The sequence below is a fragment of the Tauraco erythrolophus genome, chromosome 11 (genome assembly GCF_009769465.1).
Source record: "Tauraco erythrolophus isolate bTauEry1 chromosome 11, bTauEry1.pri, whole genome shotgun sequence".
Classification (NCBI taxonomy): domain Eukaryota; kingdom Metazoa; phylum Chordata; class Aves; order Musophagiformes; family Musophagidae; genus Tauraco; species Tauraco erythrolophus.
Genome location: NC_141475.1, coordinates 21238254 through 21310342, shown reverse-complemented (window position 1 = coordinate 21310342; position 72089 = coordinate 21238254). Strand labels below are relative to the sequence as shown.

Here is a 72089-nt window from a genome sequence, read left to right as displayed (position 1 = left end):
AAACTAGGGTATGTGCAGCTCTCTTGGCTGTGCAGTGTAATATGCTTTCACAAGAAGCCAAGACTGAGAGAGACACCTATCAAATGATCAGAAGATATGGATCGTTTTCTTTTTCCATCAGGGATTTAAAGAGCCAGAGAAGAGTATGGTCCATTTTTATGGTCTGAATATTCCTCATTACAACAGTCTTACCTCTTTTTCACTAAAATGATGCTGAATCAGGCAAGTCTATGCACTGTGAAGTGAAAAATATATGAATGTTGTTTCAAGATGGAAAGGTAAATATCCCATTTCCAGTCAAATTCATGTTTCAGCACAGAAGGATCCCAAATGTGCCAGTCACTACAGGAGTGAACAGCAAGTAACCACATTTCTGCTGCTGCAGAATTTCACCCTTAAGAAAGGACAGTCAGAGTAAGCCCCATAATCTCTTTTTGGATGTACCTTCTCCAGCTCAGGTATATTATCCTGGATGCCTTCCCTCTCCTTCAAGAGAGGAATAAACCATGACTCTGAACTGTATCAGTGGGGCAGTGAGTTTTTGTGCTAATCCTGTTCATTATCCACTTATCATTACCTCTGCAGGTTCCTACACTCAAAGCAGAGCTGTATTTTTCCTACACCAGTGCACAGCTCCATGCCAGTTCTCTCAGTCTTGCTTTCAAGCTTTGTGGAAATTCTAATGGAAGCGCTAAATCATTTTGCTGTGGAAAGTGAGCCTGCTTTGGCTACTAGCTGCAATCAGCATTCACCCTCCCTGTTTTAAAAGAACACACTGCTCTAGGGTCCTCCTCTAAATACAACCTTTTGCTCATTTTAGGTCTCGATTGTCTTTCTAATAAATAGGTACCTTGAGAATTGCTCAGCCATAATCGCTATCATAGTTCATCATTCCTCAAGACTGGAAGTCTTGAGGTTTATGATAAATTTGTACAATATTTATATAAACAATGGTTAATGCAGTTATGCAAATGATTTCCTTTTGTACTGAAGAATAGATTATTAGCATAAACTTAAAATCTGTTAGTTTGTGCTTTGCACATTGTGTTACTGTTTATGTTTATGAAACTTGACTGTAAAAGGCCTCCAAATAGCCTTGCGCAGCTCTAGGGAGCAGCTTACGAAACAACGGAAAATAAAGCCCACTGAGTTAGATAATGACCCTTTCTAGCTCCATTCTGCCACTCTAGGGACTAAACTTACCCAAACACTGGTGTGTCTGGGAATTTCTTCTTAGTAAGTGGGCCTTCGAGGTGGGAGAGTGACAATGTGGCAGCACATTATATGCCGCCTTCTAGCTCCTCTCCTTGAATCAGGGAAATGCCTGTTAGCCACAGCCTATCTCTTTCTGCAAGTATATCCCATTGGGGTTGTGCCAGCCCATGACGTACTGGAACAACCTCTGTTAGATGGCTTTGTGCCATGAAACCAAGCCAATCTCTAGCTGAAGACAAAAGTCAGAGTGCAAAAGATTTATGGGCACTTTACCCTAAGCTGTACCTGCTTGAGTGCAGTTTGGAGTGCAGAGTTGCTATAGGAACCTGGTGAAAGGACCCTTTTGGGTTCCCTTTTGTTCAAGTGTCATTTTCAATCCCATCAAAAATACTGTAATTTACATGGGAAAATGGTAACTGGGCCGAGAGACTGTTGCAGTTAATCCCTGTTGGGAGAATCCACTGAACTGGATTTAGAAAAGGAAGGTTGAAAAGGAAGAATAATCGTTTGGTAGGGAAAGGGACACTTTTTTATATAGTTTTTCTTATACATGTTTTCTCTCCAGTGTTTGAAGGCAAGATAAGTTTAGTTACACTAAATGCAAAAATTGTAAAGTGAAGAAATTATGGTTTGGACAGGAAAAGAAAGGCTGTACAGAACATTCTGACCATGAGCAGCAGGAAGCCGCTTTGCTGTGCCTCGGTGCCCATGACAGCTCAACACGGAGCGTCAGAGCAGAGAGGTTTGGCCTGGGATTTTTAAACTATCTCCTCTGCATTGGAGCAGGTAGGCAGATGAGCAATGCTCATTTGATCCATTTTGCTACTTTGCTGAAGCAAAGTCCAACGGTGGGTGAAGCACAGAGCCAGGAGTGGTAACTGCTTCAGAGACACTAACAAAAATACAACTCTGCCGCTGTAGTCACAAGCCCTTTACAACGCCTGTTCCCATTCCACTGAATTCTGACCGCTGCAGTGACATCTGGGAATTAGGGAACACACTGTTTCGGTCAGCATCAGACAGGCCTGCTCTGGATCAAAAGTTTACCAAACTGTTTACAGACAAAGGTACCGGAATAGCCGTCTGCCCCATCTTCTGTTGTTCGCACAGTAAGCAATACAGGCACACAGCTGTCCCCAGCTATGCAGGTGTTCTCAACACATGTAAGTGTGAAGGCTGGTTTTCTGCCTGCCTGGGCAGGCTTCTAAGGCACAGAGAAGAGTGAACTGATGAAGAAATATTTAACTGTCAAAGGAAACTTCTACCCTTCTGCACACACATCACATTTAAAGAGACAGTTCTTCTACACAGGGCTTGTTTTAGGAGAAGAGCAGGAAAGTAATTTCTTTCCAAGTGCTCAAATACTTTGGTAGTCTAAATATTAAGGTAGGCTTAGATTAAAATAGTTATTATGTAGAAAAAAAATATGGAGCTGCCAGATTACATGGAAAGAAACACATGGCTTGCAAGTCTCACTTCTTTTCCTTTTTAAACCGAAAACGCACCAGGACCAACAGGCAAAACTCACCATTTTTGCAAATGGGCACAATCCCACAGGCTCAAACAATACAGTCTTTTCACATAATGTCTCTCTGCCAAGGTTATGGTCTACTTATCCCATGGCAAGCATTAAAGCAGAAATAACAGAACCCCTCAGATGAACTCGTTAGCACTTGCAGTGCTGTTTAAAAACATGTCTTCAATCCTCAAGTATATAGCCAGCTAAGTCAAATCTGTGTCCTGAGCCAAAATTTTGTCCTGAAACCACTGTTGTGACTAAGCCAGGGTGGCATTAGAAGGTATTAAATATTTATTTGGGGATTCTGATGATGCTGAATATTTTTTCCTGTGGAAGCAACTATCCCAGTGACCGTAAATGAAGAACAGGACTTGGATGAAGCAGATGGTTCAGCAGATGGTGACTTGCTCCTTTTATAACCAGGCTTTTGTGTACCCGGAGTGTGGCATGCATCTCTGTATGCTTTTTGACTTTGAGAGTGTGTATGTGTGCTTTTAGGTTTTAATAAGTGTTTAATTATGAAACCATGTGTCATGACGATGATATGGATTTTACTGGCTCTTTCAAGATTTTGTAAGTTCTTGAAAATTTAGTTTGTTCACTGATTTCTGAAACCAACACTATCTTTGTAAAAGGGATATTTTGGTGTTGATTTTTAATTAAATGGGAGGAGCTACAATCCTTGAGTGTGGGACTGGACGAAGCAAGATTTTATTACAGTCTTTGATTTTTCACTTTTTTCTGATTTTATTTTGCCACCATTAGGCTTAACTTTCCTCACCACCCAGGGCATTAAGATTTCACTGAAACTGAAAGACAAAAGAGCCAAGAGGTAACTGAAGAAGGGCGAGCTGTGAGCTTCACTTTGCAAACAGTTCTGCCGAGCTGTCAAAAGTTCCACAATCCCCAGCACCTACTTACCATTCCTGTACTGAAGGTAACAGCCCCCTCAAACCCGCCAGCAAGGCTGCTTGTGCATGTGCTCCCTAACCCATTTTGTTCAAAATTAGATGGAATAATGAAAAACTGTACTGTTGAACGATTTCAACTAATGTGCCTCATGTAGATTGATACAAGTTATGAAAAAGTCACATGGGCATCTCTGGCAGCAGATCTGAGGCAGTGTAACTTCTACCACCTGAAACCTGATGATTTGCAGTAAGGATTAGATTGAGGGTGGCAACATATTGCACTGGCACAGCTGGATGCAGAAGAGCATGTCCATTCACTGTCTAGGAGTGGTTAAAACAATACAGTGTCTTCTGTCTCTTTAAAGATCATATTCCTGTAACTCACCTGTGAATTTGCTTCAAATTTCACGTCACTTCATCAGGCCACAGAGTGGTCTTCTAGGATCCAGCTTTATAAGTTGGAATGTAATTGAAGATGGTCGTCTTGTACCTCATTTTATGTAAATTCTCCTGTCACCTAGTATCCAAGTGCCTTGTAACCTTTCACTGGGAAAGGAGACTTTTGAGGTTTGTTCTTTCGCTCGTTATTTTCTCAGGTGGGAGATTATGTAGGCAGAGCAGAGTTGTTGCTGCAGAGTTCACAGGTTTAGCACACTGTTTTAAATTACACTAAAATATATTTTGGTTTCTAAGCCAAAAGGCAAGCTACTTGCAGAATTGTCCAGATTAACTTTGCCTCTTGCTTGAAGTGTTTCTAAACTGAATATAATGAAGATCTATTCTGAGAATTCCTAAGGGATCTCTTCACACAGAATCTGGAACTGATCCATGGGTTTCCACACTTTAATCAATGCATCATCTGATATTGATTTCCTTCAAAGTCAAAGCGATTTGTTTCCCTTCCCTGGAGACTTTGGGTTTTTACCTTTGGCCGCAGCCCTTGAATTAATATAGAAATTGAGAACATGACTTAGGACTAGTCTCACATGCAAGCAAAATGTGCAGTTGCATGAAGCCAAGTATCCTGTGCACTCTCAGACACTCAGATGATTGTTCTGTCGCCTTCTCTGGCAGCTGAACGACTCACACAACTCTTTGCTCATCTCTCTCTAGCTTCTTTGTCTGAGAAGAACAGTAAGTGATATTACTGATCTCTTTTTTTCCCTTTCTTTTGATAGCTCTTCCTCATGTCACTCTGGAGTCAAGGTCAGCTCAGTTCTCCCTGGAAATTTTCTCAGGCTGGTAAGGTAATAAGGAGCTGATTACAAGCCAGAAAGCAGCTACATGGAAAGCAGCCATCCCTCCCATCATTAATCCATAGTCACTTACAGATGACTGTCTATCAAGCAAAAAGTTTCAGATTTGCAGCTAAAGCCTAATACCTTTCTTCTAATCAGCATTTCTAAGCTGCCAAGAAGAATGATGATAACATTGCCTGTGTGAGGTTTCCTTTTATCATTTGGCAGTGCCAAGGCAGAGCAGCTCTCACTTGCTTTGTACCACATAAAACTGGAAATTAAATACTGGGGAATCAGCCATCAGCATCAGGGTGTTCCGTGTCAGAATTACTTGTGTAAGCCTCAGTATCACAGAGGACTGAGGATCTCATGCTCTCCTCTTCCTCCTCACTGCAGTACACATGGAGATACAATTGAGCATAAGGAAATACACAGCATCACAAGAGCAAGGGCACTTGAAGCAGTGTATAGGTCATCAAGGTCGTTCTTTTCAATGACATATGTGTTCTTGTGAATTGTCACAATGCCAAGCGAGTTGAAACAATTCCTCCCGGACACAAAGACATGAGTGCAGGCAGTGATGTAATCAGTTAGGGTCATATCCAGCCTCATTTGAAGGGTAAGGTTCTTGGTGGTGTTAAATGACAATCTGTCCTGAATTTGTCATGCCCATATGTCATCAGTAACAACTTACAAAACACACCTCTCATTTTAGATCCAAGTTTGCATCTGTTCCAAGCAAAACATGTGCCATCTCCCTGTATATTCCTAGCAAGTCTATATTAGACAACATATGAGTAAGCTGAAAGTGAAACAGGAAAAAATCCTTTCTATATTATAGGGAAATTAATCGCAAATCGCTGTCATTTTTACATGTCTTTAGATAAATATAAAATCTCAGTGGAGAAAACATCTCACAATACTTCACCATATTTCAGTGACATATGAAGGGTTATTGTAGCTCAGGTGCTATCCCTTAGCAGAAACATACTTTCATATGGTTTCCAGAACATGATTGTAAACAGCATACAATTTGTCCTGGAGGGGAAATCAATCAAAAAGGTTTAGAAATTTAGTAACCAGTGACATCACAACTGATGCTTCGGTTGTGATTTGCCCATCCGTGTTTCATTGGTCCATCATACAGGTAAAAGACATCTTTATAATATGGATCTAGGCTGAGAGCAATCCATCCCTGGATACTGAGATGCCAAATAGCTGATATGGTTTATGAGAGGTTGTTGCTTCAAAGGAATTGATTTATAAATGTTTTCTATTTTTAAATATGCAGCTGGACGTCTAGTATGATTTACAGAAGCATCTGACTGGCTTATATGCTTAATTTTCATTGACTAAAACCCAATGTTTAGCTGTTTCTATAAATCTCCTGAGCTGTTTCTCTTCATCTCTAGGCACATAAATGCTTTTTGAAGCTGAAACAAAAAATTCAGGGCCTAATTTTCAAAATCTCAGATCTCATGTGACATCAGTGGCCAGATTTAAGAAATGCTTTTTCCTAGCATCCGAAACTCTTGCAAATTCTGCAAATTCACTATCATTATTTCGTATACACTTTTTCAGGAATTTTGAACCTCTAATCTGAAAAAGGTTAAGCCATATTGCACAGAAATCTGCAAACTCAGAATATGAACATTTCAAAACACTAATATTTACAGTTAAGTGTTCTTTATGGTTACAGTGATGCAGAACAAAAAACCTTTGAAGTATGATTCTGCTCTAAATAAATATTGTTGATGCTTTGTTTGCTTAGTCTTACTGATTTCTATATCAAATGCACTCACTTCACATTTTAAAATAACTTTTATGAAGTGAAAGGTCAGGGAAAAAAAGTCAAATATGTTTTCATATGTTATTGCCAAGAACAGAATTTCTGAAGGCTAGACTCTTTAGACTTCTAGACCTGTGCAACCCCAGTGCCTTCAGGGACACCCCACAAAGGGAGGTTATGAAAATGCAATAATTCTGCTGTTGTACAAAAGTAGTAATAGAAACAAATTTTCATCCTCTTAGATGCATCAATTCCAGGAGGTATGGGAAAGCAAAGTTTGCTTTTAGCATTTCAGTGAGCAGCTGTATCAGAGAGCAGCCTGGTTGAACAAGAAGGTGCCATGATTGTTTATCAGAACAAGAGTGCTTTAAAGGTTTTTCATAACTGTGCTTTGTTTAATATTCAGAACAGATTTGGCTTTCCAGATTTTTCTCTAAGAGAAGTTTCTACTGGTCTGGCACTGAAACTCCAAGTTGCCGAACTGAGGAAGTGTTTAAGATCCAATTATAACGAAAAAAAGAAAGTAAATTATGTCCCATAGACATGCTGACACTAGTATAAACATGGTGACATTCCCAAGTGCTGCCTTTCTTGTTAATGTTCTTATTTTTCACTGTATTTACACTTTGGTGGTACAACGCCACATCATATACTGGAGTGACTTTTGTAATTGTTTGCTGACATGAATAGTACACATATTTTGGAGTTCCTTCTCTCCTTCTTTCTCCTTCCCCATTGTCCCTGCTTCCTGTTAGCCTGTCAATATGAGTCAAAATTAGGCCAAAAGGATTTGAGATGAGATGAGTTATAACTGAAGTGATAGAACTGTATTGCTGACCTCCACTCTGCTTTGAAATATTCTGACAACTTATTGAAAGTAGATGAAATACACTGTGCCAAATTATCTGCTTTTTAAATTGCAAGTCTTTCTAATCGGAGAGATGCTATCAGTTTCTAGTTGTTTTACAAGTCTGTAGTTAGGGCTGCAGACTCCTATTTTTGGATACTTCAGTGACTACCTTGAGAGTTTGTGTGATAAGTAAGACTGGGAAAGAAAATTTACATCTTCCCAAATTAGCACCCTCTACGTACCCATTTTTCTGCTCTTTGTCCCATTTAGTGGAAGACCAGCTGCCCCTGCAAGGGTGTAAAAGAAGGTGCTATCCATATGTCTGCAGTGTTTCGTATTGTAGAATCTCTAAGCATCTAAATGAATTTCCTCAGCAAATGCTTCAGAGTGCCTAGTAGTGTTAGGGTTACAGTTAGACCTGGAATATATTTTGGGTTTTTTTAATAGAAGCTTACTAATGTTCTGATATTTCTTTAAAATTAGCATGAATACTTTAAAAATGACAATATAATCAGAAAGATTTTGGGAGAACTTCATAATTCAAGAGAAAGTAAGAAAATATTCAGAAACTAAAAAAATCCCTATCTCCATATATTCAAACTCCAAGTTTAGATTTTAAAATCACAGCAATTCAATTTCATTGTAATAAGATTCAAAGATATTTTAAAAATTAGTAAGGACCTAGAATGGGCTTCTTACTGGAAATGCCAAGCATGTATAAACCTGACCTGATCCAATACAAGATTTCCTAATTCAGAATAAGCCAAATGCAAGTGAAGCTCAATTATACATGAAAATGACTCAAGGAATGTACAGTGTAAAAATTTTCAATAAATTATGTATGAAATTGAGTCATTTCACCACATTGTTGTCACAAATGCAACATGTCAAGGACATTATATTAAAAAAAAAGTTGTGAGTAGATATAGAAAACACAAAATATAAAGAACTCTGACTGCTTTTAGACTCACATTTTTCTGCCTGATTAAAATTTAACCCAAATAAATTAAAAATAATTGAAAACATTTCCCAGCAAGCTGAAACCTCTTCCTAAACTTTCTACACTTACTGAAGTTTTCTTCCTGTAGTTCTTTTGACTTTGAACAGATAATACCTGTGAAAGTTCCAGCAAGTAAATATGGCATTTCATAAAGGTCCCAGTAGGGAAACGTGAAGAATATAGTCACATCCCGGTACAGCACAAAACACTCTGGGGGATCCCCAGGGTGAAATAATGGTCAAGTGAAAGTAGTCACAGTCTCAGATCTTCTCACACTGCCAGTGCTACTCAAGGCAGATAAACTGTGTTCTTCAGATCAGCTCATGTATATGAGCACCTCTTCCCACCCAACCCTGCCTCTTGCGGTCAGATTTAGCTTTAGTTCATTCAGAAGTGACAAGGGTGATTCCACTCATACCGCTCTTGCAGAAAGGCCCCTCTCCCTTTCTTTGCTGTCAAAAGGGAGCAGTTTCAGTGTTTTATCAGCGCTGCTCCTTGGTACACGTGAGAGGAGAAGAAAAGAGGTTTGTGGCAGAAACAAAACCACCCGCAGCTAGGACGAGCTGCAGCCTAATTAAACTTAACTGTCCCCAAGTGCTTTCGTGAGAATAGTTGCTCAAAATTACCTAAACTAATCTACTTTCTTAAAACCCCCTGAGGTTTTGTTTTCCTCTCATTTATTAGGATTTTACCCTTCTAATACCTATGATTGTGATAATGTTGCTTTTGATTTATGCTGAGGAATCTGCAAGCAGAATTTGGCCACGAGCCATTAAGACAGAAGTACTCATCTTTAGAGAGCTCTTCAGCCTGAGAAATGTTTTCATCCCTTGCCCGCTAACATTAGTCCCAGTGCTCTCCATCTGCCAGCAAGTAAGTTGCAAGCTAAACTGTTTATTAAAAGTTTTTGAGAAACACCAAAGTTAGGCACTGAAAACAAAAGTTCACGCTGACTTGAATAGCAGATTAAAGGCCTCAGAAAGAAAATGAAAAAAACTCTCTTGTTAATGAGAAAATATAATCTTCTATTTATATAACTCTTTTTTATTCTGGAGAACCTCATCAGTTTGGGCTTGACCTTATCTTTCTCCCCATTTGCTCACCACTTACGTATTTTCTACGCAGTGTCTCTCAATTAAGGGGACTGTAAAAGCAGAATTAGGCCCTTTATAAGTGAGTAGCTATCTAATTATAAATAAGTAATAATCTACCACTTAACAAAAGCCTTTGAGAGGGCAAAGGAGCACTGCAGTGCTGTATAACAACAGTCACAGCTGAGTTCAGGAGAGGAAGAGGAGTAGATCCCAAATGGAATACAAAGAATTGAGGTGCATAGATAAAATGAAATTAGGAAAATGCAGTTTGGCTGGGCACATAATAAGAGCTCATTGAAAATTTTCTGGAGAAATATGTTTCCTTTGGAAAATGCTGATAATGTAAAAATAAAATATTTGGCCAGACTGTGTACTGTGGCAGTGCCCTCCCCAGAAATCAGGCAAGGGAGGGAAATCTGCACGGTCTGGGGTACCCTGCCCAAGTGCAGCTGTTGGATCCTACATCCTGCATTGCCCAGGCCAGAGCTCACCCTTTTCCCAGCTGTTTTTTTCCCTGACTTTTAGGCGCAGAACAAATAACTGTTCTGCATGCCAGCATACAGAGTTAACCATGCCTCCTCTTTTCCAGGCACTGCTAAAAATCCCATTTAGGTATTCACAACACTGTGACAGGACTCTAGCCCCCATCTCCACATCATCACCACCTCCTGATGCATGAAGTGTGCCTCTGTCACGTAGTCCTAAGCAGATGGGTCACCCTGTGCCACGTGTGGTGATGTTAGGCAAATCCCACTTGATTCCCACCTTGTCCCATGTGCTCAAAGGACTTCTGTGTTCTTGGGAGCAAACTGAGTTTGCCTGATACTGAGAAACTCCTGAAGAACTGCTGGCCTGGAGAGTCTCATAGAGATGGGCTAGACAGCTGCTTCTCAGTTAATAAAAAGTTGAAGGAAATTTTCCCCCATTTTCCTAAATTTTTCTTTTTAAATCAGTTGGTCTTCACAGGAAATGTCAAAATCTCTATTTGCATTCTAAAACATTTTCAAAAGAAAAAAATTTTCTGCAATAATTATCGTTTTGGTCTAATACCACAAAATTGGGCTTCTTTCTATTTTTCTAACAATGAAGTCTTCAGACTTTTAGTTTTTACAAAAATATCAGGAATCTTGGCCATATGTTTGTTTTCTTTAACTGTAGGAATAGATTAGGATTTTTATGAAACCTGATGGATACGTATACTTTGCCCTTGACCACGTTTCACTTAATTGATATTCCCTTCATTTTTCTATGTTTTTAGTGAACATATTTATTCAAAGTCTTATTTTTACCACAGAATTGCACTGGTATGATTTAAAATAGGAATTTAATCTGACTAAACTAATGCAGAAAAACTACAGTTTATTTTCATTCTAGTTTATTTTTTTCATTTTATGTGAAAATGTTAGAAACATTTTAATCTAGTTGTCAACAAGCTACTCAGTAAAATAATAGGATATGTGAAATCTTTTGCATTGATGTAATTACACTGGTAGGAAATCTGGTTTATCTTACATGAATGCTACTTTCTCATATAATCATCCTATGTGAACCAAAAAATTTAAAGATATCTATAGATTTCCGTGCTTCTTTTGAAGGATCTATTTGCAAACATTTGGCACTGGAAAATAGTACAGCCTTAAAAAGGCTATTTTATCTGTCGGGCAGTCAATTTTCTGTTTAGGTGAATCTGAGTAAAAGCAGTTCTTTCCCATTTCCAACACATGATAATGGCCTCCTGGACCGTTTCCTAAGCAATACAAGACAAATCTAAGCATTATATTCTGCCCTCAAAGTGTGGATTATGCATAGAGATAACACTCGTGTTCACGAAAGCAAAGCCTGGGGCCATCTACATGAACAATTTCTCTCCAACGTTTGCTAAAGACCTTTGATGCAACTCATCCTTGCGCTGTTACAGCCGGGCTTTGGTGGTTACAGAGATCGGCATCTGAGAACATCATGGAGAAAGTAAAGTGAAAGCAGCTGTGACCCGAATCGGTTTATGGGCTGGATTCTAGTCTTCAACGCCCCTGAACCCATTCAGTTTGCACATACATAATGAACACTTTGTAGGAAAACATGGAGATGAGGGACAGGAAGAGGATAAGCACAGACTTATGTGTCCAATATACTAGAGGAGATTATTTTCTGTTTGTCAGCTGAATATAGCTGCATCCCACGAAACTCAGTCTCTGCTTAATGTGATTCTCTGCAAACTTTGATCAAAACCACAGGAATGTACTAAAGAGAATACGACTCCTTCCCTACCCCCTGTTATTTTGATCAGCTTTGATCTCTGAGGCAGCTGTTACTTGAAAACTGTAAGAAATATGTAATTAATAGCAAGGGAGCCAAAATTGTGAAACTCTTAACATGTAAGAAAGAATTTTTGATAACAAAAAGGACTATAATTCTATCTCTTGAAGGCAAACACTAATATTTACTAATTTTGTATAACGTACCTAGCACATTAAGTTCCCCCATCAAGTTAAGGAGCATAACTTTCAGTGGCAACACCAGATGCTGGTTTTGAGTATTTGGGTACTTCAAGAACCTGAATTTGATTTTTAGGTTATAAATGGACCTGAATATCAATAATTTATCTTTAGAATTCTTCGATACCTCAAGCTGTTGCAAAGGCTTTGAAATCTACTCTTTTCCCTGAGATTTCTAACTCACTGGAGAATTTTAGGCAAGTGACTTCACCTCTATCTACCTCAATTTCCCCATCTAGAAATTGAGGATAATCATATTTCTATATAATACTTTGAGACCTACTAATTGCAAGTGCTGTATGAGAACAGTACTATTTTTATAAGAATTTGTTTTGTGCAATGCCTCCATCTTGATAATCAGAACAGTTAGGGTTTAATTCAAAGTGATATGAAGATACTTAAATGAAGTAGGGCAGTTTGTGCATATATGAAATTCATTTTTTTCCGTATATAATTCTTTCCCATATGAATGTATGCATTTCTTTTGGGATTGATTGTATACAAACTCTTCCTGAAAAGTTCAGAGGTCTCACCTCCCTTAACTGTAAATTATTGCTCTGTGCAACAGGTCAGACTGTGTGCTGCCCTGAGAAGCATATAATGATGTTCTTAGAAGCCTGTTTTTAACCATTTCAGAGCATTGGTAATACTTTTAATACTTTTAAAGATGCAGACTATCAAAAAAAACAGAGATTCAAATACCTAAAGAAAAATATTGTGTGTCTCCAGCAGGCGATAATCTCAGTCAACTTCTAGCTCTGAGTCAGGTTAAGATTTACTTCATCCCTCTTCACAGTCAGTGGAGAGGGAATTTTTCACTATGACTAGATCTGAGGAACTGGGCTCCTGTTCATGAGCAGGAGAGAGGTGACCTCTTGTTGTTTGCATCTTTGCCTGCTTCTCACAGCTGGGGAGCCCGCATTAACAAGACTGTTCTGGAGAGAAACAGTGCCCTGGTGACACTAGATGGAACAAGAATAGCAGCAGTAGTGTTGCCGGTAACCCTTCTCCACTGATCAATCAGCAGAGCCTTGGAGAGCCAGCAGCCAGGAGAATGTCTGGCTCTTTATCCCTATATGATGATTTCTCCTCATCATCACCTTTGGCATGTTTTAGTTTGGACGTTGTTAGATACGTGATTCAAGCATTATGCATTAGAGTCCAGGCACACAAGCATGTGCAGTTAATTAACAGTAGATTTATAAATGTCACTGGCTGGTATCTTCGTCGTTGTGGCACACAAAAGGTGGTTCTGAACTCTGAACTCCTTAAGGAACAAAATCAATGAGTAAAATTGTTTAAAAAATGCATACAAGCTTTAGGTCCTTGTGCTTCTCTCTGGAGTAAAATGCATTAGTTCCCTGGGGAACTGTGGGAAATTACAACTGCTGTTCCAATTTTCTCAATAGAAGAAAATTTAAAAGCCCTCAGCAAGCACTCAGGAAATGGCACTTTGCATTCAATGGTTGATCATGATAAAAATATTTATTCAGGGGAAGAATAACTGTAAGAGAACATTTTAAGGGCTTTTACACACGTTATTTTCCACCCAGACTTGTCAGACGTAGGCCTGTCAATCACCTAAAATGCACATTCCAAAAACCTTTCCAAAAAGTACAATGAAACTATTCTTTGAGAAACAGGAAAGTTCTAAGTTGGGGTTTGTTGGGTTTTTTTTTAAATGGTAGCTGTTTCCACTGTGACATTTGAAAGTTCAGATGTGACATAAGGGTTTGTGAAGATGAACTGGCCAGTGAATCACAAATGGCTCCTGAATTCACTGTTCCAGGAAACAGCAGGCAAAGGAAAGCTGCAGAGTCTGTCAAGAGTTCAGCCGTTTGATCTGCTGCCTGGTAGAATCTCCAGGCACTATGCCCTGCTCTAACTTGCTTCTTATTATTTGCAGTTGAAGCTATTTTTGAGTCAGTCAGCAATTATATATTGTGCTTTCTCTTTGCCACAAATCTATTTAAAATAATACTGGTCCAGGATCTATAGTTATGTATTTGTTTTTCTTGTAAAAAGGTTTGCCTTGCCCGAAATCGGGGTAACATGGAGGCCACGCTATGACAAATTTCAGCCCTACTTTGCCATCTAATACCGTACTTCTGAGATTATCTTTTCTCAAATGTTTCTTCTGCTCTAAGCCACAGGCCTTAAATTCAGAGATGAGCTGAAATAACTGCTGGCTGAAATAGTTATAGATGATATAGATATCCACTAGAACTGGATTTTAGAGAGAACATTTAGGTTATACAGAAAGGAACACCAAATTATATGTCATTAGGCATGGGTACAGTTTCCTGCAAATGTTTCAAAAAATGTATTGTGAACAAATGCGTTTGGGCTGAAATCACCACTGCCCTAAGTGTTGTGACTTCAGTAGTGTTTACTATTGTGAAATTCTGACCTTCCTGTATCAATATTACCAGAAAACTTCTGGAGATGGATGTAGCTTTCAGAATTCATGGAGATTTCAGCATGTTTTGAGGAGATCCCGGAACATTGCAAAATACATGGTCACAAGAGAATGCAGAGGCCATTCCTTAACAATATATCCCTGTTCAAAATATCACTTAAACATATGCTTGGTTCAGAGGCTTACAGGTTACATTATCATATATCCTGGTCTCTCCTGATTTCTTTTGTCTTATGTGTGATGAAATCTGTAGGTTCTGTTGTTACATCTGACCAAAAGAGGTACAACAGCAGAAGAGGGTACCAGCACATCTACACCACACAATGAAATTGAGAGCAGTGTAACTTCTTTAATGCAATATTCCTGAACTAATGAGTCTGCCTGTGAAGCTGGTGTTACTACCTCAGATTTGGCACCACACCAAAGCAGCCACGTTGCTGTCAAGACCTCAGTGCTGTGTGCACTGTCCAAATGTCCTCGTGCTGGTCAGCAGTAGTGGTGGGTTCTCCCCACGGTGTGCCTATTGCCGTAGAAAGCTGCCTGAAGGATTTTTGTGTGAAAGGTGCAACAAAGTTGAAAGACATGTAATAGATCAGACTATATAATGATGTGTGTGCAGACCCTGAATTATGTCGCAGCCCAGAGAGCTCATCAAACAGAGGTTGAATCCCCTGTCAAGCCATAAACAAAGGCAGGTGTTCCCAAGGGGACTGGTGACATGAACCAACCACAGCTATCATCCAGTGCAGTCATGTACTGGGAGCAGCTGCTCCATCTCCACCAGCATCGTTGCAGCTGCCTCCAGCTCTGTGTAAGCCATCAGGGTTTGCCCTGCCATGGGCTGGGATTTCTGTGCTGTGTCGCTTAGAGGCATGGCACAGTAGATCACCATTCTTTCTTCTCCCCTGTGGTTTTGCACAAACAAATAATAGCTGGAACTAAAATGGTTAGCATAGGTTTATTAACTTTGAGGGAAACAAATCATAAAAGGGTAAATTGAAATTAACTCAGTTAAACACAGGGTAGATCAACAGGATTACACAAGGGTCACAAAAAGGGAGGATTTTCTTCTGTTCTGTGACCTTTTGTAAGGACAAGCTTGAGGAAGCACTCGAGACAGAAAAGATTCTGAGCTCTAGCTAAACAGTAATGACCAGATGTTTTTAGCAGGTGCTGTAAGCCCTGAAGAGTGGGATTTTGCTACATGATGTCTTATTTGTCTAAATCCAAAAAAGGACTTAGACTAGGGCCAGAAAGATGCAGGTGGCTATGGGCTCTGCTTCCAAAAGCTCCATGGCATCTCATTTGCTGGAATGCAGAAGGAAAATTTCTTCTCAACAAACAACTGATCTAAGAATAACTCCCTCAAACAGACTTTCAAGCTTCTTTTGTAAATAGATATTAAACGTAAGTAACTCTGTGACTATTGAGACAAGTTTTGTTATTAAGTATTTGCAGAAAGTTCTTGACAATTTCAGTTCACCATCCAGGGCAGTTTATAGTATGGTTGGATAGTGTATTGTAATAATGTCTAAGGCTGCCAGCTTGCATGAACTATTGCTGACGGCAGCAGCTGCTGCAGTATCTACTTTATTTCTAGCAACTCATTGAAATAATTTTGAGTATGAAATATAAAATTATAATCTGTGCAATGAATCATACTCATTTTCATAAATATATCTGTGCATATATACACCAAAATTGCAGTTGTCTCCATTCCCGGAACATGATTCGATTGATATGATACCTTTTAATGTAAGACAAAGAGCTAATGGTAAGTCAAGAGTAACATCAAGATCCAGTTTGATAAATGGGTGAATGCTGGGTTATAATAAGGTGACTAATTGCATAGCAGAGACTACTGGTAGCTCCTGGGAAAATAAAGTCACTAATAACCTATACAAAGAAGTAACTCACATGTTAATGAAACCTCCTGACTGTGCTTTGGATCTACTCTCCATAAGTTATGAACAAAAGGATAGAAAGCAACTGGGAAACAATCTGTTTCTTGTAGATCTTAAAAACTTGATGAAATGCAAGAAAAATTGGATTCAACCTGGAAAAATGCCAGCTAATTTGTCTCAAGAAAAATTATTCAAGTTGTATATACTTGAATGGAAAAATCTGGAAAGCAGTAATGTGAAGGACTGAGAAATTGTTGGGAGTGCCTGTGCTTGTGCAACATGGACAAGGAGGTAATTGTTAATCTCCACACAACTCTGATAGAATACTTGCATTTCTACGTAGCTCATTACAACAAATGAATTGAAGGTCATTCAGTTCACAGCAGAAATAACTACTGAGGGATTTCTGAACAGACAAAAGAGGGTACATTCTTTGGAATGGATCAATATTTATAGGTCGCTGAAAGGAAGGTTAAGTAGTTGAGAATCAAACGACTTGCCAAATATCTACAAATGGGATAAGCAGCAAGAAGGAAGAGGAATTATTTAGGATGTCCTGAGGCAGAAGGAAGAAATTAAAATTTAGGCTGGATACTAAGATAAAAACTCTGATACAGAAATGAACTATATAGTGTAAAATTCTCCTAGGGAACTACTTAAATCTCACTGCACAAAGTCTTGACTACATGTAATTCAGCGAATAATTTATTTCTGTTAGCATCAAGACCCGACCTTCTCACAAACTCCCATTAACTTCAGTGCATTCCGTATGTGCCTTATGAAGCGGCAGCAGGGACTGGGCTGGCTGTTTGCGCTTGGCTGGAGTACAGGGAACTCCAAACAAATGTACTTCAGACCCACGACAGGACCTGGGACCAGTGTGACCTCCATGAGTCTGTACAGATCTACATCGAGTGAGTTCACCCAAGAGGCTTTTAAACTTGTAAGTCAGGTTGTATTAGAATATTAACTACAGTAATTAACTTCTTTATCTATAACCAACTCTAAAGTGAACACAAATTTAAAAAATAACATCTGTCTCTGCTGTTTCTGGGTTTGCAGTTTGTGTCTTTCCTTCCAGATTTACTTTCTGACAACTCTCTGACTTTCTGTTCTGGTCCTTAGGAGTTTTCTTCATGGGATCACTAAGTGTCTCACTCTCTTTGCTTGGGCTAAAGGCAAAGCTCCCTGTTGCGACTTTCTCATTCTCCTTTTGCTGTGTTGTGCCAATGGGGCCATCTTCACCAAACAGGCTCAGATTCTTCCATGGGAAGGAGCAGTCTCCCCATGGGCTAGATGGGTCCGTCAAACTCGGACACACTTTTAAGGGATATTTGCAGACTGAGAACGCTCAGATCAGACACTTACTGTCCCTTGCAACCTCCCATATTTCTCATATCCCATCTTCAGTTCAGACACATTCAAACAAAATTAAAATCCTCTGGACTGTTTGGCAGCATACATGAAAATAGTTGTGACCTCAAATCACAGATGATCCAGACAAAAAATACTGAAAGCTACTGCTGCACCTGGCACTGACAACTCCGTTGGAAGTCACAGTTAGGGGTATCACCTAAAGATGAATCAAAGAAAGGTTTCCCACTGGAACCTTTGCAACCCTGTAAGATACTGGTGCAGTGGAAGTTTTTGTTGATATTACCACAGTGTGTTCATATGATGGCAAGACTAAGTGATACCTTTTCATTCACATTATTATGAAATTTAGTAAATAAAAGTCTATGCAATTATATCCTAAATCATTTGGGGTGACTACCATGAAGAAGCACAAAAGTACACCACCCTTCTGATGGTTTTGTGTTCTAGGATGGATGAAGAGACCGTTTTCACAGACAGAATCCTTTCAGTTTTCAAGTCTGTTTTGCCCTGTAGAAATGTCCTCTGTTGTGTTTGTTGTTTTTTAATGTCAATATGGGAGTACAGTGTGTGCCTGGGAGCAAATAATGACTCTAAGATGATTAACATGTTATTATTAAGCTACGGGATAATCGCTATCCTGTCAAAGTGTCAGTGTGTACATTTCATCAGCCCCCATGTGACTGCAGCTCCTGTGCTGAACTCCCAGTAGCTTTCTTTGATCTAAGGAGAATATTTCTCATGGTCAGCTGCTGAATGTGACCCCTTCAGAAATGCAAAGAGCATGAAGAAAACCAAGGTAGATAAACACTACTAAGTCACTCAAAAAAATAATACTTTTTTGTACCATTTGAAGTAAATCTAAGCTGACTTTTCAGATGGCAACATACTGGTAATAGTGAACAAGCTGAGGCAAGAGAAAGTGCAAACTTCTCAAGAAATACAGCTAATTCTGCTGTCCGGACTGGCCGATGAGTCACAGACAAGGCACCTGCGTGATGAAACGGGCCTGTGCCGTAGGCTACAACTGCTTTTGCATTGGTCAAAGCATAGAGCCTCAGTTTGTGCCAGGGCCTTGAGTACTTGCCCTTCTGGAGTTTAGTTGCCTGAGTTAACGAGTTTAGTGGGCTGAGATCAAGATCAGCTCCTTCCCTGACAAGAACTACTGGGAAGACAACGAGACGTGAGGGTGCACCCCTCCTTTCCCTTGGGAGTCACTTTTAAGCTGAGAGTTTACTATTGTTTTCCTCGTGTTACTTCGCAGTCAGTTGCAGCTGTGTCTGTGCCAGGCTCTGAACTCCAAACTTGGACCTGGGGCCCTGTGTCTGACCCTGATCACTGTCCTCAGCCCCGATCCTGACCCTGACTTGCCACTCGACATCCCAGCTCCTTGGTGGGGTCACTGCTCCCACCGGCCTCCTCGCGCACACCACCCAGCTCACCTTCCCCTCCACACGCAGGTGGCCCTTGCTGCTCTCTGACAGTTTGTCACTTTACTGATTTCATGTACCTGAGTAACTGAGTTAACTCTGCTTGTTTTGGGGGTTCAAAATAAAATGTATGGTCTTCCATAATAATTGCTTTTCGAGGTCCAGCATGTTGCATAGACCACAACTGAAGTCAAATTTTTAAGTAATGCTTATTTTGCCCAAACAGATGAGTAAGACTGAAGGTAGAGATACCCTGTGAAGTGGTATGTTCAAACTACAGTTCACATGCTGATAGGCTTTAATTTCTACCATCCTGTTGCTTGTGTCTTTTCAGCTGTGAGAGACAGTGTAGAAGTAAAGAGAACAGTGGCTTTCTCCACTGGAAAATTCATTTGTTTTGGGTTTTGCGAGGGAGCTGGCATTTGATCACTAAGATGTGTCATGCTGCTAAGCTGCATGACAGCTTGATGCACAAAAGAATGCTCCTCACTGAAAATGTAAACTATTTATGCTGTAAATTTTTCTATCTAAGGAACCTACAGATTTTCACCAGTAATGGCTTTCCTTATGTCCACCTGAATTACAAAAAAGTGTCTGCATTTCCATTCTGGTATCAGTGAAGCTATACAGATCTTGTACTCTTATCTTACTTTATAATGTATTTTTCCTCTCTCTGAGCATTATTGTAAAGCATGAAGGCAATAAAATGTTTTCCCTCTGAAAAAAAAAAAAAAAAGATTTGTATATCACACTAGCCAAGCTGCTGCTTTCTCCTGCTCTTTCTGGCTTCTGACATAGCTCTTAAAGAGACCAAATGACTGTTTCATCTCTCAGCAATTTCTAAAGTCGCATATGGAGGATTATGGACCGTTTTAGGTACCAACAGGAACCTACTACTGCTCAGAGTCTGCAATTACAGTATCTTAGACTTCTCATTATGGCCCTTGTTATATTTTGACACCTCTATTTGGCCCTACTGAAGATACTATGTATCTTAATCTAGTTTTCCCCTATAATTTCCCTATCCTATATTCTCCTTCTACTTGTTGGGGTGTTTTTTTGACAGCGCTTTGCAACAACTGATTTGTCAAAGACTCTAGATCATTTCTGACCACCTGATACTGTAAATTGTTTCTCTGCTGCCCAGCCCTTACAAGAAGACACTGCTAGCTCTTGTTAGGGAAGACTTTTCCTTTTATCTTGACACTCAATGCCAAAATGACCCTTTCAGTCTAGGGAGAAACACGTCTCACATTTTGAAATTTCCGAACTTCTGGATTGCAGGACCCAAAAAGCTGTTTGGATGCCATATGCTATTTGAATTTACTGATTTTGAAGAAAAACAGTTCCTTGTAGTTTTCAGATGTACTTTGTGATCACTCATAACACAAGGCAGACTTTTTCAGGTTTAGAGAAGCAAAGCACTAGATTTGCATTATGAGATTAAAAACCAAGTTAGAGAAGTGAAAGATAAAAAATAATGGAACACTGCATTTAAGGAGCTGACAATAATCTATTTCCCTAGCTGTCACTTGAATTTCTCAGAGCTACATTCTGGCAGTGGGAGCCGACAAGACAGTTCAACCGCATCTGCTTGAAGTGTTACTTTTCCGGACCAACCTTCTCCTGGATTATTAACCTTTTGTTTAAACTTTTGACTGTATGTATGCTATCTAGCACTAACCAAGCCTTCTAGCATTTTTGAAAGTACAACATCATTTCCTCCCAGCTTCTCAACTTAAGGAAACATTGTACTGAGTCTTCAACTCTGTCAGTGAAGATACAGATTAGAACTTGACCAGACTAACTTGTGCTTATAAGGATTTTGTTGACGGCTTTTTATAGACAGTATGTTGGCATTTTGTACAGATGGAAAAATTTGGACTCCTTTCTCCCACTTACTGTTCTCCTACACATGTACACACAGTCCTCCACGTATATATTTTTCAGTTTTAGGAGGATCAGATCATCACAATTACAAGAGGGGAGTTTTAAACATCAGTGGTTTACATTTATGTTTATTCCTCACTCACAGTCAACACAGCACAGAGTTACATCTGTAATAAGTTGCGACAGTAAACAATTCAATTTGCACATGTAAGAACTTCATTTGTGGTACTAATTATGATCCTTTCTTAGGGAAGAATTTGCAAAGGTATTTACATGCCTAACCTACTTTTCTGTGTTTTGAAACCTTCTTAGGCACCATTCTGTGACTTTAGCTGCCAGTATCTTTAAAAACAGAATTTGCTATCAGTGTCATAGAATATGATACAAAAGAGAGATGAATGGAATGCATAATTTTTCATTTCAGTTTGTCTCTGCATTTGATGTGAGACACAACATTAGATGTTGTCTTTTTTTTAAAAAAAGAGAGAAATTCTGGCTCTTGCTGTAACTTTGACATGGATTCTTTACTCCTACTCTAAGTCTGTGATTGTTACCTGCATGCAAACACATCTTTCTTTCACAGAAGTATTTTTTTTTCACATTTCCTTTCTTCTTGTTTCTGCTTTATGTTTTCATTTGTTTCAGAGCTGTGATTATGTATTTGAGTTCAACTGCCTTAGTGAGACAAGAATCTAGAGAAAATCAACAGATGTATATTACCTACATTTCAACAGCCCCAGCCAAACAGTGTCTGGACTTTGACACTTGATTACACTGATGTGTCCTGATTAATGTTTTCCTAATTGTAGACAGTAGTGCAAGCAGAAAGTGTAATGACTGATTTCTGACTTTCATGCTTGACCTGAAACCTGCCGAAGTCAATGGGAGTCCTCGATGTTTTCATCCACAATCCATCAGAGGCACTGACCTTCCCATTAAAAACAGTGGCAACTGTTTCTGTCTCAGCCTTTATAACTTGTTCACAGAGCCAAAAAGCAAACTGGGACACCAGGCAACAGATTTTACTTACAGATTTTTTAAGTTTTATTATACAAATCGGGAACCTCTAATAATAATCCTCTAAACCTAAGGATAATTATGAAGTTCAGAGCAGATACAATTTTTTTTTTTTCATGGCTTGTTGATGTACTTGCAAATCAGTCCAGTTTTCTGGATTTAACACTGTCAGGGATTCACCAAATGCTTGAACAAACAAATATCATGTACATACATTAGTTTGGCGTTTCACTAGTCCTTTTGGCCTCTGCTTTTGGTTATTGATTGGAAAACCAGACCCGATCTGCCAGGAGACTAATGAATGTCTATACGTGAGGGTTGCTACTTACGGTTGTCAGTTACTGGAATTATACCATCGAGATAATACTAGAATTAACTTTTCTTTCTATTTGCAAAAGCATTTGCTAATCACTGTATTTCCACACAGTTCTGACTGAGATAAAAATTAATTGGAAATCGTATCACACCGACTCAGCTTATGAACTTCAATGGGAGTTTCACCTGCTTAGGACAAAACTCACTTTTTGATACATTTTATTTTAAATAAAAGTATTCTTGTTCATTAAACGGGAGCAAACATGGAGATAATTAATCTGTATTGTGATGTTGCCAACTGTTTAACACTTCATGAGTTAATTAAAATAGTTTCAACTTTATAATTTTAGTGTAGTTTAAATAGTAACAAATTTTAAAGAAGTGAAGAGGCTAGTTACTAATTAGTCTGTGACAATGGTTACATGCCTGGTTTATTGCAAGCAATTAAGAAAACAAGTTCTGATATTTGTTAACTGGTCTTTAGCCAGTATTTACTACACATGCTGCACAGATGGAATATTAGAGCAAGTGACCATGAGATACAAAAAGAAAAGAGTTGTTTTACTAAGAGCAGAAGAACTCCAGCTGGTTTAGATATTCAAAATACTTTAGAGTCTTCTTTGAACACCTTTGGAAAGTTCATATATGTGACATGACAATTTAGAAAGATGAGAATTGCTGGGGAAAGAACTTCAGAATGAAAACATAAACACTATTCTACTAAGGATGAGAGACTCAATAATTGAGAGGAGTTGCACGCTTAAAGTTAAACACCTCTTTGTAGCGCTTGCAGGCTTGAGATCAAATATTCTTACTATATTTTGCAATATGCTGGAAATATAATTTTGGGTTGTAAGTAGTGATCTACTCTGCTGACGGGAAAGTTGTGATGCTGACTGTAATTTGCAATGACTTACTCTAAAACTCAGAAACTAGGATGACTCCCCCTTGCTGTAAAGCAGCGGATAGTATCAGTCTATGGAGTGTTAGAAGCTGGAAAATTCATGAAAATACCACAAGCTCAGCATACCTTCTGCCGAGTCCCTCGTGTATCATAGGAATTTATTCTGTAGGCAGTATTTCTAGATATGTTGCAAGCTGTGCAGGTGGGTGTATAAATACTGTCTGTGTCATGATTACCACTATGTTACCTGACTGGTGTTCCTGTGAAACAAGCAAACCTTTGTTCACGACAGTCTGTGTTTTCATATTCAGGTAAAAAAATGTCAATGCCAATGTTTTCTTCAGAAACATTTTCAGTCTCACCTGAAACCTTCAAACACTTGTCACTAATCTGCAGGTACAAAATGCTGCACTAAGTGCATAAGCAACAATCCTTACAGCCACACAAAGGCTCAGCACTGCCACTGCCTGCAATTTGACAGAAATTGCCAGAAATCAGAGGGGGGTCTCAGTTGACATTTCTTAACTATTATTTCTGTTATATTCCAACAGGGTCTAATTGTTGATTCAGAGCCCGGGCAGTTTCCACAGTCCATCTTTGAATATTTATTACATACGACCAACTATTCTTTGTCTACAGGTTTCTAGAAAACTGAGAAGTGCAAAGGTCCATGACACCATAAGCAGATTCTCAGCACATCTCCAGGTGAGTCCACATGTCACTGAAACCACAGTCTCTCTCACAGAGTGTGCCAAAGTTGGACTTAACAATGAACTTGTTAAAAGGGGAAATGCTTGAATGGGCATGGCTTGAGTTTTTCCATCACTCCGAGTTTGGTGTTGTTTTCACACTTCCACCATCAAGTTTGGTGATTGTGCCTATAGACATAATGTTTTCCTCAAAGCAGAGCTACTAACTGGCTAGCGATTATTTTGTGCTGAACTTGCCTTTATTGCTCTTGAGCTAAAATAGTATCTTGGATATCATGTCATCTTTGAACAATTCCTCTGCTGCTTCATAAATTAACAGAAAGTCTGGGCAGCAGGACTGCTTTTGGCAGAACTTGCCAAAAATCTGACAACACAGCTGGAAGTATAGCTCTTGATGTTAATTCTCATTAGTTCTATTAGTTTCATCTTTCTTTGCCCAAAGAACATATTTAGTTGAATGTTTCACTCTCATTTGCAATAGGCTAAAATTTATCTCAAATCTGCCCAAACTTTGCAGGAAATAATACTTTGACAAGCATGATCTTGGAGGATCTTTTGTCAGTGAAATGTGGCTCTTAACACAAAATCCTTTCTTCCATGTGATTTTCTTGTAAGCTTTACCACTGATATTGGATACTTGGGAACATTTGAAAAGCAGCTTGACCTTGTTGCATTCAAACTGCACTTACTGGATTTTCATGAAAATCTGCTTAGTGTTTCACATATCCACTTTGAAATTCTATCATGCCTACCAGTTTTTGGGTTGTTCAGGGGCCCTATCACTGTGAGTTTGAGCCTGGGTTCAAAGCCAACTTGGTGTAAATTCATAAGCTTTGTATTGTGGGAGTTACAGGCTGCAAAATGGATTTTGGGAGCTGCCTTTTATCATGCATTGACCTAAACTGTCAGAAAATTTACATCAAACTCTTTCACACGTCTGGTTTCAGAGCATCTGGAATGCTCCTCTTTGAGTAGGGTGATGTGTTGACTTATATCACATATATCACTTTCTCCTGCAGAATCAGGACTCTTCCTGAAGACGACACCAAGCTGTGTGGTGTTGTGGACACGCTGGAGGGAAGGGATGCCATCCAGAGGGACCTTGACAGGCTGGAGAGGTGGGCCTGTGAGAACCTCATGAAGTTCAACAAGGCCAAGTGCAAGGTCCTGCACGTGGGTCGGGGCAATCCCAAGCACAACTACAGGCTGGGTGGAGAATAGATTGAGAGCAGCCCAGAGGAGGAGGACTTGGGAGTGCTGGTGGATGAGAAGCTCAACATGAGCCATCAATGTGCGCTGGCAGCCCAGAAAGCCAACCGTATCCTGAGCTGCATCCAAAGAAGAGTGGCCAGCAGGTTGAGGGAGGTGATTCTGCCCCTCTACTCTGCTCTCATGAGACCCCCACCTGGAATACTGCATTCAGCTCTGGAGTCCCCAGCACAAGAGGGACAGGGAGCTGCTGGAGCGAGTCCACAGGAGGGGCACGAAGATGATCTGAGGACTGGAACACCTCTGCTATGAAGACAGGCTGAGAGAATTGGGGCTGTTCAGCCTGGAGAAGAGAAGGCTCTGGGGTGATCTTATTGCAGCCTTCCAGTACTTAAAGGAGGCCTACAGGAAAGCTGAAGAGGGACTTTTTACAAGGGTATGTTGTGATAGGACAAGGGGAAATGGCTTTAAACTGAAAGAGGGGAGATTTAGATTAGATATAAGGAAGAAATTTTTCACTCTAAGGGTGGTGAGGCACCAGAAGTCGTGGATGCCCCATCCCTGGAAGTGTTCAAGGCCGGGTTGGATGAGGCTTTGGGCAACCTGGTGTAGTGGAGGGTGTCCCTGCCCATGGCAGGGGGGTTGGAACTAGATGATCTTTGAGGTCCCTTCCAACCCAAACCATTCTATGATTCTATGATTCCTGCCCACCCTATTTGTTTATTTAGCATATGAGATGAAGCATATCATCCAGGCAGTTCTGAAGTCAATGGAACAGAGGATTAACGACATCATAGCATATGGAGCATGCCCCCTCCTCAGGCCTGGGGTCCCTTAAGCTGTATATATACCCCTGGTTTTATTCCATACTTTTCCATTTAGCATTATCCCTGCCTGAATTGTGGTGGCTGCTATATCCTTCTATCAAAAATACCTCCTATCAGGTAACTGAAGTAAAACAACCCAACATTGAAAAGAAAAAAAATAAAAATCCACTACTGAAAACATGCAGAGATATTTTTAAGAGCACAACGGATATTCAGGCAGCATCCCGTGAAAGAAAAGGATGGTAAAGGCTTGTGTGTGTCCTGAGTAAGGTGGGAAAATGCACAATATGCCATACCCTTGCTTTGCTTCTGACTTCATTACTATAACCTGAAAAACAAGGAAGAAAATTACAAGTTCATGTTCATATAACCTGCTCCGGTAAAGCTATTTCTGAATTATTTGGAGTACTTTAGTTTGTTTGATTAACATACTTCAGAATTTATTGGACCCAGTTAAAGAAGGAATCACTTTACATATGAAGTTAACCCTCATGTTCAGGGGCAACTAATCCACATTCTCTGTGTTAATATGACATATAAATTACCAAATTTCCTAAAATGCAATTCATTTCTACTAATAGAAGAACATGTCTGTAAGAAGAGTCCATAATTATAGGTGGTTCAGCTTTCACCATGATTTTTTGCTGGTATGTTAAGTCCAGAAGCCACAACACATACAAAGTATTTATTCATAATGTCTTACTTCTGGTACGTCTGTGTGTGTATCTGCACCTTTGACTGCAGAAATGCTTACACAGCAGAGTTCGTGCTTCAAACAATTTTTTTATTGCTAGCTCTTTGTATTGGCTAAGCAACACAACTCTTCCTCAAAATACCATTCCCTCAAATAAAACTGCCATTATCTGCAATTGTGCAGCACAGTTCAGGACATTGCACTTGCAGTGTGATTCATCCAGGAAAGGCTCCTTTCTGCACCGGATCTTGGCAGGTGCATTAACCTTCCCCTGTCAATCTGTCTCTAATCAGTCTTAACGTCTAGAAATTTCCATCTAGCATTCATGGGCTTTTCCACCATGGTAACTAGAAATCTAAGTACACGTCTGATCTTATATAGATCAGGGAGACTTTAAATCAAAATCCTGACAGTTCAGTACATAGTAAGTGTTATGCCTCCTTTATCTTTTGTTATATTAGAACAGGGGGACATGAAATGAAAATAAAACATAAATTTGCTCTTCTAGTGTCTTCCTCAAGTCTGCTATACCAGCGATATCCCTGTTGGCTTTGAACTGAGCTTCTGAGACCAGTGTCTTTGATATGATCCTTGCCCTCTCAGTCATGCTGCTTCCTGGAGGAGTTTGTGTCACCGATCTGCTGACAGCCAGATTGCTATTTTTTCTCCAGCATTGTACTGAGGGTAGAAGTGACATTATGCCATTTGCAGTGGGTTTTCTTTTCCTTTCCCCTCCCCTCCTTTTAAAATTAATTATTAAATGCGATGCCAGGGACAAATTATTCTTGGGGCCTGAAGAACTGTGATCTTTCTAATAGACTTGGATTAATTCCAGTCGGTTTGAAGCACCTTTCTCCATCAGCTAGAAGAGGTGATTAGCGTGAAGAGCCTCCTGAGTAAAGTGTCTTTTAGCATCTAAAGTCAGCGCCGGCAAACCGAACCGCCGAATCCTGCCTTACGCCTGCTTTAATGGCTCAGCTGTAACCTCCGCGCATTCTCTTTTCCTGAGATAATGGCCCGTTTCTCCCTTTGTTTCAGCACAGCTAAAAAAAAAAAGCCGGACCGTCTCTCGCCCGCATGCCTTCTCCAGCTGTGTGAATTCCTGCCGGGAGCGCGGTCAGCGCGAAGGAGCGGCACAGTGGGCACGGCCGCTGCCCCCGGCCCGCCCGAGCCGCCGTCACCCCCAGGGTGAGCTCCGGCCCCGCGCTGCGCTGCTGCCCGTGACGCCCGGTTGCGTGTCCCGTGTCGTAATTCAGCGCAAACGTGTAGGAACCGACCGAGAACGGAGAGCTGCTGCAGCGCGGTGTTTCCGCCGGCCGGCAGAATCGCTGCCTCCCGAAACAAACACTCTGCCGATAACATCCAGGAAAACGCATTCCGCGGGATGCGCCCGGCTGCGCTCCTCAGAGCGAGGCGCACTGATGCAGACGCTCTGCCTTTCCCGTTACAGTCCGTGTTCGGATCCCACTCTTGGCACACGGGGCCCGAGCCGGGCGCGCCGCGGGCACGCGGGGCCGCAGCGCCCTCTCCCTGCACGGGAACAGCCGTTCGGGGCCGCCCGTGTAATTGTCACATTCCGGATTCCGTGTTCTATTCACCTCCCGGTGCCTTTTTAACCCAGGCGGGGGAACCCGCCCCGCAAACGGAGCCCCGACCCCGCGGTCCTCCACCCCGCAGGGGGCGCTGCGGCCGTCCGGGCCCGCCCCCGCGCCTGGCCGTGGCCCGCCCGCGCGGCGCATGCGCGTTCCGCCGTATCGTGCCTCAGGGCGGTCGGGGGGCGGCTCTGGTTCCGGCGGCGGCGGCGCGATGGACCGGGAGCTGCTGCGTCAGGCGCTGAGCTACCACGGCCCCGCGCTGCTCTCGCTGCTCCGCGCCGAGCAGCACGACAACCCCGACTTCCGCGGGCTGCTGCCGCCGCCGGGGACCGACCTGGAGCCGCCCCGCGGGGCCGCGCAGCCGCCGGCCGCCTGGTGAGGGGCGCCGAGGGGGGCGAGCGGGCCGGGGGGCGCCGCGAGGCGTTTCTCACGGGGTTCTCCTTCCCGCAGGGCGGAAGAGCCGAGCCTCGACACCGAGATCAAGCGCTTCATTGCCAAAAAGGCGGATCTGCTCTTCGCTCACTCGTGGAAGCCCAACGGGCCGCTCTGCGAGAATATCGAAGAGAATGAAGGTAACGCCTTTATTGTTGGGTGACAGTTGGGATACCCGCGGGTGAACCGCGGCTCCTCTGGAAGAGTGTCCCTTTACTGCCCGCTGGGTAGTGTAAGGGCGCTGCGCTGAAACTAGCAGTGTTTTTAAAAACAAGGTGAAAATTTTTGCTATTGCCTTTTATAGGCTGTGAATAAACTTCCTGTTAGTGCACATAAGTTAGATTTTAACGTGTTTTGCTATTGTGAAGCGCTCTGTGTTTTCAGGGTGTAGCTTGGTGGGTTTGTAACTGTGATTTTGTCCTGTGTTGCAGAGTATTATGCTGTTATGCCTCCGCTGGAACGGTTCATGGAGGTTCCCAGGGAGGAAAGAAGAGAATTATTTTTTCAAGACATCGAGCGTGGTGATATTGTGATTGGGCGGATTACATCTATTCGTGAATTTGGCTTTTTCATGGTGTTGATTTGTCTGGGAAGTGGTGTCATACGGGAGATTGCAGATTTAGAAATCACTGTAAGATACAGCTTTGATCAATATTTTGTTCTTGATAAGCAGTAACTTTTTAGTGTGTTAGTTGCCTCTTGCATCTCTTAGTGGAGTGGTATGTGTAAAGGGGAAACTGAACTTTGGGGTGGTGGATGATAGCTGGATTTGTGGACAGTTCATGGTGCTTTGCTGAGTCAGCAAGCGCTTCTCTTTATGACCTGTACTCAATATTTGTTACTTTTGAGTTGAAAAGTTCATCGTTTATGGATGCATAAATTTTCATTTGAACTAACCCATGCTTTTAACTGTCATGGCTCCGATTAACGCACATGATTAACCTTCTGGTTTGATCTTCGGGCGATTAAAGAAAAACCCCACTTTTGGCTTTGTTTATGATATTCCTGCTTTCTTCTGTTACAGGCTCTTTGTCCTTTAAGAGATGTACCTTCTCAAAGCAACCATGGAGATCCTTTATCTTATTATCAAACTGGAGACCTTATTCGAGGCAAGTAGCTGTAGAAGTTGTCAGGAATCTCTCTTGGTTTTGAGACATTGCTGTAGTTTTGTCCTAACTTTTGTTGTTTCTATAGCTGCAATCAAGGACATTGATCGTTACCATGAGAAGCTCATGGTGTCGCTTTACAGCTCAGCTCTTCCACCCAATCTTTCCAGTACAAAACTAGGTGTAATTACTTCCGATGACTTCCCGTTGCATTATAGGTAAGAATCTACTATTCAGCTGTACTCGCTGGGTGTATTCAGTGTGTCTGAAGAGCATCTTTGACAGACTGTTCTTGAAACTTGTTGATGATGTTTCTGAAGTAATTGGATGATTACATACTTTTTGTTGTTCATCTCTTGAACATACTTGTTTCTAGATATGTCAGGTGTGGTTGGTTTTATCGTATCTTTCCCAAAATGTAAGGAAGGCAAAAAGCAGAGTGAGGTATCTGTCACTGTGGGATTGTGTTAACAAAGAAAACCACCCAAACGAAAAACCCCCACAAGAACAACAAAAAATCGAAGAAAGGATAACCTTGGGAGACTGGAATATGAAACTCTTAAAATGTTAAGATTGCCCTTAGAAGGACACAGCTATTCTGCAATTTTTGTGATTTTTTTTTTTTAATACGTCCTGGAGATACCTAGATGGGTGCCAAAACAGGTTTCCAAAGCTCACTTAGGCCAAAGGATATAAGGGTTGGTAAATAGTAGGATAATATGTGCCTGTAAAAGAGAACAGCTTGTAAGCAGTAATAAATATCAATATAGGCATTTTTATTCTAGGCATAAGCATCATTAAACTGAGCATAGTGTCTGTGAGGTTGTGTTCACGTGCTTTCTCTAAGGCGAAGCATGGAAGTTGCTAATACAGCAGAGACATTTGAAGAGGTTTTGCATCGTTCCCCAGGATTCGCTAATCCATCGTTAGTGGAATATTTAGCAGAAAAACTAGGACTAAGTGAATCAAATCCACCCTCTTTGATGAGAAGTCTTCAAATGTAAGTGATTTTTACATTGTCCCTCTCCTATAGCTTTGTGGAGATTATTCTAATCCATTGAAATAGACTTGTGAGTGGAAGTCCTAGACCACTTATACTTAAACCTTTTTCATTTTGATTTGCATGACTGCAGCTTACATGTCCTTAAATATTTAAAAGGAAACTCCTCCAGAGTAAGAAATTTACATTTGAAATTCTGTTGCTCTGAATAAGCAAGACACCTTATCTCACAAAATACTCGATACCATATACTTTAGGAATTTATTGCTTAGATTTTGTAAACATCTTTAGATTGTAATGCAGGATGTTCAAGTTTTAATGATTTCTCTCCTATTTATTCGCAATGTTTATTGTAGTGATAGATCTGACTTCTTTAGTAAAATAGGCTCAAACACACACAGCGATTGATAGTGTGAGCTCTGTATATGTTAGGCCCCAAAGCAGGTATGAATATGGTATGTTTTGGTTAAATGTGCTGCAGCTGCACTAGTTCAATGCAGCACTTTTTAGAATGGGTTAGGAAAACTGGTTTCAGAAAGAGGAAAGAACATTCCTGACTGAGGGAGAGCAGTGAGGCGTTGTACAAATATCATTTCAGCTTATTTCAACTGCATTACATATTGTAAATTTAATTTCATAGACTCAGAAGGCCAACTTGATGGTTTTGTTTGTTTTTTCCTTAAAGTAAAAATTTCAATGAAGAAGATTTTGCCCCTGCATTGAGGAAAAAGCAGTCTGCATCTTGGGCCTTGAAATGGTATGCAATACTTTTTCTCGTCAGAGGTTATTGGTAGGTTACAGTTTATATTTCTTAAAAGAAAATGCACGTTGAACCAGTTTTTTTTCTACTGCATGTGTAGTGATGTAACTAGGAAGCTATTCTTGAAACTAACCCTGACTGCCAAGTGAGTATGGGATAGATGACAGTCTCAAGATTCAGTTCTAAGATACACACCAGGTTTGAGGGAGAGTTTCTTAGAATGTTTATACTATGCTGGTCAATTGATGAGATGAGAGCAAGGTTTGTGACAATTCCAGGTACACAGTTTTCCATTTTATAATTGGGTATTGAATGGCCTAATACTGCTTGTCATGCCATTTAAGCCTCAAACAGGTGCACTTGCTGTCTTGGAAAAGTTAAGTGTATTTCCCTGGCTGCCTTTGGAACAGGGAACACTTGCTTTTATGCTACGCAGTGTATTTGGGCATGTTACAGGGTGGAGGAGACAGAAGTAAGAGAGACTTTTCTCCTGAAAATGTAAATTTTTTGTGGAAAAACTTCTCTTGAATCTACTACCGAAAAAAAAAATCTGAAGCCTCAGAATTTCTGGTTTCTGTGCTAACAAAGCAGTGTTTTTCTTAGAACAGTAGTGTCTTGCAACTTTGATTAATTGAAGAAAAAGTTGCTTGTAATATTCCATTAAATATAAATTATGATATCAAAAAAAAGTCTAATGAAAAGTTGTGAAATTCAGCTCATGACAGTTCTCTTCCAATCCCTTAATCTCTTGGCAAATATAGAAGAAAGGTTCAGGTAATATGAAATATAAAACCTTAAAATACTCCAGTCTGAGCTGAACAGGTTTCAGTGTGTACCATCTGCCCATCTCACCTTGTGTTGTTGGTCTAATGGTGATTTTTAGCTTTGAATATAATTAAGCCTGTTCCAGTGTAACGTTGGTAGGTCACACGTTGACCTGTTGTGCAGAAAAGTGCTTAAATACTCATTCTGCAAGTGAAAAGCAGTGTAATGGAGTAACATCCTCTGCAGAAATGGTCTTCAGTGCCTTAAGATTCTTAGATTAAAGACAATGTATTGTTGTGGAATTATGTCAATGTTGCATAAATTTGAAATGCCAGTGTTAATTACATGGTAACAAGCTCAAGTTTTATTACCTATCACTTGTTTGGAACCGTAATTTGTGAGTAATTAACAGTAAAATCTGCATAGGCTAACTGTGCATCATATTTTCTAAATATTTTTCTCCAGTGTGAAGGCTGGGGTTGATTATTTTAAGGTTGGGCGCCATGTGGAAGCCATGAATGAGTACAACAAAGCTCTGGAAATTGATGCGCAAAATGTCGAAGCTTTGGTAGCACGTGGAGCTCTGTGAGTCCAACTGTTTCATTGGCTTTCCTACTTCGTGAAACACAAACATCACTAAAATCCATCCAACTTTTCTGTTGTTCCAGGTACGCAACAAAAGGAAGTCTGAACAAAGCCATAAGTGATTTCGAAATTGCTTTGGAAAACTGCCCTACTCACAGAAATGCAAGAAAATACCTCTGTCAGACACTCGTGGAGAGAGGCGGGCAGTAAGTGCTGGCGTTGTGCTTTTGGTTGGTTGGGAACAATTTTTCTCCTGCTATTTGTGTCAGTATCATTCTGGTTAAGACACAGAATGGTGTCTTTCCTTCTTGGCTATGTGTTTAAAAAAAACCCACAAAGTCTTTATCAGAAATATATCTGCTTGTGCAGTTGGTTTACACTTTCACCTCCAGTTAAAATCCTGGCAAAATATTTGAGGTGAAATCCTTGATCTCCTTTCACTGGTAGGTTACCAGCCTTGCATAAAATCTTGTGAAATGTTTGAATATATTCCAGTAGGTTGTTGGTGGTGGTTTTTTTAAGGAAGTATTTTTACGTAATGATACTCTGTTACTCTGCTGAAATAACCACTGTAACAGAAAATTTTACTTTTGAATATTCAGGGAACAGATTTCTCTTAAGCCCTGTGTTAAGAAGAGAGAGACAGTATTTTTGAAACTGAAATTTGGAAGGTGATGATTAGAAGCTGATGTGTCAGAAATACTGTTTTACTTCTTTAGTGGGATGGTCTAAGAAGATAGATAGGGTCTTGGAGGGATGCAGTGGGAGTGTCCTAGTGCAAATAAGATAGGTAGTCCTGAAAATAAGAAAAGACTGTCAAAATCTGTGGCTTAACTGTATATGAATTATTACCTGAATTTTAGGTTGGAAGAGGAAGACAAACTGCTAAATGCTGAGAGTTACTATAAAAAAGCCTTGAGTTTGGATGAGACTTTTCAGGAAGCAGAAGAGGCCTTAGCAAAACTCCGTAAGCATATGCAGGTGATTCTTTACTTTCCCTTCATATAGTGCTCTCGATGACAATAAAAAATATCAAAACCCGTGATGTTTGGAACAGGGATAGCCTAAGTTGGTGGTTTGTCTTATTCTCTACTTCCCTTCTGCACAGTAAATCTTTTCTAGTGAGCATTATGGCTGTACCTACCAGAAGAAAGACACTTCTTGATGACTCCACTGTTTTGAGCAGGATAGTAAAGAAATGCCAAACAGTGGAGACGGGGAAAGAGTGAAGCCTGTTTACCCTGTCAGCTAAAGCAAAGATAAGAATATTTCATCACACAAGCATGATTAATAACGGGAAATTAACATTCTGTGGATACAAACATGCAGAGTGTAAAACTCTTAGGCAAGCCAAATGGACATTGCACACATCGTAACACCAGCCAAAGCTCACTCACAGGGAGTCACATGAGAGGGGAAATTTAAGAAGTAATTTAAAGGAAAACAGCAGGAGAGTGGGTGGGCTGGCAGTTTTGAATATCTTAGCTTTCTTCTCTGCTGTCTGTTTTTTTTTCTCTTGCATGCACCATGTTTCCCAGGTGAGCCCTGGTGGGTCTCTACACTAATCTCAATAGTCACCTTTTTTCTTTTATTTACTTCCTTTACTTGTGTTGCCTTCCAGAGAGGATCAGAGAGTTAAACAGAGCACTGAGGAACAGGCTTGGTTTGTTCTATGCTTCTGCATGTGAGGAAGTACATAGACGGGGGTAGATGGCCTTAATGGACACTTCTTCAGTGGGTGGAGCCATAATGCTGACAGGTTGTGTTGAAAGAAGGGGGAAGAGGAGATATGACAATCTTTCTGATAACACTGAACTGCACCATAGACAAACCACTGCGTGGTGTTTGAGCACTAGCCACGTTTGGCTGCTTTAGAAAGAAATGTCAGTCTCAGTTAAAATGATGAAGAATATTCTTACCAAGTAGGAGATAAATTTTATTTTCCTTCAGCGTTTTCCTGGTATAATGGGTCAGGGGTGCAGCAGGTAAAAAAACACGATGCTGGCTATTGTTTGTTGGTTTGCACAGCCTTAACTGCAAATAAGGTTTTCCTGTATTATATCTGTGAAGACAGTTGCTAAGTTTTGAAAACTGTAATCAGACTTTTTGCTTGTTCTGAATATGAGTAGAGCTACTCTTGAGGGCTGTAGATGGCAGAAGTCTGATCTCTGATCAACTGAAGTAGTGTAAGGGTTGTTCATCTGGTCAGGTGCTCTTCTGCGTTTACTTGTATTTTAATACGTGAGTCTGATAATATCCCTGTTGTGCTAGAATGGCTGAAACAACACTGACGTGTGTTTTCCTGTAATACTGATTATATGTTTCTCTCTAATGCATTTTCTTCTGAATGGGACCGTTGTTGCTGTATCTGACATCTGATGCTGCTCATCACCAACACACCCTTGGAACATGATTTCTTACGTAAACTATGCATCAAACTGGTCTGTGAAATTGTCACAAAACGGTTTGTATTCAAACATGGCCAACTTGAATGCTTTAAAAATGGGTTCTGCCATGTTTTACTTGTAAACTACAATAATTATACTGTCCCTCAAACCTTTCTCTCTTTTCCTCCTGCCCCCTCTTCTTTTCTCCATGTTACTAATATTGTGGTTTTCTTGCATATTCTATTGATACCTTTTGGGCTCCATGCTTCACGGTGTGCTGGGTCACGGGTACCGCTGCAATGGCTGGTCAATTATTTTTTTAATGGAATAAAAACTGCAATATGGTCCTTAATGTAAACCTGATTATCAAAACGACCAATGCCAAACTCCTGAACAATATCAATTCTTGGTCTGGGAATCCTGGTAAAACATCCCTGGTGTAATTGTACATTTGAATGGGGTTGGGGACATGGGGAAAAATACCCATGCTAACACTTCTAATGTAATTTTTTTTATGATGCTTGGGTTCAAAAAAGAAATCTTTGGAAATGAGGGAGAAACAAGCTGCCAAAGAAGAGAGACAGAAACAAAAGAAAGTAGAAACAAGTGCAGAAAAATTGCGTAAGCTCTTAAAAGAAGAAAAAAGGTAACTTTGATCTATTCAGTATACTGATTATGTGGCAATAAGTGCAGATAAGATCATGAACGATCAATTTCCAAAGGGATTGTCCAGATATAAGCTAGGTAGAACTTCTACTTAGGTAAGCTGCTTTTCCTCCAGAATTTTTTTGTTGATAGCGTCCTTTAGTGCATATAACCTTTAGTGGAGATATATATGAAAGAATTGTTTAAAAAATACTTTGCAATGTGAAGTATTTGCAAAGTGCAATGCCGTGTTAAACGAGAAAGGATGCCTTTATAACAAACCGTTTGGTGGATTTAGTATTAATTTTTGATAAAGAAATTACGTTTGAAATTGTCTTGCCAGGTCAGGCTCAGTTTCCATTCATGCCTTAACAGTCCAGTCTCAGCTGAACTCTGGGTACTACAGATTTGCTTTCTACTTAGAATTTTTGCCTGATACTGAAGATTATCTCACAGGTTAATTTAAATTTTTTAGGTTGAAGAAGAAAAGGAAAGTATCAACTTCCTCCTCCTCCTCCTCGTCTTCCTCCTCCTCCTCGTCATCAAGTGATTCTTCATCAGATGTATCAATTTCTTCTTCCTCCTCTTCCTCTGATCACAAGAAACGTAGGAAAAAGCATCGGAATAGATCTGAGTCTCCTTGCAGCTCCAAAAAATGCTCATCTAGAGCTTCTTCCCATTATAAAGATCAGATTAGGAAAGAGGAGTGGTATTCGCCTCCAGCTGATACCTCTGCTTCTTTTCTTAACCAAAATTTTGAAGTGGAAAAACTGCTGGAAAGGCAAGACAGTTTAGAGTGTCCAAAAACAGAGGTAAAAGGGAAGGACAGACACTGTTCTTTTTCGAGGACTTCAGGCGATGATGAAGACACTTTCGGAGGTAGGTCTGAAGATTCAAGAGATTCTTACAGTAGCTCCAGAACTCTGCCAAGTAGTAGCAAAACTGAAAACTATGGTAAAACAGACAGGTTTTTCTCCAGTTGGAGAGGTTCTTCAGGTTCATATCATAAGTCAGATGATAAACCCAGGATTCATTACTTCAGGAGGTTCGAAAGGGATGTAGAGAGGAGAAAAGAGTGGTTTAAAAAACATGGCTCAGGTCAAGACAGGTATTATATGTCTCCAGCAGGGTCTGACTATTCTGGCAAGTCAGTGAGAAAGTACCGATCGTATTCTAGCACCTGCTCACGTGAAGGTGATACAAGTTACGATAGCCATAGGCATGTCTTTCGACAGCATAAAAATGAAAGCGAGTGTAAGAATAGGAAAAGAAGTTCTGAGGAGACTAATAAAACAACGGAACCAGAGGAGGAGATGTCTTTAAATGGTGCAGCACAAACAGAAAGTGGCATTAAAAGAAACCTGCCCCAGAACTTAGTTAATATATTCAATCAAATAGCTGAGTTTGAGAGGGAAAAAGGAAGTAAGCAGAAGAAACAGTGAAGTACCTAAGAAAACGCTGTTCTGATGAGTGTAGTTAAATGAACTTTTATCTGAGTCTGTCTTGAGGAAATGCATATGAAAAGTGATAGAAAGGCAGAATTTGTTCTGTCTTGCAGACTGTCAAAGAATTCTTTAGAAAGATTGCATGGCGGAAAGAGGTGCAAGAATATCTTACATAAAGTATCAGTTATTATTTAAAATCCAAGTTTCCCCTGCTCTTAACTTGGGATGTGCCTCTACATTATCCTCGGTCTGATGGGTTGAAATCCTTTGATACCCCTGGACTGTAGTTAGTTGTGGAACTCACATCAAATATGCACTTTAACAACAGACATTTTTTGTTTGTGGTTTGGTTTGGGTTTTTTTTGGTGTGGTTTTCTTTTCGTCCCCTGGGCTACTATTGACTTATTTTTGTATCAGCTTAAATTCCAGCTATAGAAAGGGGATAACTGAACGAGAATCCTGTGCCGTCAATGTATATAGCTCCTTTGATCATTAAATTTTCTTAATTTTTCTTAATTTTGTGTCTTGATTTTTGTTAATGGTGCTGGGATGTTTCATAGTGGTGCACTGTCTGCATATGTTGCTGAAGTGAAGAAACTCTCCAGTGTCTCTGAAGGCAAGTGTATTACATTCGTTAAACGCATCAAACACATTCTTTAAGTAATGTAAAAAACCCCAATGGAAGTAGAAGAGGAGGGAGTTTTAAAACCGTGTTTATTGTATAGGTAAGTTCAAGTGCAGGCCATTGGGTTTTGTTTGTTTTTTTCTGTTGTTAGGTATTTGCTTTGCAAGTCACCTGAAGGCAGTGTTGCACTGCTGCGGACAAAGTTTGCTCTGTGTTCACAACGAGTTCTCCAAAGATGGGCAGCAGAACACGCTAAGGAGCTGGCAGTTAACAGACTATACAATACCAATTGTACTCCAGCAAATTTTCCAAGTAATTCTGTAGATAAAGGTCAGTTGCAAAACACGTACTATGTAATTTTGAATAGAAAAAGCACAGTTTTACTGACTTTAATCATATACTGTCATCTTTCGATTAAGACGCTATCTGAGATGGCTGTTTGGTTAGTAGTCAAGGTTGATCTTGAAATGAAGCATACGTTTCTTTTCCTGGGTTGTTGCAATGGAATCTAAAATTATTTTGACAGCAGAGAAGATACCAGTTTACTAAAATTAATGGCTTTAACATAACTCTGTTTTCATTATATGAAAAATGAATTAATGGCTTCTAAAGGGTTTTGCAGATCTTTGGTTCTCCAACAGCAAAATAAGAACATAATTTAAAGGTTAATTTATTTTATTATATAAAATATACACTTAACATTTCTACGAAATACTTTATTGCATATTGTAGAAGAAAGTTGAAACATACATTTCTGATAGAAATTAGCGCTAAGATTGCCAACAGACCTTGATAAATAAGAGACAAATTAATCAATTAAGAAGCCTTTACTGTGACCTTCAAAAGATTACTTAAGACTTTTTTTTGTGTTAGAAATACTGGAGGTGCTACCTCTGCTGGATGGCTGTGAACCAGCAGGAGTGTTGATAGGCAAGCTCAGATCTATGACTTTGAGGGTTGAAGTCTGACTGGAGCCTGAACTTGTGCTTCTGGAGGATCTGAAAGACAAACATTGACTCATCAGACTACAGAAATCCCTCTGTGTAAGAAAGAGCTTCTAATGGTGGCTTACCATAAAGCCACCCAGCAGCAGTGTTTATTCTAGGTAAGATCCCCTACAAAAATCTTTGTAGACATTACCACTAAGAGCCTAACCTGCAGGAATGTTGTCGGTTTGCAATTGATGCAACATGGTACATGCACTATTAGTTGAATGTATGTTGAACAGGGGAAAAGTATCAGTAAAAGCATACGTGTCTGTCTTTTCCTCTATTTAATTAGGAAAGGGAGCCCACTAACCAGGGCAGAGTGTGGCTGGAGCTCAAACTTCTGCTTTTGTAACGTGAAACCACTTATTAATTAGAGCACAGTTAGCAAAAGTAAGTGTGATTAATCTGTAATTACACTTTTAAACTGTGATGGACACAGAAGTAAACTTGTGTGCTAGAAAAATCTAGTAAAGGTGGGAGAATATAAGGAGAAAGTTTTTATAGAGTGTTCAGGAAGTAGAGGCAAGATTGCGAAGACCGTTAGGAGCAAGAAATTCTGTCATTTGGGGACTAATTTTGCTGATTTAAGCTTTACCTTAAAAAACAAAAAAAAATAAAAACACACTAAAGCCAAAAAAACCATTGCTAGCACTTACCTGGTAGAAGCTAGTGAGCTTTGTGTGGATGGTGATCGAGAACTTTGACTACCACCAGCAGAAGCAATCGCAGGAAGCTCTAAATTAGACTAGAAAATTTGAAAAGAAAAAGAAAGGTTGACCTGATGGTTGTATAATAGGACTGGGCGTATCAGGAGGGTTTGTAATCCTTTCTATTTGAAGAGATGTTGAAAGCAGATGAACACGTTTTTGTATTTTACCGTAAGTACAGTTTATTGTTGAATTTAGGAGTTGCCCATGAAAGACACTCATCAGTAGACTGGAGCCATCACTCACGATTGTCATGGCAGCTAACTGGAAAGCTCACCTGGTGAAAGTACATTTGAAAAGTTGCAGTTAAATCAGGATTTGCTTGTAGAACATCAGCTAACAATTTGTTGATGGTTCCGTTGAAGCTTTTCAATTCACGAAGATCGATGTCTCTTTCTTCCTGTGTTTCTGCTTTAGTTTTCTTCACAGACTGAATTTCTCTGGATAGTCTGGAACACTTTTAACACAGATATTTTTAAAGCATTGCTGTTATGAAAATGCAACACTTTCTCAGAAACCTGCTAAGTTGAAATTCTGCGGGTTTAACCATACTACTCTCTATCACTGCGAAGTTGGAAGTTGTCAATGAATATACAGACCTGTTTTATAACTCTTTCTAGTTTTGGCTTCTGTTCTTCTATGTCTTTGTTCAGCTGCAAAACAAGAGCTTGTTTTTCCTTGTTTTGCTCTTGGAAGAGGGCTTCCTGCTGCAGTACCATATCAAAATTTTTTCCCATGCTCTGCAAATTCATTTGAACAGCGGTTTTAGTTTACAAAGCATTTCTGGTAGCCTTTCACTTTCTGTATTACTTTGTGGGAGGGTCTGTTACCACTTTTACTTGTTTCTAAATGTAGCTCAAGCTATTAGTACTAATAATAACACAACTCAAAACTTTCTGCCTGTCAGACTGTTTAGGGGTAAATATCCGGATAAAGAGACCACCAGGTAATTTACACATTTGAAAAATTACTTTAAAGGTACTGTTAATGATGTTACAAGTATGTGTCTTCAGATGTGCCTGTGAGCAGTGTCTACAAACAATTTACTTGGCACAGTACCAGCTTAGCGGTGCAAGCCATCCTAAGAAAAATAATATTGTTTTTCATGGAAAGAGATGAATACTTTTGACTGGAATGAATAAAATCAGCTCACTAAGGGTGGCTCTGTTTTTGAAAAAATAAAGAAATAAAAAGGCAGGAAAGGGTATGCTTTAACACCTCGTGATATCCTAGGACTTAGGCCCTGATGAAGATGTGTTCCTCCTCTTTAATTTCAGAGATGTTCTTAAGTAAGGCATATGTCCTGTGGTGGCAGAATAAGCAATGGGAATGTTTGTTGGCCTATAGTCAGTGACTCAGGGCTTAGAATAATCCTGTGAGACATAACAGGGTGCCTTTGATTTCTTCTGCCTAAGAAAATTTTAACTGAAATGTCACATATCAGAGTTAAGCGCTGTTCTTAAGGGCAAGTGGGCTTTTTGATAACAAGGAGAAACAAGAGTAAGTCCTGAACGTGGAGCGTGAACACAACCTAGCCATTACCTGCATGTAGTGCTCAGCCTGCTCAGGTAAGAGTCAGATGGCTTTCTTGAGCTGAATTAACACTGTTTAAAATGAAGCACCCTGAATGCTAATAAAACACAATACGTTCTCCTAGAAAAATCTTGGGATGTAGATGCTGGAGGACAAAAGATGTGTAGATTTTAAATTCTGCATTACTGAACAGGATGATACAATATAGTGGTGTACATTACACAAAGACACAACTGCTTTCCTGGATGCCAGAACAGAGCATCTGTCCGTGTGCATCTGGGATTTTGAAACTTCTAGCTCTATGTGACTAAAAAGCCTGAAGTTTCATTGTGATTCAAGAAAATTCAAATAAGCACTCAGTTTTTGAAAAAAGAGGTGGAGCCTTCTAAAAAATCATATTCATTCATACAAAGCATAGGATATAAAAGAACAGGCAAAAATTTGTCCCACAATTTCCTATTCTTTCAATAGTATGGTTTGCATGGATTTAGCTACGTGCTGCAGCCGTGTCGTTTGTTTGTATTTCACCTGGAGGTTTTCCTGAAGTTCCTTGATCTGTCTTCGTTTGTATCTGTATTCTTCATCTGCAGCCCTTTTCTCCTCCTCTAGTTTCAGTTTTTCCTTATATTCCTCACCTGTGATCCCAAATAATGAGGCAGCATCAATGCCAGACAAGCAGTGTACACAACTCAATTTTCACTTTAAAAGGCAGCTTGCTTTAAAGTAACTGCATCACAGAGTATTACTGTGTTAGTGTTGGGAGTATTACAGAGACCTCAAGGTTTAAGTTTTTTTTTAAATAATCTACCACTAATTCCAAATGACTGCAAAAAAAGTAACTGGCTTCATGAGAGAGAACTATTTAAGAGCTACTGTTTCCAGAGCCAGCAGAGGGCACAAAAGTTAAATAATCAAATATTTTCTAGAATTAAGTTTATGTCACTTCTCATGGTGCTGCTTTTTGTAAGCTAAACAAAGAAAGTTCCACTGAAGGACATCAAGCTTATGAAGTCTAAGTGGCAACAGAAACAACAGATGAAGATATTTTCCAGAATTCTGAGGAATTTCCAATATCAAAAAACTTCTACTTAGGTAGTCTATATTTTAAAATCTGCTGACACCACTAAAATACTGCAGTTCAAGTTTTACTCTCCCTCCTCATTTTCCCATATGATGGGTTTCTACTTTTTTCCAACCTTTCCATGTGAAAATCAGAGGTAATAACGGTGTAGCTGAGGGATCGATCTTCATCACCAGAGTGCATGTGTAGTTGCTCTGGGTACTGTTTTGTGCCCAGGCTGGCTCAGTCTGCCACAAGAAGGCCAGCAGTGGCCCAGCTTGTTCCGCTTCTGTAGTGCAAACTGTGCTGCAGCACTACAGACAAAGTAGTGCTTTTTGTACCCACTAGACCTACCAACTTCAGTGGGCATTCCCCTCTCCCAGTAATTACTTGTTTCCCCCAGTAATCATCTTTATGCTTTGCCACTTCTGAATGCTCCTATTTATGACTATTCACAAAATTTATATAAACTTGGAGATTTTCACATAAGCCAGACGGAGGAACATCAGTATTAGTTCATTATGCCTTACTGCCCTTTCCTCTGGGCTCATTCTGCTGAACTGTTCACAGCAGCACGGAATTGCACTCCCGTTTGCTACTATCAGTTTAGGCTCTCTGTGATTCATCCTTTTGTGCCGTGGGATTTCCCCACTCTGTATGTGAGTTTTACCATGCAGCAAATAGCAGTTTCTTTTTTACATACTTGTCTCAGTGACTTCCTTGAAGGAGTTTCGGTAATTGCTGTTGCAGTTATTAAGTACACACAAAGTGTTTTCCAGAGCTACAATTTCTTTTTCTGCTTTGCAGATCTTTTCATCTAAATCATCACCTTCACGTTGAAGTGCTTCCTTTTCCTGTGCAGCCTGAAAATAAAAGTGATATTTTAGGTGACTGCACATGTACTGAAAGTATTAGGACAATTAATACAGAAAAAAATGCCTGCAATATTTATGGGTTAAAATCCGAAGTAGATATGGGGCTTATTGTGTTGTCAGGCTTGACCTGAGATTTGAGTTACTAGGTAACTGGAAGGAGTACTTCGTTTACAGTATCGGAAGATCTTTGAGGTATTTCACCCATCGAGGCTCACAAAGTCCTGATCAGCAGTACCCACAGTGCGTACACAGCAGTTTCCATGCTTTGCACTCCTGATGTGAGGCATGTGCTGCAGTTCACGTCTGTTTCCTTTACGCACAAAATCCAAGTAAGAGTTAGGAATGTGCGTTATATAAAACCACTGAGAGCGTGTTAAAAGTCAACCAGTTTGGCTGGGAATTGCTCACTTGAACATCTTCATTCCTCTCATCAGTGAGACTTAAGAAACGCAGCCGGCTGGTGAAGGAAAGTATTTTCTGTAGCCCCTCAGAAAATCGGATAGAGTGAAAAGTCTCCATAGTTGTAGAGGGTGTACACCCAACAGCACCACAAGGGTTTTACTGAGGTCTTTTGCTGTGCTACATCTCACAGTAGCAGAAATACCAGTATTAAGAAATTTAAAACTTAAGAATGAGAAAAAGATGGATTTCAGGGCCAAGAATGCAGCTAGAAGCATTTTGCTTTAAGAGGAAATCAGAGAATTTGCGGAGAACAAAAATAATAGATTTTTGTTGCAGAAACAGGGTATTGCATTATGGATAAAAACTGATTTATTTTTTGTTTGTTTCCACAATGAAAAGCTGAGGTATGCATAGACGAAGACGATTGATAAGTAAATGGGGAAAGCTGACATTCTCCAAGGTTTAAACACCATATGGTGAAATAAATATCTAAAAATAACTCTGAAGGGTAGAAGAATTTAAGATGATGTGAGACTATGATAAACAGTTTTCACTTTATAGCAGATTACCACGTCACTTCTTGTGTCTTTGTAAATTAATGAGTACTGAAGTGAAAATTTTCAAACTGCTCCAAATTAAGGCTCCACTGGCATTAAGACTGACCACAGCGATCCATGAGAAATTGCTGTATCATCTAAATAACCAACAGCCTCAGATGATGTAAAACAATTATTCTGAAAGTAAGCAGTAGGCAAGGAAGTTGTCTTTGTTACTTAAATAGAACCCTGGGAAATCTATAGCTCATACTTGAATTATAATGAAATATCTTAATAAAATACCTTAATGACATAGTAGGTGTGAGTTTTCTCCTCTTCTTCAGGTGGCATCATTACAACAGTAAGAATTTCATATCTGCATCTCAGTCTATCAATTTTATTTAGGCGATCTTGAAATTCGGCACTGATTTATTCGGGGAAAAAAATAAATGGATTGAGAAAGCGTTTGTCTGGCACTGTTTTGTGGGCAGTTCTTGCTATAGCAGTTTAAATTACTGGTGTTATTCTGGCTCTCTGCCCATGTACTAGGAGGCAGGCATGGCAGCAATTGTGCTTCTACTGGTTTTTGTTGCTTTCTGTGTTGTCCCAGCAACAGTCATCCGTTCTTCTGGTTACCTGCAGTTCTCTTGCAGTTCTAAACTGAGGCAAATTTATTTTCATATTCCAGATGACAGCATCTTGGGAGGCTGTGCCACAGCCCTTCCCAAAAATTTTTAAAGGTTTGGCATTTAAATCCTACAGCTGCACAAGCTGCCCCCTGCTGATATTATCTTAATATTGCCGCTACTAGATGAGCGTAAGCAACAGTAGGCAACAACCCCAAATCAAATTACATGGAAGTATCAATTAGCTGTGTAATTATCAAAGGAAAAAAGCCGCACAGTCTGGACTCTGTGTGAGCAGTTAAGCTTTAGTCACACGAAATCACTCTAATTTCCTGTTGTGTGGGGTGTGGTTAGCAGAGGAGTGAACAAAAAGCCTGCCAGATTTCAGCAGTTCAGCTGCTCAGGCGTTGATTTTTGGCTGGACATAGATACTGGGATTTCAGAGCTAGAACTTTGCACTGAGTACTACAGAAGGGAAAAGTCCTTTCATATATGATTGCTCTGTAAGAGGGTACATACATAATTCAGAAGATTTAATTTTGTTATATAGGGCATGTAATACAGAACTCATTTGTTAAAAAGGCAAAAAAAAACCCCAAGCAAACCAACTTACTGTATGAGTCAAAGAAATCACAGTTTTATCAAGCAGTTGAGAGTAAAGCCTCTTTAAAAGCAACTTTTCTGTTTTAAATATTTTGTCGTACCTCCAGACACACTGATTTCACATTTCCTGATTATTTTGAAAAATACATGACGTTTACTTTAAAAAGATGTCTGCAACTGAGAGTCCTCTTGGTACCGTAGAGGATCATTACTAACGTAAGAAACAGTAACCCCCTGTTCAGCAGGTTGTTAGAGCTGGAGGCTGGATTTCAGAGACGAGATCTCTTGCTGGCCTCAACTCTCTCAGCGTATAGCTTTGAGCAAGATTTAGTTCATCCTCAACTTCTCTAATTAGTGGAATTAGGTAAAATGCTTCTTTTTCAGTAAGTCCATATGCAAAATGTACTCAATAGAAGTTACAAGTTTAATTTATCTAAGCATAGTTACCTTATGCGTTGCCGTTCCTGATCCACAAGTCTTATCTGGGAATCCAGCATTGCCTTATGAATCTTAATTTCCTCAGTTCTTTCTGCTATGGCTTTCTTTAAATCCAGTTTTTGTTTTTCCAGTGTTAGAACTTTCTCTGTCTTACTACACAGAGTATTTCGAAGACGGTTCAATTCTAGTTTTAAGAGATTATCTTCGACCATCATCTCCTAATAAATGCCAGAAAGGTCTCAAAGTAAGAAAGCATCATTTTTAATTAAGATACTTGTAACAGTCAAGAGGTTAATATTTTTTTATAAAGCACCCATCATTTTATCTTTTATATCCACTACTGTAAGACTGATTTTGCTCTGCATATAAAAATGCTCTCCATTTCCTGTTTGCTAACAGGTTACATGGTGAGTGTAGCAGGGGTAGATTGTTTCCTGAATGGTTTTATACAAATTCATCAGACTTTCTCATTCAGACTGAGTTATGGCTTGTTAGATTCTTCCATCTACAACTTTCAGTTTGCATTATGAATGGTAAGACTATAAAGGTGGTTTCAAAGAAATTAAGCAGGCCTTCCAAGGAACTTTCTGAAGGAGTTAATATCTCCCTTGAACCATTGTAACTGTCTTAGAATATGTTCTAGATTCTGTAATTCTACAAGTCATGTTGTTATATGAGGAAGTTTATAAATAACAAAACTTCTGAAAAGCAGCAAGTGGTAAACTTCATTAACATGCAAACACTTTGAATTGTAAAAAAAAAAAAAAAAATAAATCTCTTATGGATGATGCCAAACTCTGCATTATGGATGATGCCAAACTCTGAGTTCTTTTATGCCATCAGCTTGCTTCTTTTGTTCCCCTGAATTTCATCCCCAAAGGAAAGTTCCAGGTTAGGGACAGTTTTCACTGAGGAGCAAGCGCACCAGTTAAGTCGATAGCAAAACTTCCCCCTGGTACTTAGAGCCTGGCTTGTTCTACTACTTTAGTGCTTCTTTTAGGAAGGCTGGAGCTTATTGCAGGAAAGAATGTGCAGTAATTAGGGGACTGGGAACTGTGTTTTTCTGTTTATCACAATACGGGGAGAAAGACTGATATCTACATTGGAATGTAGATAGATCCAAACCATCTGCTGGAAAAAGTCCTGCAATTTAACAATAAAACTGAGCCAAACTTACTAGTTGGCATCACAGATTAAGAATAAAAATTCAGTGCTGGGTAAAGACATCCTTGAACAGTAAATACATTTTCTATTGTAAAGGCAATCGTTTCTCAGAAAAAAAAAAACACTGACCAAGTGGATACTGTAGTAAGTAATGTGTGATTAAACTGATAACCCAAAGAAACTTTATGCTGCGTACACAGGAGAAGCAACACTTTTCCTGGTGAGATAATTGTGATGAAAGTGACTTCAGAGTTTAGGAAGGAAGATACAAGGCAAGCTTACAAACTACAGAGTGGGTTCTTATGGATATAACGTAGCACTGTGGGAGGCAGGCAAAGGCCTTCAGATCAAGTCATGAGTTTATGTGTTTTAAAAAACAAACAAACATTAGTAAAGTTGCAAAATAATACTGTACCTGCTTAATGGCTTTAGCTTTTTTTAACTCCTGATCTGATCTCTCATTGAAAAGATTTAGTTCGTTTATCTTGATCATCATACCACTTGTTTCTTCTCCTGTCTTATCCATTGCTCTCTTGATGAAATGGACATCGCTCTGTTTCCAAATTAAGTTATGTTTAATTCATTTCAGTGAATGTAGTTTGCACCAAAAGCTACCAGTTAATTTTAAATGAGATCTTTTTAAGTCTTGGAACCAGCAACCATCATCTCGTGTCCAGATGCTGCTCTGCAAACAGTGCCTGGAGCATCGCAGTCCTCATGCGGAGTGCTGTTGCAATATTAATGTCATTGCTTGTTTTATTTGGAGTTTAGTAACTGTTATTTATACAATATAGATCTTTCAGCCAATAAGGCAATTCTAATATAATCATGTATTTTGGTCTTGATAAAAAAGCTCTCCTGGCGTGTCTGACTATGGCTTTGATATTAGTAGTTCATAAAACCATCTGTCTTTGATAATGCTCCAGAGTATAAAGAAATTCCTGGAGGTTTGTTTCAGTGTTTGATTATACTCACTGCTCAAATTTTGCGTCTCCTCAAAACTGAACTGTGGGCACCAGCTGCCCAACATTAAGCCTTCTTAGTGCATGGATCTCCAGTTAAAGGGCTCTCCTATAAGCAATTTCTTTTCCTCACTAAATTGATCAAATTTTTTCATACAATATGGTTTCTCTTTGAAAAGAGGTTCCAAAACATGCTAAAATGTAGCTGATTACTTTCTTTTTCTAAGAAATGTGTGTTTTATAAATTGGCTACAGAATAACTGACTGGTTCATATCTGCAAGAAAGGTAAGTGCATTTTTTAGAGAATTGATGATCGTCACTGGATAGTGAGAAACCAGAACAAGCACACATACGCAAAATTCTCACATGGGAATAAAAGACAGAAAAATGATGTTTCTGAATTACACATAAATTTTAAATGCAACTGTAAGTACAATTTTAAATGCAACCATACATACAATTTTATGAAAAAGAAAAGCAAGCAGTAGCATCACAGTGTAACATTCTCCTATTTCTACATGGTCTTAACAATAAATTCAGACATTTACAAGCAGTTAGTCACATCTTGAAAGTTAAGCTTGCCTTTCCAACATTTCAATGCTTGTCTTCCTGCAAAGCTGCCTCAGTTGTGCAGTAATGACCTATTTTTCTGGAAGGTATAGGGAATATATGAAGCTTTCCACACAGGTTACACAAAGTTCAGATATCTTTTAATCTAATACAGATTTATTAATTAATAAGACCCAATCTACTGAGGTTTCTAGATGCTATATAGTCAATCTGATGTTCTAAGGAAGTTACCTGAAGTTTCTTGTGCTGTGCATGTAAAACATCATACGCATTTTTCTTTTCTTCTAAGGTTTTCTTAAGTTCAGCAACTTTTGCTTCCAAAACTTGTTTTTCATCTGCAGTAACCTCTCCTTCTAACCGTGACAGCCGTCTCTGAATTTGCTGGATATAAAAATCCTGTTAAAATAATTTTTAAGAGAATTAATAGCCTGAGATAAGAGATTATAGCCTTCCTATAAAGCTAAACCACTGAATATAAACTTGGATCTAAACACTGGCTTTAGGACAGTCATCCAGTTAAGCTATTGTTTTCTAATAATTTATGGCTTATAGACCTCATTAGCAAAATATTCTTAGATGACTGATGTGCAGCGATGGTTCAGGAGTAATCTTCTAGAAAAGTAACAAAGCATACTCAGCACAGTCTGCTGTAGGGAGGCTTACAGTGGAGTTGCCATCTTGCTGTTACCAGTGGATGCTGATATAAAAGAGCAAATTTTCAAAGTGGTGCATAGGAAATATGCACAAAATCCAATTAGTAAATAACGGGATTTTGGCATGTACCTCATGTATTGCTTTAAAAATTTACCCTGAGGTGTCTGTGGTTCAGAGGGATCAAAGTAAAGAACTGATGTGAGAAATTAGTGGGAAAAGCAGCAGATCCAAAAAATAATGAAATACACAAGTGCATAAAGTAGGTAATACTATAGTAAATTTCATTTTTTTCAATTTTATCCAAACATCTAGAGACAGAAATAAATGCAGACGTCAAATTATACTGTGTGGCATTTCCCAAACAGTAAGATGTTGACACAGGCTACAGAACTCAAGCAATTTACTCTCATTAGACCCAAGAAACAATCATAGTATGAAAATATGTTAATATTTTACCTGGTTATATATTAATTCTTGTTGTTTCAATGCATCTGCATCAAGTCTGTGCAGTCGACTCTTAAGATTCTTAAGTGATGTTTGACTTCCCTCAATTTCTGCTAGAACACACTTCTCCTTATCCTTCTGCACCTTTAACTCTTGAGTCTTCTTGAAAAGTAGTTCTTTTAACTGGTTCATTTCTGTTTCTTTTTCCTGGTGACAAATTAATGATTTAGTAGTAAGAAATAATTAATCATGTAAGAAGTAATTTCTGAGGAATTATTTGCCTTTACGAATCATATACAGGAAGATTAAAAATTTCAACATTATATCCATTAATATGAACGTGGAATTTCATAGGTCTTCAAAATGGTTGGCAAGAAAAGTCTTTGCCTTAAAGAGAAAGTATTTTTAATTATTTTATTTAACTTGGATCCTGTTGGATCCAACTATTACATGACCTTTTTTTTCATTATGGGAATGCTACTCTTTTCAGCCTTTCAGAAAACTAAATTCCTGGCATCCTTTCAAAACAACCCTCCTTATTGCTTCCAGTATATGTGAATATTCGGAGAAATGTAATACAAAGGTTTTCAATGGTTTATTAAAACGTGTGAATGCACATGTATGTAACTATGTAAGTTGGAATAATTTTGTTTGAAAAATTGATTACACATTTTAAAATCACCTCCTTATTCTTAGAAGTAAGTTGCCATTAATATCTAGATCAGTGCACGAAATCAGGTTTTTGTAGGGTCTGTTATAGTAAAATAATGCTCAACATTTCAGGTTACCTGTACTGAAAACAAACAAAATTGAGATTATTTTCTTTTTATAACCCTAACAAGGAAGATTTTATTCTTTCCCTCCCTCCTTGCACCTCCTCACCCAAACAGCCAACAACCATTCAAAGCTCAGGCCATTCAGCATGCTCGTTTCTTGTAAGGTACATCTTTAAAACGAGTGATGTGGCATCACCTTCCTGTTCCAAAAGACTCTTTTACATTTAGCTCAAGTCTGGTACCGAGTTTGAAGATGCACATTTAAATTAACATAGCAAAACACCTTACAATTCACTTTTCTACATTGATTAAAAATGTGTTTATTCTTGATTTTGTAGGTATACATTGTGAATTTTGCTTGTGAACCATCTTGCTGGCTGTAATAATGGCAAAAGATATCTTAACTCCTTCTCTAAGAGTTCATAATCGCATTCTAACAGATTTTTTTTTGTAGTTGAACTTGCAGTAAGTGCAATTTCAAATCCAAAACTCAGGAAGTAAAAAGCAGGTGTAAGTTTAATATGAAATTGTTATGGCCTGTAGCATTTTACACTGATGTCAGTGGGGTTTGGATCATGCCTGAACAAAGGAATTTAATTTCAAAAGTAAACTGATTATATATGTGCCCAATTCTGAGCCATATTTCTGAAGCTAAAGACAATGATGAATTTGTCTACTAAAACTGGATCACAATTTGACCTTCATTTTGTAGTCTTTCTTGCCCATCTAAATTCATTTATTTAATGGAAATCATTTATCTCCTTTTAAGTGAGGTGGTTAGAAGATACTCAATAAGCTTCTCTGTGCAACAGTGTTTTGCCACAGATTGAAGAGGGAGAAGTAACACAGAAAAAAAGCGCAAAACCGTGACGTTTCATCCACATTGTTTCTGTAATTATCTCTTCACAGTAAATTAATAGATGCAGGAAATGGCCGTGTGTGTCTAATGGTGATGGAAAGGCTGCTTCTGACTAATAGATTACAGACAGTGTTCAAGAACTGTTCATCCTAGTTAAAATATTACCCTGAAGCTGTGGAGCTGCCAAGCTCAGTGTCAAGCTCTAGATCAGAAGCAGTTCTGTCCACAGTGGATTTCAAAGCATCCAGCTAATAAATTACAAAATGGAGCGATTGAAATTCCCAAAAGAGCTAAACAAAATACAAGATTTTGAAATTTTTCAGGATTGTTACAAAGCAGAAGCAAAACATTACTATATCTTTATAACAAAATTTGCCACGTTGCAGTAAATAACTTTTATTTCAATCCAGCCAAGAAGTTGTAAGTAGCTGTTTGCCACGGTCAGAGGTAAATGTCCTGTTCAGGATGCTGATGCAGTCAGAATACTGGTTTTATCTCTGATCTGTATGACGACAGTTCCACTATCCTATGTTAATATATGGAGGCACTATCTTCTGCTAGGACCACTTACTTTCCTCCAGAGTTTTCCCAGCACAGATGCTGATGTATCTACATGCACGTTACTTCATCATTTGATGAAACAGATACATGTCATATTAATACTTACATTACATTTTAATCCATAAATGTTTGTTCTAGATAGAGCTTGCAAATTTAAATGAATCCTCACTTGCAGAAACCATGGCAAACATTTTACCTTCACAATTTTTTCTTCTTCTGTTAGTATTTCTTCCATCCTCAAAGCTTTGTCTCCTGAACTGAGTGCCTCCTCAGTCACAAGCTTCAGCTTATTAGAAAGGCTTGCATTTTTTTCTTGAAGAACGCTTAATCTAAATAAAATTACATGATTTAACAAGTCAAATGTATGTTGCATATACAACACTACCAAAACCAAGCAGCATACCTTACTGAGCAGTTGCCTAATAAAGCAGGATAAACTTTAACCTATGATAATCAAGGTCCTAACTGATTTTTTTTCATGCCTTTTAAAAACAAGGATTACCTGGAGTATTTCCTAAATTGCCCAGTGCCAGAAACTATGCAGGACATGAAGTAACCAGAAAGTTGGAAGCTATAATCATCAACATTATTTAAGGTTCTTTGCTAGCTCAAGGATTTGATTATATTATTAATCCTTACAAATGATATTTTAAAATTCTTACCTGGCTTGTTTTTTCTGAATTTCTTTCTTCAGATTGGTTACTTGTGCTCGCAAAGACTCTAGATCAGAAGCAGTTCTGTCCACAGTGGATTTCAAAGCATCCAGCTAATAAATTACAAAATGCAGCAATCGAGCTCTTATTTATTTTGGTACATGTTAGGATATTTAAAATTGTAAGGGTCCTATTTATTGGAAAGTATTCTATTTCTTTTTAACAGTATTTTCCAAATGAGAAGCACTGCAAATTCTTTGTGAACATGGATACCCTTCTGTAAATATTTCTAATTCAAACTTTGTTGGGTACAGGATAAGAATACTTCACAACCAGTAGCTCATTAGTCTTCACAGTATCACTTAACAGCATAAATGTAATTGTCTTTACTTTCACAGATGAAGACATGATCAAGCAGGTGTCTCTGTACCAGCAAGAGAAACTGGGAGGTCACAAGTTGTCGGCTGAACTGTAAGTCTGTTTCTTACCTTGTTTCTCACTTGCATGCCACAGATGTTCTAACACCTAATAATGTGAGACTGTTCTCTTTATCACATTATGTAGTATTAATTGTGAAAAAAGTCACACAAGAATCTCACATCTTAGAGACAAAAATCTACCAGTTCTGTGAACCCTCAAGTTTGCATGAATTATAGGGTAATCTAATAGTCTACACCTTGTTTGAGCTACCTACAGTTTTAATTAGGATATCAGTTTATGAACCACCTGCTACAGAAAAGCTATCCAAAGTTAAGGCAACAGCAGATGCAGGGTTTTTTGGAAATCACCAAGCTTGCTGACAGCTCAGCATTACCATTTTCTTGTTAAGAGAAACCTTACTCAGGTGATACAAGTGGTATACCTTCTCAGCAATGCTATGAGACTTGAATAACCTCTTAGAAACACTTCTACAGCCATTTAAGTAAATAAGCAGCGCAGCTTTAAGTGCACATTAAATACAAGTCACCGAGTAAGCACGGACACCATCAAGCACAGCTTGCTCGCAGAGCAGCCCTGTCCTACTGCCTCTTGATTAGAAATCCATGTGAAAGTGCTTGGGGGCTTTTGGGGGCTTGGTTGGTTGGTTTGGTTTGGTTTTTTCTTAAGGATTTCAACCTGACTGCAAGGGCCATCAACACTTGTTTCTGAGAGCACTGGATAGGGATTGTTTGGAATCTGGAAGAGATTTCTCTCATCTTCATACAATACTGCAGTCTACATACACTAAAGGCACGACATGGCTCCTTCCAAAGCATCTAGAGTTACACCATTTAAGAGAAAACTCATCCATTTTATACCAACACAACAAAGCATACAAGCTAATCTCTTCACCACTATCAGTGAAAGGATTGAGGGGTTAGATCCCAATAATCATGAGTCGACTGAGAAGAGCAGACATTTTGTTGAATTATTAAGAGTCTAGTATAAAAGCACAGAAAAGCAAATGCTATTCCTGTATTTACTCCATCTAGTCAAAAGTTAGAGTTAACAGTTACACTTTCAGTCTGTTTTTCTGAACTGTTTGGTCATCCTTACCTCATCCTGCAGTTGAACTCTGTAAGTATCCTGAGTTTGGTACTCGTTTCGGAGGCTGGTAGCTTCTCGTTCAGCCAAAGAAATTTTCTTTTCATATTCTATATTATTGAGAGTTTCATTTACCAGAAAGGAAGTCTTCTCTTTCAGCACAATTTCTTTCTTTCTGATCTCCTGTTTTATCTCTGTTATTAGCTATCAAGATAAAAACATTTTTTATTTGCTTGCATTAATTAAGAAGTGTTAGATTAATAAGAGTACAACCAGTAGACTGCTGTTAAGACTACTCTTTGCATGAGAGAGCATAGGTATCATATCATTCCTAAATTACTTTATTCCACTAATACATCACAACACCAAATACTACAATTGTTTTGGATTGGAAACTTCTAAGATATTCCAATAATTTCAAAAAATCATGACACTCTAAAGCTGTAGGAAATAAAAATAATTTTTGATTGATTAAATAGAGGGGGGAAGCTACATGAACAAAACTTCAGATAGACTTGAAATGGAGGAAACAAAGAGGAAAATTACCAACAGTAGTGATGCTTAATTTAGCTGACGGATTTATAGCCATTCAGTGAAAACTGTATATTTTGAAAGGTTAAGTAAAAGATTAGCTACAGGGAAAATTATACAGTAGTTCTAATGTTAAAAAATAAATCTGTTTACAGAAGCATCAGTAGGGTTGTTCTATGGACTACTAATATAGGGAAAGTTGGCTAGAGTTGTTTTTTGTTGTTGTTGTAGATTTTTTATAAGTTTGTTGTTTGTTCTTTGCAGGAATATTCTGCCCTGAAATACTATGAAATGCAAAATATTTCAGCTAAATTATACCATTATATATTCTGTTTTGTAGTATTTCTTCTGGCTTGTCATTTTCTATTATTACATTTTTTTAGTGTTGTATCTTAAGCCTGTTTAAACCATGTTTCTGCTCAGGGTATACCTAATATCCATACGGGCAACAAAACAAAGCTGATATTCTTTCAGCTGGAAAATACCATACTAGCAGAGCTAAGGATTTAGGTAGACCCTTCCTGTACATGTAAATATGCTTTTTGCCCCCTTCAAAAAAAGCCATTGATACTTTGGAATCCATGTTTATAAATTTTTCTGTACATTGATCCTTCAGGTTTTTTCTGGTGCATCGGTTCTATTGTCCTGCAGAACTTTTCAAGGAGTTCACACTTCTTCTGACAAAGTAAGGATAAAATATACTTTATTTGTACATCTTGCCATTGTACCATCTGTGCATAATACACTGACAACATCAATGAAGACTATATCTTTTAGAAGTTCATACTAACTCATAATGCCCAACAGAATGTTTTTTGGATTAGAAGAGTGCTGTTGCTTCTCTCCATTTTTAACCTTAATGTGATTATTTATCATAATTCTGACATAAATAGTCATGCATTTGTTCACAGAGGTAGCAATGCTAATTCCTTCAATAATAAATGTTCTATTTTCTTTTTTCTATTGCATCACAGACACAGAACTCCTCAGTTGACTGTCCTTGCATTCTAAGAAATAACACTCCATCTTGTTGCTTCCTCGATCACAGAAAAGGAAATACTGAAACTGGCATGCTTTGCATTTTCCCACAACCTTGACATTGAAGATTAAACCTTGCATAGTATCAAGCAGAGCACCATTACAGTGAGAGATACTGCTCTCAAAATAAATTCTGAATATATTTCATTACTATTCAAACTTTGAAGCACCTTAATACAACACAGAGAACACTGAACATCTAAGAGACCCAATCATTCTATGTGTGAGTGGCGACATTCTTATCGATATCTTAGATACAAAAGCAGGCTGATACACTGATAGGGATCAGTTACAGCAGTTTTACCAAAGCACAATGATCAATCTGTTGATCTCTTTTCTGCATCTGTTGTATTGCATTCTCCCACTGCCTGATGACTTCTTGCCTTTCCTGATGAACTCTGCGAAAATCTTCAGCTGTCTTGTCAAGCTCTATCTGTTCAAAAGAAAGCACTCCCATGATTTCTGGTTTTTAGTATTTCATATATAATAAGATATCTTCAAGAGCCCTAAGCACAAACCTGAGCTGTGATGGTTTCTGTAAGCTCATTATCAAGAGCTCTGCGCTTCTGATTTGCTTGCACGGTCAACTTTTCTACTTGAAGGACTAATGCCTAAAATGAAAGGATATGAAAATATAATGTATTTGAAAACAAATACATAATGTCCTATAAATTCTTAAAGCTGTGCTGCAATTAGGGGTGAAATTATTGAGGCATTAATTTATTGTGGTTTAGGAAAAAACAAAAATAGCCTTCCAAATTCTCAGTCATACTAGAGGTCTTAACCTCTTGTCAGCCTTGGGACCAGACTGGAGCTAGGCCAAAGTAACCCTCCACGTGTACAAATGTGTACGTGGTGTCCTCAGCATCAGCTGTTTCACTTCACTCTTCTTACTATGCTCTGTGAGTTGCTAACGTAATATCAGTGAGACTGAATGTGTAAGCTGAAGTTTTTGAGTTAAATACTAAATGAGTAAAAATCAATTTTCTCCTCCCTGTATTTAAAGGCTCAAGAGAATATTAACCAGAGATATTTATCTCTAAATTAATATTATACTGAACTTGTGACTGGAGCATCTGTTTGTACCATCTTTCATTATTCCAGGCAGCTCTACTGAAATAGCCAGACTTTGTTCTCAGTAGTATTAAGAAATTCAGTTCTAATGGCAAAATCTACATTATTTGTCCATATTTGGCAGGCATTCTTGAACAACCTCCTCTCAATTCAGTGGCACTGTTTTCTGGACTTTATTTATGCACTTTGTCAGAAAAACTCACTTAAATCTTACCCAGATGAACAAACAAATTAATGTCTTCAGTTATGCCTTTTACCTTTTGTAAAACCTGTTCTCTCTGACCCTCAAAATGAACCTCATATGGAATCGCACTGTTGTGCTAAGTGGAAACCAGTTTAAAAGCAGTGTTGTACAAAATCTTGTCTCTGTCTTACCTGACTTGATAACATAACAAAGTCTTCAAATGCTACAATGGTTCTCTGCTTGGTTTGTTTCTGAAAATGGCTGTCATTTCTACTTACTCCTAGTTTCCCTTCATCTTGTTGTGCATACTTCTGGATTGTGATAGCATCATTATCTTTACGATTTGATTCCTTTATCCAGCTCTCCAGAACTTCCTCATCACAGTTCATCTGTTGTTTTAAGTTTTCCAACTTCTTAGTGGTTTTGTTTATAGTATTCTAATAAAATTAGAGATAAATTAAAGGGTTAATATTGAATGTCTAATATTTTCTTTTAATAGTAATTGAAACAACCAGTTCAAGCTAATGTAACAAGTTTACATACATCTTATTGTCAACAGAATTGCTAGTTTTCGTTTTTGTTAATTGTGTGTTATGCTTGAGGAATGCTAATACATGTCCTGGTCTTAAAGAAGAAAAAAGACAGTAAGTTTCCTCAAAATGAAAATAATTTTAAACAGAAAAGTCAGCCTCTGGCAAGACAGACCTATGTGTGGGATATTTATTCCACATAACCAACTGATCTGAGGCATCATGGAGTAAAGTTTCTCCCTCCCAGACTAAGGCCCAGTTCTTAGATCCTTATCCTGCATATCAATTTACAAATGGCCCCACGTGACTGTGAAGAGACTTCCTGACACAAATACGAGGGCATCTGGATCCAGCTGAATAGCAAGGATATCTTCATCCTGCCACCCATTCTAAGACTGGAGATTACAGACTTAACGAGAAGAAAGAGAGCAAATCAAAAATACAAGCAAAATAATTTAAATTATTTATAGAAAGAAAAAGAGACAGTTCCATTAAACAGAAAAACGCCTGTAATTAGACAGTATTAGATGAATTATTTTTTTAAAAGGTAAAGCAAATTTTTGAACTCGAAATCACGTCCCAAGTTTATTTTATGTGGGGAAGAACAATTTAATTTTTAAACCATAAAGAAAATAAAGAGAATTAACAAGATAGTGATACGGATGTGTGGCTGCGTATCTGGCATTAAGAAAATTAAGAACTGCAGTCTTTCAATATCTAGTTAATATTTGCTAAGTCTTGACCAGTCTATGCAAGGAGATCCTCAGCGTCAGTCTGCTTGCCTACACAGGGTAAAACACATCCAGATCATTTATTATAGTTTATAAGATTTAATTATAATCAGCTATTCTTGATTTATACTATTATTTCTCTAAGAGCAAGTGAGGACAAGTCATAAAATCTAATTGCAATATGGGTGTTTTCTTACAAAAATTTTAAAGCTTACTTCTTGACTGGTTTTCTTGTCTCTTAAGGAAACTATCTCATCTTCCAGTCGTTTAATTTCACTTTTGAGACGTCCATGCTCTCTCTCAGCAAGGGCTTTAAAGTGTTGTTCAGTTTCGATTTCATTCTCTCTGGCTTTGTAAAGAGACTAGAGAGTAATACATCATCATTTTACAAGAGACGCATCTCAACAAAAAAACACTTTTTATTGGTTAGATTTTAGTATCTCAAATACATGTATTCTAATATATATATACACACACACAGATGCACATATGTTGTATTGTATCAGATATCCATAGATCAACCATTTAGAGCTGTAAAAACTAAATTCAAAGATATTTCACCCGAGATTCAGAATCTTAGTCTTTCAAAATCAAAATCTTGGTCTCTTGGTCACCAGTGGCTTTACATCAGATTCAGGAGGCACAGCAAAAGAAATCATTCTGGTTTGTGCAGAGACAGAACACCACCAGGCTGACCTATAGCAGTATCTCTGTATTGTCTGATCTACCTGACAAAAGTGATGTAACAGGGGTTTTCTTTCTTGAATAATAACAAACCTATTACTTACTAGAAGCTTTTCTTAAATAGAGACTAGTATGTGCTGTTTCTTTCTTTATGTGCGGATTACAACTTTACTCTAGCACAAAAAAAAAAAAAAAAAGTTGTTCAGCTGCTGGGAAGTTTCTTAAGACTTTTTCACCTATGGCACTTTACGTGAAAGCCGTGGTGGTTTGACTCGGGACTCCTTAGAAATCTAAACCACCCGTTTTGGCCACTTGACTCAGTATAAGTGAAGACTTGAACCTTAACCATCTCACTTAATTTTTCATGTCCATGAACTAATTCTTCACTAGCATTTCACGATTAACTCTTCATCATTATAAAGATTATAAATTTGATTTTCCCCTTACACTGATGTTTTATTTTCCCAGATTTTTCTTACCTACAAAAGTCTTCATTTATAAAGAATTCTAAAATGCATCCTTCTTGGCTTTCTTCTAGGTACAGTCATTTGATCTTGGATGGTCTTTTTAATGACCATCACATAATATCACTGAGATATAAGGTTTAACTTTTGTTTCCTGTGAAAGTCCTGACAAATCTCTATTAAAGCTGGCAAAATACTTAGGGATACCAGTCACCGAAAGATACTCAGATTTCAAGTTGGTCTGATAAAACAGATCTGCTCGAGGCAGCGGTTTACCTGAGTGAAGCTGAACTCTTGTCTTACGTTTTTCAAATGAGATGTCATTGCTTCGATACGCTCTTCAAAGTCGGTCAATTCATTTTGCAGGTTTAGTTTTTCTTTTTGCATCTTCTGCAGCTATTTAAGAGTCAGAATTGTCATTGTAACTACTTTTAGCTGATGGCTTATTACCTGCAACTACTAAAAAATACAGTCATTGCAATTACGAATCAAAGGATGTAAGAAGTATGCGCTGCACTCCCCTAAGGCCGCGAAATAAGAGCTCTCAGAAGAAAAACTGGCAAAAACACTTAGGCCATTAAGTAGTCGCTTGTCATCAAGACAACCAAAATCGCAGGCGCTCACCCGACGGCCGGACACCCCCCGCACCAGCCCCGAGCTCCGCACCGAGCATCCCGCGCCGGGCCGGGGCGGAGCGCGGGACGGCTGCGGGCGGGGGCCCCGCGGGGCACATCCCGCACCTGCGCGGTCTCCACGCTTGGAGGCGAGGGTCTCGCTCCCCGTTTCCCTGCGCAGCTCCGCGGAACTCGCGGGATTTTCCTCCCTCTCTGCCCGGGCAGAGGCAGCGCAGCCCGGCGGCGGCGGGAGGGCTCCGTGCCGCCCCGAGGCGGGCGGGAGGGGCAGGGCGCCGGCTGCCGCCGCGGAGTCGAGGGGCCGGTCCGATTCCTCCCCCTCCCCGGCCGCAGCCCCGCGCTCACTTCATCCTCCAGCGCTTTGTTCTCCGCGTTGGCCACGGGGACGGCGTAGCCATCGTCCCAGCGGAGCTCGGCCAGCACCGAGGCGGTAGAGCGGCTACCGGCGGCGTCCATGGCCGCTGGCGGCTGCAGGCAGAGGGAAGCTCGGCAAGGCCGAGCCGGGCCTGGCGTCGCCGCGCCGCTTGGCAACGGGCGAGCCCCCGGCGGCCCAACGGGCAGCCGCTGAGGCGGGAGCCGCCTCCCGCCCCGCCCCGCCCCGCCCTTCCCGCCGCGCGCGCGCGCCGCCAGTTGCTGCCCCGCGGTCTGTCACGGCGGGAGCAGGGCGCGGTGAACTTGGACGTTTCTGGTCTAAGTGGCTCCATCCGCTCCTCGGTAGGGCTGTTGTCGGCGGGGCCACCGGCGCTGCCTGGAGACAGCGACCGCGAAGGCCCAGTGCCTTCAGCTGGCGCGCCCCGGGCAGCGCCGCGGCGGCCTCCCGGTCAGAGCGCCAGCCGGTGTCCCCGCTGCGCCACATCCGGGGTCGGAGCCAGGGGCAGCTCCCTTGTTGCTGTGACACTTCGCGGCAGGTCTCTGGGAGGGTGTGGGACGTGTCCTGTTCCTGAACAGGCCGCTGGTGGGGCCTCCCAGCGATGAGCAGGTGGGTTTCCCGAGCCCGAGAGTGCGTTCAGGTGGCCGAAGCCAGTAATGCCGTGTCCTTCGTAAACTTGACTGTTACTTTTTGAACCCATCTGTACTTCTGGGATGGAAATCGTCCTGTGCTGTTGAGTTCCATCATTCATAGATGGAAAAAAGCACACTAGTCTTGGCGGGAAGTATAGTCTTGCTGCAGAAACCATCTTTTGGTGACTATTTGCTGTATTGTCTGGCTGAAATGTCTGAGCAGCCATGTTGCTGCATCAGCACAAAGTCGACTCTTAAGAAAGGAGAAAGGAAGAGGTGAGGAAGAAGTATCTGCTAAGACTCCAGCATGGAGAAGGATATAGCTTCACACTCTCAGGAAAAGGCATCCTGAAAAGGCTGGATGAATTTTGCCTTCAAAGGGATGACAGGTGAAAAGACATTAAAGGAATTAATCAAAGCATAATTAAAAAGTGCTTGAGCAAAACAGCAAGGAGCTCTGACAAATGGGTGGGAGGTGGTTTGGAGAAGTGAGGAGTTTGCGGTAAGGTTTATTATAAAACATGGGCCGATGGCATAGTAGCCACACTGACCATAGCAGGAGACATTGATTTTGTGAGATACCTGTGTGTGTTATGGAATAATATTTTCAGGAAAGAAAAGACTGCTGAAGAGCAGTGAAAGTCAGGCCTGATGAGGATGCACCAAAATGGCAACTTGCAGTATTGCGTAGGTTATTGCTGGTCCTCAATTGTTGGTCACTGTACTGATCATCTCTCTGAGAAAAGTCTCAAGTTATTCTTAAAAGTATTGAAAGAAGAAAGATCAGCAATGTGAGGGGGCAACCTGGTTTCTTTGAAATAGAGGAGCAGTGTAGGGTTCAGTGCTTCAAGCTACCTGTGAAACAAATACAGAGTTGGTGAGGAAGATATTTTTTGCCTCAGTGGTTTTGCATCGCATTGTGGGCTGTGGATGGCTCTGAGATGTGCTGAATGACGTTTTTGAAGAAGCGTGCTTGGCAGTCCTGGTAAACGGCAGGAAAACATAGTAGCTCAAGACAGTAATTGGCAGCAAGCAGCCTCCTGTCACCTTCTTGTTTGCCCTCTGGAGTGTTTGAAGTTGTGATGGCTAAAGTCCTCTGTTCTGGTCTCCTTGCTGTACACTTTTACAGTGTGCAGCTCAGTGATGATGTCCATCTGATGCTGAGAATGACGTGCAGAGCATGGTTATTGTCTTCCAGAGGAACATGGAATATGGTAACTACGTTACCAGTGTGGACAAGACGAAGATGGTCATCTGCAGGGGGATAAAGGACAGCTGAGATATATGGCTGTTGAGAAAAAGGGAGAGTTCTATAGGCAGAAAAATCAGGCTGCTTAAGATATAGGTATTCTTGATTCTAGTGTATGTGGAGGAGATTTCTAGAAGATCGACGTAAAGACAGCCAGCTTTTCAAAACAAATTCTTCGGACCAGCAGCTCTCAGTGCTGTCTCAGAAATGGGGATAAGCACAAAAGGCATCAGTGACACGTTGGTGTGATAACAAGGTAGAAGCTCCAGCTGTTTGGAAGGTGTCAGGTGAAAGGGCTGCCTGTTGAGTACTGTGCTTTTTGACCCGCTGGAGGGTAGTGTGCCAAGAGCGAGGTACCGCAGGGTGCAGTTAGGTGACCTGACTGAATGAAAAGGTGGAATTCCAAAGACACTACAAGCTACTAGAAAGACAGCAGAGACTACAATGGCACATCACTGTGTATGTATTAGGGGCCCCTTCCTTCCCGACCCAAAATGAGAACCTCCTTTTACTCACTGTACATGAAAAATAAATGCAGCTCACCTTGCAGGGTTTTAATTGAACACCTGTAATGGATGTGACACTGCAGTGATGAGCACCTGATAATCCTGTGTTATCCAAGCAGGGCTTGTGTGTTAAATAACACATGAGACCGCATAGTGCCTGAGAAGAAGAAAGCGAATTACTGGATAGTTGTTTGTTATGAGGTGAACAGCCAGTCCTAGTCACTAAGCAAGACAGGCGTCCAGTGAAAAATGGGAATTTATAATCACGTACCATATTGCATACATGCAAGAGACCAAATTAAATCAATCTTGATGCAGTTAAAACACATTCCGAACTTTTGATTTTTTTCTATTCGTAAGTGTTCTGTTCATATGTTTTTGTAAGTACAGTATTTATACATACTGTCTGAGAAGCATGAAGTGTTACATGAGTAAAGAGTATTCTTCCGCAATTTCCATGGAAATTTCACATCCCATGCTTTGTCTTGCCTGATCCCGACTAAACAAATCTTTGTGATATGTTTTTGTTCATATGGCTTTTCCCTTCTGCCTGTGGTAATATATCCGGTAAGAGCAGAAATGTCTGGCAGACGTGCTAGTCCAGCAGATGGTGCTGCATGTCTGTGTATTTCAGGTTTTTTTTTTGTTGTTTTATTTTTTAACAACAGTTCTCGACTCCTCAGTTAAAAGGGAAAATGTGATTCCTGTTCTTGAATATATATATACACACAGAAGGGTTTTTTCTAAATTATGTGTGTTGTTTTTAAAGCTGTTAGAGAAACATGTTACTTTTGTTTGTAACATGACAAACTATTTTCCTATGTTCACATTTCTTTTGGATTGAGTTTTCAATTGTGTAGATCACTGTGCCCATTTGTTCAAATTACATAAATGTAAAACCATCCTTTCTGGCCTTTAAAAGACTTACAGCTCCTCTTGATCCTGTTTTTTTGTTTTTAATCCATTTCTTGTTTGTTTGTTTATGCCTAAGGTCCTTAAATGGTTATCTGTGTGAAAATAAAGATTTCAGTTATGATTTGCTTTCTAGCAACTGATACCTTTGTTGTCTCAAATACAGAAAACATTTTTTCCTGGCTGCACATCTAAGCCATCTACTGGAAAAAACCCTCATTTAAAGGGTTATTGGATTATTTATAACTAAGCCATTGTAGGCAGTTAGGGTCATTTAATCACTGTTTATAATAAATTTCACATGTGAACCTTTTCCTCTGTGTTTGATAATGGGATGTAATGGGGCATATTGTACCTTTTCTTTCAGATGGGTGCACCAAGACTGCAGCACAATGGAAGAAGCAAAAATGGGAAGAGAGATTGAGGGGACCTCACAAGTAAGTATGAGATCAGAACATGCATGAAGTTTGAAGGATGGAGAATCTGGCATGATAATCGCTTATGTACTGACTAAAAATCTGGTGTCTGTTGAAACCTGGATCTCCTTTACTCAGGAGAAACACAGTTGCATAAAAAGGAAAATAGCTCATAGTCCAGGTCTGGTGTGTTATCAGTTATATAGAGCCTATTGCTCACCAGTGAATGATAGAATGGGACACCAATTTTAATACATTGGTCTTAGGAAAAAAAGACAAATACAAGCCAAAATCAAATACCTCTGAAGTTGAAGGAAGTTTAAGTTTGTCACCAATAGGTTCTCTTTGGCCTGTTCTGTACTTTTTGTATAGTTGTGCTGGTGAAGGCTGTGACTTGCTGGTACAGTGCTACGGGCACGGGCTTTTGTGTTGTGGACATGGGTGCAGAGGAAAAAAAAAAAGCAAACATCCTTTTGCTGCGATATTAATTTGAAAAATTACTCTAAGCGAGACCGACACAGGGTAATTTGTTTTACTTGTGCTACCTGAGTTTTCACTAAGACACTGCTAGGATAGCTGACAACAAATCCCTTTCAGCAGAGACAAAAGCTTGTTTCGTGTTGGTGGCGAAGGGTCTGTGCAGCCCCTTTGAGCAGGAGGCATCAGAGGGCGTTGCCGCCGGCAGCCTGGACGGTGCCCAGTGGGTTCGGCGGTACGTTTTCAAAACACTGCTCAGAAAATGTTCATGTAAAACCATTACTAGGTTTTATTTAATAACCTCCTAACCCGCTCTCTCTCTCCTCCTCCTCCCCTGTGTTCCTCTAATGCCTTTTACAGCTCTTGCTGCACAGCGTGAAGCCTTAGAGCTGTATTCATCAATGATTCACACCCTTGCTTAGGGGCCAATTTTCCTGGAAGCTATACAGGAAAATCTTGAAATGCACCTATCTCATGCAGGGCACAAGATGATTTCTCTATTCATTACTATTCCAAAAGGACTTGTTGCCCTTTGGAAATGTTCAGATATTACTTAGATTTGTGTGTGCATGCATACATGTGCAGAGCTAACTTGCCTTTAGATTTGAGTGTTCTAAAAATAAAAATGTATTGTTATTATCATTGATACTAGTCAGCTGAAAGGTAACTAAAGGACCTGCTTACACTGAGTGGAAGCAGGCAAATGCAAAAGAAAAAGCAGCACTGTGTTTTAGATGAGCAAATCCTACAGACTCAAGCATAAAACTTGTTGAAAATCACCCTTTTGGTTGATACTGTGATTAGCAGCCTTCTGAGGAATTTGGGAGTAAAGCCAAGGACTTTCTCTGAGAAACTGAACTGCACTTTTGCCTCCAGAAGTTATTCGTGTAGGTCAAGGTTATAGTACATTTCTAAAACACGAGAAGAAAACGTGTTCCTTTCGCTTAAGACATCATGTTTTAACTCGAGCTTTTAACTTTCTGGGGGAGAGGGAGATAAAATCATAGAAATTATTACCCAAAATGACCTTTCTGTTTAAAGCCCATTTGACAGGAAGGGAATCTTTACTGCAAAATTGCCAGTCATAGAATAATTATGTTCTGAGGCGTTGCTAATTATAACCAAAACTACTTTAAATGGTTTTGGGGAGGAGACTGAGACTTACTGCTTAGCGTAAAGCAGTTTTATTTACCCATGTACAAAGTAGCTTACATCCCTACAGGATTAAACTCATTGCAATATTCTACTGTAAGTTGTTGTAAAAATGGTGTCATGCAAGGATGAATCAAAACTGGTAAGAAAAAAGAGTAAAATATACTTTTGCTTTTCATAATTTTTCTAAATGAGGCATTTCAAATTGTAATTCTAAAATAGCATTTTCCTTCTCTTTTTTTTCTTAAACAGAATGAAAAAATCTCTGCAGATCAGGCTTATCCAGTGACATAAATTTCTACCTTTGGTCTACTCAGGTGAGTTCCTCAAGAATGTATTAAAGATCAGATTTGTTTTTTCCCTATTCGTGGATATTGTTTTGCCTCAGTGGGTTTTGCTAACAAAGCTTTTTGCTTGGCAGATCAGTATTCTCCATGTTAAGATGGCATAACGAGAGAGCATTGTCTTACAAGAGTGCATAGAATTACCAAGCTCCACATGTATGTTACGCATAACAGGAAAATTTGTGACCCTATCAGATCCAAAAAATAAGCAGTGAGTCTCATAAGGGCAGTGGCACGATCCTGGTTTTACTGATGCCGAAGCAGAGGCACACAGGGGTTAAGCGACTTGCCTCACATTGCCCAGAATACAAAGTAGGAGATGAGAATTTTTTTACTTGCGTTTTATTTTCAGATACAACTTTAACACCTATACGAAAGTAATTGCTATTTTGTTTACATCAGTAGCCTGTATCCAGTTCTTGCTTTCTAAAGTCCGTTTGTGCTGTAGAGAATGTGCAGGGATTGTGAATGTACTCGTAAGTAGCATTCCACAGTTGAACTAATTGCTGGGCCACGCGAAGGACCACAGTAAATGGGTGAATAATTTGATCCAAGATGGATTTGTACTCTACCAACACAGCCTGAAATCTTCTAATGCTTTTGGATTTGACTGTGAGCTGTTCATTGTTGTTTGAGCCTGTTCTTTTCTATTACCATATTTTCTCTGGATATCATTTCTGTGTACCTTATCTTTGTATAAAGGCCACATCTTCACCATATTTCCAGGGAGTAGTCAGTAGAAGCGTACAAAATTTACTGCTGTAGACCAAAATATGACAGATAAAGGTAGTGTATTACAAAGTTCTTGCCCTCAATCATGCAGAAGGCTCTCTATGCTTCTGTGAGCAGTGGCACATATGTGGCTACACGGTAATGAGAGAACGGTTAACAGCAAACCAACACATTTTTTGCAGCAAAAAGAGATGGAATCTCTCTAAGCAATTGCCTTTTATGTAATAAACAATGCCAGTGGTCAGTAGAGGGAGTTTTCTTACCCTAATCCCCTTCCATTTAACTTAAAACAGAAATGCTGTTAGTTTGACCAGCAGGTTGGTGTATCGTGAAGCCTGACCATACATGGTTGCACATTAAATTTAACTGCTAGCAAAAGTGTTACTACAGCACCCTTTGTCTATTCTTTCCTTGAATAAAATACAATAAACTAATAAAATGCATGCTAGAGCTGCAGTGGTGTTAGATGCTTTTGGCAGACATCTATTGATATGCTGCAGTCTCTTTGGGGTACAGAGTACATTGCTTTTTATTACAGAATCTGTTGGCATCGTGAAATTATGGGTAGCTTCTCCTATACTTTTAGCTTCTATTGACTCTGAAAATCCAGCTGTTATTACTAATGGATACCTTCCAAAATTATTTCATTTTGGTAAAGGACACCCATAACTTGTTATCATTAGATATCTACTGGCAATACAGATAGCTTGTGCTTTGGCTAACCCTCAAGGGAGGGGAAGGTTTGATATGAGAGAAACAACAGAAGCCATGACACATGCTTAAGGTAATGAAGAATTTAAATATTGCAACAGCATATCTGTCTTTCTGTGTGCAAGCTTTGACTTCCAATGAATGTGATTTTCCTTCTGGATGTGGTGAGGTTTTTGGTACAGTGACCACACAGCTGATTATTCAATAGTTGAATAGGCCCCAGCTCAGTTACAGGACACAGAAAAGACCAAAGCTTCAAGGCAGCATGCTTATAGTTTTCTCTGCATTACACATGGACAGCGTCTCCTTCTGCTGTTCTTTCTAGTGGAGTGCAGTTACTGTGATCTCTTTCCTGACCATCAGTTTTCTTGTGTCTTTTTTTTTACTTCAGAAATACACTCACTTGAAGAAGAGTTGCACTCAAAAAAGAGAAATGGGGCACAAAATTCAAGATAAAGAAAGTTGGTCCTACTTGATACAATGAAGAGTTATATGCAGAAGTAGTGGAAATTGGAAATGGATCCTTTTTTTTATTATTATTGGGTTTTTTTTCTATCACTTTCTTTATAAACAGTGTAATGATAAAGCAAGGGCAATGCCATGGAAGGCTAGTGGCCTTAACAGTTATAAGAAGCTGATCAAAGAGAACTTTAGCCTGACCTTAGCCATAGCTATTCCCAACGTTTTGCTGAAGTCTCAGTAACTGCAATTTCTTCTCTTCTCCACTTAAGTCTATGAATCCTCAGCACTCAAATCCTTCTGCTTCTGGCTTATAAAATCCTATGTCGGTGATAAGATTCTTAATTTTCTTCCTCATTTTGGCAGTACTGAGGGAATCAGAACAGTTGTTAATTGTTTATTTCTTAGCAGTTCTGTTTTTTGTGGAAGGAAATTGGCCTTCCTCCCACTGGCATACGTGGAGCCAGAGAATGCCCCAGAGTTGTCAAGGCAACAGCTTTTGCTTGGGGAGCCGCAGAAGAGAAAGTGACAGGAACATCCTCCAGAGAAGCAAGGTCTTTTGTTGTATGTCATACAAATGTGTGTGTGATCCTCTTACTGCAAACTATCTATTTATGGGTTAGTGAAAGTAAAATTTACGGACAGTGCAACATAATGAGATAGATCTTGTGCGTCTGACAAAATCATTCTAATGTATACGCGGGAACATAATTGCGGGCCCAAACCGTGCTTCTCTTTAGTGTGTTTGTTCTGTTGCGCAAGGTCATGACATGGCCATGTTGAAATACTGGCATAAATCAAGTGTCCTTAAACTTTCAGAAGGGAAAGGGAGTTTGGTTTTCTTTACTACCTAGAACTTCTGGCAAGCAAAACTTTCTACTTAATATTTTTATCACTATTCAGTACTCCAGAAGAAGAGTGTCTATTGGTCTAAACTACTAACTGGGTTCTTGTGGTGATATTGCTTACCTTCACTGGGAGATTTGTTTCTGGATAAACTTTAAAAACTGGGTGAACTTTAAAAACAGTGAACCACATCCTTACCTAGTTTAAAGCACATAGCTTATCTGAACCAACAGGGCTGTGCTACATTTTGTCTGGTGCAGACTGTGGACTGCATGAGTTCAGCATGGAAAATGTAATTGCAAGAGTGCTAGAAATGCATATAACCTAGCAAAAGTACCTTCATTCTGTCACAAGGGCAGGATCCAAGGATTTTTTCTGCGTTGTAGTGGTATTTCTGGAATTTCTACTGCCTCAACAACCAGCAGTTATAAAATCTTGCATCTGTATATTATAGTTCGAATACTCAATGTGTGTTTCTGTGGAGGCATGAAAAATTACACGTTTCCCATTGGACATAAAATGAGGCTGTCAAGAGTTTAATGACATACTTTGTACGGGGCGAGCAGATGGTCCTAAGACTTGTTGCTGTGCTTAGTATTTGGCATACAGTGTTACCATCCTCGTCCAATAGTTACTTTATATCTCTAAAGTGTGTATTTGCTCTCTCGTTACTGCTGTATGTATAGTAAAATACTATATAGGATGTAGCATAATCTTCTTTGATATTATGATCCTGTAATTTTCTTTAAAAAGATTAATCTTGTAAATACTGTAAGGTTATATTAGTGGTTGCAGTAAGCTGTTTAAGATTTATATGCAGCAGCATTATTTATACTTATAGTCAGTGACCTTGATACCTTGCAAGTAGTAAGTTGAGATATTCTTCTGTTACTTTGTTTCTTTATTTTCTTGGCCTTGGTGAAAAAAAAAAAAAACACACCACTGTTTGATTTTTGATTTACAAAATAATTATAGAAGCATAGAATGGTTTGGGTTGGAAGGGACTTTCAAGATCATCTAGTTCGAAATCCCTCGCATTGGCAGGGACACCCTCCCCTACACCAGTTTGCTCAAAGCCTCACCCAACCTGGCCTTGAACACTTCCAGGGATGGGGCACCCACAACTTCTCTGGGGAACCTGTTCCTGTGCCTCAGCACCCTCAGAGTGAAGAATTTCTTCTTTATATCTAATCGAAATCTGCCCTCTTTCAGTTCAAAGCTATTGCCCCTTCTCCTGTCACTACATGCCCTTGCAAAAAGTCCCTCTCCAGCTTTCTTGTAGCCCCTTTAGTACTGGAAGGCTGTGAGTAGGTCTCCCCGGAGCCTTCTCTTCTCCAAGCTGAACCCTATACCGACCCCTGAGGAATGCCACTCATCACTGGTCTCCACTTGGACATCAGGCCATTGACTGCAACTCTTTGAGTGTAACCATCCAGCCAATTCCTTATCCACCGAGTGGTCCATCCGTCACATCCATGTCACTCCAATTTAGAGACAAGGATGTCGTGTGGGATGTCAAATGCTTTGGACAAGTCCAGGTAGATGATGTCTGTTGCTCTTCCCTTATCCACCAACACCATAACCCTGTCGTAGAAGGCCACCAAATTTGTCAGGCACGATTACTCCTTAGTGAAGCCATGTTGGCTGTCACCAGTCCCTCCTTATTTTTCATGTGCCTTAGCATAGTTTCCAGGAGGGTCTGCTCCATGGTCTTGCCAGGCACAGAGGTGAGACTGACTGGTCTGTGATTCCCTGGGTCTTCTTTCTTTTCCTTTTTAAATATGGGGGCTATATTTCCCCTTTTCCAGTCGATGGGAACTTACTGGACTGCCATGACTTCTCAAATATGATGGATAATGGCTTAGCAACTTCATTTGCCAGAACTTCCAAACTTTTACAAACTGTGATACTCATAGATTTAGGAGCTATTTTAACACTTATTCCCATTTCATGTAGTCATTTATGTCTCTGGGGAGTGAGTAAGGTACACCTACAGATGCAAAGCATTACCTATTGATTACGCTCTTCGAAGTGCATTTCATTGCAGTATCAGTCATTGCAGAATAAGATTCTGAGCCTAGGAGTACAAATGAAAATATATACAGTCCCTTTAAAAGGCAGAATATTTGAATTTAGGTTGCAACATAGACAGTTGCATGAAATGGTCTCTCCTGACATGTCAGCTGAAATATCAGAAATCCTATTTCTAATCCCTTCCATGCAATATGGCACGGGGACATAGATACATATCAGCCATAAAGAGAAACAGCTCAGCCTTTCAGACAGACTCGGCAGGCTGCCTATAATTCAATCCCTCTTCTCCAGCCTTTCCACCCACTGCTTGAGTCTCTCGTTGCCCTTCCAACACCTAATGCACTCCTGACACAATGGAGGAAGGGCAGGAGCAGTGTGGTGAAAAATTAAACACTGCAGACAAAAACTTGACAGACTGTCTTTCTCCTAGTGTCACAATATGAACTGGCCAAGTGAAAAATAATGGCCATTGTCCCGTCTCACTGAGTGACTTAAATGACTTACAGCCACATGCAGAGAAAGTTCTTTGGACTATTTCCATGGGGTTTTTGAATTTAATTTGCATGATAAGATGTACAAGGTGAGTTTTTACAGTTTAAGCAGCTTCGTTTTTCTCTGACCTCTGTGTAAAGTAAGGATAATTTCACTGAACTCATTGGAGTAACTTCATTATCAGATGGATGTTGCGAGAGCAGTCTCACAGTCCTTAGGCAGCTTTCCAGTTGTGCTTCTCTGTGCTCGTGATAAACTCCTATTTACATCTTCCCTGAGACTGAGCTTTCGGCATGCTGGGCATTCAACCGGCACTGTGCTTCTGACTTTCTCAGGAAAGATAGCTCTTTGTGAATGGTGTCAGTGTTGTGAAGGTTGTAACTCAGTCAGCGTCCAGGAGTCTCATGCACTCAAGCAGCTTCTATATTGGTAATAATCTGAAAAATGTAGGTATTATAACCAGTACTATGTTATTTTTACAACTTTACAAATGCTGTCTCAGATTCACTTGCACGTGACCTTGAATACTTGTCTGTGACGTTCAGTCTGGAACCTATATCCTGGGATGCTGGCCAGGCCTCTTTCTTACCTTTGTCAGAAATCCAGTCTTTGTCTTGAGATACTTTTCCCTCTGAAAGTTTCACTAAAATTGGTAAACTTCTGCAAAAAGTTTCAGTTCTGAGAAGAACAGTTTTCTTGAAGAATTCCCAGCGAGTTCTTTACAGGACCTGTGGTAAAAGCCATTGTTCTCTGCCTCCATGTCCAGTTACTTCTGCTTATTCAAAAGCATAGTGATGGACGTG

General features: G+C 39.6%; 2 protein-coding genes across 2 annotated transcripts; one reads left to right on the top strand and one right to left on the bottom strand.

The window, feature by feature from the left end:
• Window positions 1-28610: 28610 nt before the first annotated feature.
• On the top strand, window positions 28611-38006 carry TTC14 (tetratricopeptide repeat domain 14). The gene is made up of 12 exons (XM_009979226.2): window positions 28611-28774; window positions 28850-28971; window positions 29263-29462; window positions 29856-29940; window positions 30026-30155; window positions 30785-30937; window positions 31623-31694; window positions 32928-33047; window positions 33131-33253; window positions 33911-34028; window positions 35971-36080; window positions 36555-38006. Exons 1-12 carry the CDS (start codon window positions 28611-28613, stop codon window positions 37519-37521), a joined length of 2364 nt encoding a protein of 787 aa, XP_009977528.2. The 3' UTR covers window positions 37522-38006.
• A 990-nt stretch (window positions 38007-38996) lies between these two features.
• Window positions 38997-60410, bottom strand: CCDC39 (coiled-coil domain 39 molecular ruler complex subunit). Its single transcript, XM_086618399.1, has 20 exons — window positions 60300-60410; window positions 59599-59718; window positions 58390-58536; window positions 57192-57350; window positions 56174-56266; window positions 55960-56088; window positions 54099-54290; window positions 52572-52675; window positions 52106-52238; window positions 49726-49920; window positions 48847-49011; window positions 47498-47635; window positions 45928-46136; window positions 44555-44675; window positions 43142-43301; window positions 41907-42013; window positions 40445-40585; window positions 40123-40302; window positions 39795-39883; window positions 38997-39147 (listed from the first exon to the last, which is right to left on the bottom strand). Exons 1-20 carry the CDS (start codon window positions 60408-60410, stop codon window positions 38997-38999), a joined length of 2844 nt encoding a protein of 947 aa, XP_086474525.1.
• Window positions 60411-72089: the final 11679 nt, after the last annotated feature.

What these genes read in the sequence shown, in the direction of transcription:
- TTC14 (XM_009979226.2), top strand. Translation starts at nt 28,611, where the DNA reads ATGGACCGGGAGCTGCTGCGTCAGGCGCTGAGCTACCACGGCCCCGCG. An exon ending in GCGCAGCCGCCGGCCGCCTG is followed by an intron (nt 28,775 to 28,849) that starts GTGAGGGGCGCC and finishes TCCTTCCCGCAG; the next exon opens with GGCGGAAGAGCCGAGCCTCG. An exon ending in AACTCCGTAAGCATATGCAG is followed by an intron (nt 34,029 to 35,970) that starts GTGATTCTTTAC and finishes GGTTCAAAAAAG; the next exon opens with AAATCTTTGGAAATGAGGGA.
- CCDC39 (XM_086618399.1), bottom strand. Translation starts at nt 60,410, where the DNA reads ATGGACGCCGCCGGTAGCCGCTCTACCGCCTCGGTGCTGGCCGAGCTC. An exon ending in AGATTGATCATTGTGCTTTG is followed by an intron (nt 54,291 to 55,959) that starts GTAAAACTGCTG and finishes TTATCTTGATAG; the next exon opens with CTAATAACAGAGATAAAACA. An exon ending in CACAGCACAAGAAACTTCAG is followed by an intron (nt 47,636 to 48,846) that starts GTAACTTCCTTA and finishes ATTTGGAAACAG; the next exon opens with AGCGATGTCCATTTCATCAA.